Source organism: Petaurus breviceps, unplaced genomic scaffold (genome assembly GCF_028583685.1).
Source record: "Petaurus breviceps papuanus isolate PSGF00001 unplaced genomic scaffold, PetGlider_PUasm1.0 171, whole genome shotgun sequence".
Classification (NCBI taxonomy): domain Eukaryota; kingdom Metazoa; phylum Chordata; class Mammalia; order Diprotodontia; family Petauridae; genus Petaurus; species Petaurus breviceps.
The window spans coordinates 14,307,337-14,366,476 of record NW_027185754.1 but is presented as its reverse complement, the minus strand read 5'-3'; the positions used below and the strand labels follow the sequence as shown (position 1 = coordinate 14,366,476).

The following is a 59,140-nucleotide window of genomic DNA, read 5'->3' as shown; positions in this document are numbered from 1 at the left end:
AACACTGGAGCTTAATATATTAATTTTGTTGAACTGCTTCCCCCTTCCTTCTTTCTTTTTCATTCATTTTCTTTCTCTCTTCTTTCTCCCTCCCTCCCTTCCTTCTTTATTCCTCCCTCCCTCCCTCCCTCCCTCCCTTCCTTCCTTCCTTCCTTCCTTCCTTCCTTCCTTCCTTCCTTCCTTCCTTCCTTCTTTCCTTCCTTCCTTCCTTCCTTCTTTTTCTTATGCTTTTTGCAAAGAATGGCTGGGCGGGGAAGGAAGAAGGGATATATTAAGAAATGAAGGCTGTGTTAAAGTACAATATATCAATAACAATTTTTTAAAAGATTAAAAAAAAGTTTAAATATGTGTTCCCCTTGGCTGCCATATCTGTCTGCTTAGTAAATACGTCAAGAGTTTGCTGACTAGGGCATTTTTTAGGCTCTTTTGGTTTTCTCATTGTGGCTATTGTTTTACATAAATTGAACTTCTGTATAATACTAATAAAAGTTAACATTTATATAGCATTTGCTATGTGTCAGACACCATGGCTACAATTATCTCATTTGATCCTTACAACAACTCCTGGGAGGTAGGTGCTATTATTATCCCCATTCTACAGATGAGGAAACTGATACAAACAGAGGTTAAATGACTTTCCAAGGATCATGCAGCTAGTATCAGAAGCCAGATTTCAATTCAGGTCTTCCTGACTCCAGGCCCAGCACTGTGTTTCCCATGGGACCCAGCTGCCCCTAGTAAAATTAAGTTGTTTCTATGTCATTTCTTCTATCCGTATCTCATTTTTTTTATTATCAATACTTCTTTAGGTAGCTCAGATTAGAATCATTTTAATTGTATAACATATCCTTTTTTTCATTCTAATTTTTTCGCCTAGTATTGTACTAATTTTGATCTTTGTTCTAATAAGTCAGTCTTTATTCAGATAGCTGATTCAGGAATGATTACCACACTAGTAATGAGTAGTTACCAGCTGTTAAAACAAAAACCATTCCATTTTTGTAGTACTAGCCATGTCCAGTGCCTCGTTTTTATATGAAGAAAATATTCCTGTCAAAGAGATGTGAAGCTTCTGTGTAGCCTACAAGTCTTTGACCTCTCATTCTTCATTTTGGATTCATATTTTCCAACATATTTTTGACATTTTCATCTATTCCTACCTTTGATGGAAGTCATTGAGTATCACAGTGTATGCTAATTTAATTTGGAATATTATATAAAGTTCTTTTCAGAATTCCTCTATCTCTTCATCTTTCTGTCACAGATGTTGATATATCAGCTATAGTAATTTTCATGTTGGTCTTTTCACAAATAATTATGTGAATACTGTAATATGAAATTACCAAAACATCCCACAAAACAGTGTTTTTTTTGCCTTTGGCTGCATAATAAAACCATCTCTTCTACTTTCCTCACCGAGGAGTATTTTTTGATCCATCATTCCCCTATAGGCTTGGGGTGTACCTTCTCATAAATGCACACAGTGCCAATAGGTCAAATACATACTCAGCATACTGGTAGTGAAGCACAGATGTAGAAAACACATAGGGCCATCTCCAAAACTGTAGCACTCACTCTGGGTCACCTCCAAGTCATCAATCACAAGTTCGCAGGTTGGTTTCGGCAGGGGAAGGTGGGGAGGGGAGAGGGGTAGAGACTATTTCTGTCTAGGGTTCTAAGGTGCCCCGTGGGTCTATGCTTTTAAAACTATAGTTCTCAAGCCCCCACCAGTGAGCTTACCTTTAATAGTCATGTGGAAGATGCAGTTATTTCAAAGCAAAGACATTTACTAAGATTTCATGCTAAGAGCAATAGCTGCACTATGTGTCCGATGGTGTTTTACACTACTGGGCATGGTATGTTTTCTGGGAAAGTCACTCATCTAGGCTCCCTGGATCTATTCCTCTTTGTAGGTGAGCTGCCAATGCCAAGCAGAGAAACCTTTTCACACTTGGTAAAGGGATATGTGGGTATTAACGCTGTGAACAGTAGACTCCACTAACATATTAATACTTTATTATCTCTATTAGCTGTTCTTTTCTTTCTGTGATTACATTAACTGAGGTGGTCCTTGGGGGTGGGGAGTCAAATTCTATACCCCTGACACCTTTCCCTTACATACATTTCCTTCTATTTTCTGATTTCTTTTATTGTAAGAATGCCAATATGGATAGGATCCAAGCCCTCCAGTAGAATGTTCATTCACTGATCACTGGACAAGTATCTTTAGTTTAGAATACCTTTAGCTAAGTTATAGCTTATGGATGGTCCAAAAATCATGTTATTTTTATCACCCTTTTACCTCTCCCTCTCCTTCCTCTCCCCCTGACTTTTTCCCACTCTGCTGTGGTCATGAAGCAGACAGGAAAGCTGATGCAATCTTAGGTTGCATTGAGAGTCAGAGTGTCCAGGCCTAGCAAGATGATAATCCCCACTGTACCTTGCTCTGGTGAGATGATATCTCCAGTATTTATTCAGTTTGGGAAATCATATATTAGGAAGGACATTTACAAGTTGGAGAGTGTCCCGGGTGTTGCTTTAAATAGTCAGCAGTAAGCTAGATTTTGATGTCAAAATGTATGTGGGGGTGTTGAGCATAGAATTTTCCCCCTCACATAAGAAATTAAGCCATAGTTTCTACCCTCCAGGAATCTGTAATCTAGTTGGGGGAACTTCTTCACATAAAGTGATGAATAACAATACAATGCTGTGGGTCAAATAAATACTGTGGGTCAAATAAAAGCACCAAGAGTGTGGTAATGGCTACATAATGAGTATTTTATTCTATTAGCATAGGATAAATTTATCTCCACTTCTTCCCTATGGCTAACACATTATACAAGTATATCTGGGACAGAGTACACAGTAATGGCTTTGATCTCTGTCTCCAGGCATCCCCCTTCCCCCTCCTCCCCTCCCCACTTCACATAAGTCATAGACAGTACTTTGGTTCACAAGGTGACTCCCACTTCTCTTAGGAGAGCTGTTGTCTCTACCAATTCACCCAACCAGAGTTGAGGAGAGTCACAGAGCTCCCCCAAGGGCGCTAAAGCAAAAGGCAAGGAGTGGAAGCTGGCAGGCCTTTTGGAATGTTTCTGCAGCCTATCACAGAAGCTCATCTGCACTCACCAGGCAGATAGTCGACTGACACCAATTATGTGCCCAGTTCTGAGGCCCACACATGCTACATGGTCTCTCCAAGGCGCTTCCTTTATAGGTCATTCATTACTCATGCCCTGAGAATTCTCTTGAACTCTTTGGAGAGGCATACCTGCCCTTAGGGGTTCCTCTCCTAATTTCCCTATTTCTATCCTCCCAGTACCTCATGCTCACAAGCTAGGAATCTTCTCTCACTCCTCATGGTCTCTCACGCCCCATATGCAAGCTGATCCAAGGCCTATTGATTTTACCTTGACAACAGCTCTGGAATACGTCCCCTTTCTCTTCCTGACATTGCTACTACCACTTTGGTGTAGGCCCTTGTCACCTCACCCATGGATTACTGCAATAGCCTCAAGTCTCTCCCCACTACAAACATCCTCCATTCAGCCATTAAAGTGATGCAGATCCAACCATGTCATTCCCCTACTCAGTAAACTCAAGTGGCTCCCATTGTCTCCAAAAGCAAATACACAGTGCTCTGTTTAGCATTCAAAACCCTTCATAACCTGGTTGCCTCCTGCCTTTCCAGTATTCTTACTCCCTCACTGGTATTCCTCCATCCAGTGACAATGGCTTCCCAGCTATTCCTCAAACAAGACACGCCCTCTCTCAGCTCTGAGCTTTTTCTCTGGCTGTCCCTCATGCTGAAAGATCTTCTTGTATGTCTTTACTTACATAATGGGAACTCAAATTTTTTTTTTCATTTGTTTTGAACTTAAATACACAAAAACAAATAAAAGAAAACATTTCCATGTACATACCACAACATAAAAAAGAGAATTCAATATAAAACCAAAAATTTCCATTTCACACTATTTACTTAAAAAATCCCAACTATGTAATAAATACTACATATCATGGTAGCACATTGAGTAAGATCACCGGCTCCAGTATCAGGATGACCTGGGGATCGAATCTGGGCTCAGACACTTAGCACCCACCCAGAAACACCTGGCCTTGTAACCTTGAGCAAGTTACTTAACCCCGATTGATTAAAAAAAAAATACTACATATCGTTTTCAAAGCTACCCTGCTTTTCTGTGCTTCCTTTATAAGTTTTCTTTTGTTCTCTGCTATGCACTTTTCATTTTTCTTCTCCCTCTCTCCCCATCTCACCCTAGAGAGGATTGCCATTAGACACAAATATGTATGTTTGTATATATGTGTATACATACACACATATGTATATATAATATATGTAAAACCATACTATACATGCTTCTGTTTATCAGTTTTCTCTCTGGAGGTGGAGGGCATCTTCCTTCATAGGCCCTTTCTAGTTGATTTGGGTCTTTATACTACGCAAAATAACTTAGTTGTTCAACGTTCTTCTTAGAACAACGTTGTTGTTACTGTGTACAACATTCTCTTGTTTCTGCTCTTTTCACTCTTCATTATTTCATGCAAGTCTTTCTGTATTTTTCTAAAATCCATTAGCTTGGGATGGCTAGGTGGTGCAGTGAATAGAGCACTGGCCCTGGAGTCAGGAGGACCTGAGTTCAAATCCAACCTCAGACATTTAATACACACACACACACACACAAAACTAGCTGTGTGACCTTGGGCAAGTCACTTAACCCCAACTGCCCTACCTTCCCCCCTTAAAAAAAAAAAGAAAAAAAACTAGCCGTGTGGCTTTGGGCAAATCACTTAACCTCGACTGCCTTACCTTACCCACTCCAAAAAGCAACAACAACAAAAAAATCCACCAGCTAATCATTTCTTACTGTGCAGTAGTATTCCATCACAATCATATACCACAATTTGTTCAGTCATTCCCCAGTTGATGGGCATCCCTTCAATTTCCAGTTCTTTGCCACCACAAAGATAGCTGTTATAAACATTTTTTTTAGAACATGTAAATTCTTTTCCTTTTTGCCTGATCACATTGGGAAACAGATCTAACAGTAGTATTGCTGGGTCAAAGGGCATACACAATTTTATAATACTTTGGGCATAATTCCAGATTGTTCTTCATAGAACAGGAACTTTTTTTTTCAAGCAGTTGGGATTAAGTAACTTGCTCAAGGTTACATGGCCAGTTATTTTTGGTGTGGGTGTTAAGTATCTGAGTCCGGAACCGATCCCGGGTCCTCCTGACTCCGGGGAAGATGCTCTTACTCACTGCGCCACCTAGCCGCCCCTAGAATAAGAACTTAATAAATTTTGTTGCTTGATTATTTTGGTGTTTCCCTTTGTTGTATCAAAAATATCATCTGATAATTTCTTCTGTTTTGGGGGCGTGGCCCCATGTCTGGAGGTGGCTAGGTGGCATAGGGGCAGCTAGGGGGTGCCATAGTGCTGGCCCTGGAGTCAGGAAGACTCACATCTGAATTCAAATCTGACCTCAGACTTTTAGTATCTCTGTGTGTGCTATATATACATGTGTATATGTATATATATAGTACACACACACACACACACACACACAGCTAATGCAGGAATTTATTTTGCTTGATTATACATGTTTGTAATGGGCTTTGTCTTTCTTACTTTCTCAATGCAAGGGGGAAGTGGGAGGTGACAGGAAGATAGGAACTAAAAATAAAATAATTTAAAAAATGAAACACCTAGAGAACAGTTATCTATACTTAGTACAATTTCAATGACTAGGTTTGAATTTAGTTTCTTAACAAAATGAGGGAGTTGGACTAGAAGATCTCTAGACTGTCTTCTTGCTTGTATCCTAGGAGCGGCGCTGATTCTGGTCCAGGGGAGGAGCCCTGACTCTGGAGTCAGAGGACCTGGGTATGAATTCCCCCTCTGACTACCCTCTTACTACCTATGTGACCATGAACAATTCTCTTAACCTCCCTAGGTCTGAGTTTATTCAACTGTGAAATGAAGAATTGGGAGATATGGGCTCTGAGGTCCTTTCCAGGTGTAGAGCTATGATCCCATACACGATTTCTCTGGGCTCCCATTTATCTGTATGAAATGAAAAGCTTGGGCTAGGCAACTGAAAGGGTCCTTTCTATCTCTAAACTTAAACTCTTACGAGCCATATCTTAAGATGGGCAGGGCAGGTATTACCTCTATTTGATGGGTGAGGAAACTGAAGCCCATAAAGGCTCATCAAGGAGAAAGCCCAAATTACATCCTAGGACTTCAGTTCTTAGATCTATGCCACCTTTTCAATGATAGCATCCAGGTGAGTGGGGCAGAGGAATCCCACTGATTTCCCACTGAGAAACTCAGGGCTTCCTTTACTTCTGTATTAACTACCCTCAGTACTGGCCCTGGAGACAAACCTCAGGAAGCTGGGGCCTGGTTGCTGGCCTTGTGACCATACAACCACTGCGGAAATAACCCCATGGTTGCCAAATTTCCTTGGGAGAGTTTGGTAGGTCTACAAACAATTCAGATGGTGATTAGGAACCAGACCAAGTTGCTCTGGCATTTAGAGGACGTCAGTGGTTTGTGAGCAGCATAAAGTTTCCATGTGTGTGTATCTGTGGGCAAAGACACAAGGAGCCACCCTCAGTTTCCAAACCACAGTATGCTGATGTGGGGAATAGGAGGGAAGTCACGTTTAAGGCACAGTTGTTGCGGCTGAGAGATGCCACAGAAATTCTCTTTCCTGGTTATTTTCTTGTATTGGGGGGAGCCTATGTCTTTCATATGTTGGTGTTAGATAGAAGGTCAAGCCCTCCTAGATGTAGGGGTGGTGGGTGGCATGCTCCCTCTTTCTCTCCCTGGCCATTTGGGGACCAGTCCTTCACTTAGCATAACCACCCAAGTCTGAAAAAACCTTTCTCCTTGGGCCAAGGCATTTAGGTGGCACAGTAGTTAGAGGGCTGGACTGGGAATTAGGAAGACCTGAATTTAAATCCGGCCTTAGACACTTACTAACTGGGCCTTCCTTCAGCCTCAATTTTATTATCTGTAAAATGGGAATAATAATAACGCTCAAAGGGTTGTCATGAGGATCAAATGACAGAATATATGTAAAGTGTTTCACCAATCTTAAAGTGCAACCTGGCAGTGTTGTCGAGTGGATAGAGGGCTGGTGTTAGATCCAGGAATACTGGGGGTCCAGTCCTACCTCTCACACATCCTGGTTGTGAGACCTTAGCTTAATTAAGTCACTTAACTTCTCAGTGCTCTAGGTAACTCTAAGACTCTCTAAGTTGCAGAGAAAGTGTCAACCTGCTTTGGTAGAGGGAATTCCTCCTCTGAGAGTTCACTGTGTCAATGAAACCACAGATCTAAGTCCTGTCCCTGTCTTTTGGGAACTCTGGTAGTACACTGTGATGATCTTTATGGGTTAGAAATTTCCCCTTGCTTTTGACCTGATTCCTGAGCCCTTCCCTCCTCCCACTTATTTTTCATAATGGAGGGTTTCAATTCAATCCATCAAATACTTATTAAACACCTACTGTATGCAGGGCCCTCAACTCAGTCCTGAGGAAGACACAAGGACCAAGAAGACAAATCTCATGCTCTGTGGAACAGATAGACTGGTATAGTGTGAATGACCTTGGTTGAAATCCAGGTATATGTTGGAATCCAAGCCCTACCACTGTTCACCTCTATGAACTTGGGCAAATCATCCACCCTCTCTGGGCCTCAGTTTCCTCATCTGTAAAAATGATGAAGTTTTTTTTACTGGTCCCCTCTAGCTCTATGATACTATGAGCCTGGAAGATCTGGGTTAGAGTTCAACCTTTGAGACTTTCTAATTGTGTGAAGCTGGCAAATTGGTTAACCTCAGTTTCCTCACCTGTAAAAATGGGAATGATAACACCTGTCATGCCCACCTTACAGATTTACTGTGAGGACAAACTGTGATAACATTTACAAAGTCTTTTGTAGACCTTAAAATATTATGTAAATGTTAGCTGCTGCTATTATTATCTCCTCTTTTAGACTGTGGGTATCTGCCCTTAAGAAGCTAAGATACTATACCAAAAATAAGTATGGCCCAGATTATATATACAAAGGAGAAGCTGCTACAAAATCTAGAAGGGAGAGAACATTTATCGCTAGGGGATCAGGGAAGGTTTCAATGACTACCTTGAGTCATCTTCTCCGTGAAGGATGGGAAAATCTTCAACTGATAGAACACATCCATCTGAGGTGTGAGAGACAGCTCAGGTAAAGGCAGAGAGACAGTAGAGGGCAGGCTGGGAAGGTGAGAGGTGGCGAGTAGTCCAGTTTGGCTGAAACTTGAAGTATGTTTTAAGAGGAGTAGGACTTCAACCTACTTGTGCAATTCCCAGAGGCCCTTGGGCACCAGTTGAAGGAGTTTGTGCATCATTCTATAAGCAGCTTCCTAGCCATAGTGAGAAATTGAGTCATTCTTTCTTAGCCCTAGCCAGAGAAACAGGTTATAGTTGAGAAATGTGTGGTGTTGTAGAGTCTTAGACCAGATGATTTTAAAGGTCCTTTCTAACATCTTCAAAATGATGGGCCTAGTGCTGAAAATGAGTTGTCCAGAGTTTAATGGAACCTGCCAGTCTTTTCTGTTTTCAGGTAGCCTACCAGCCTGGAATAGCCCAGTGCTTAGATGATGAAAGGTGAGTGAGCTGAGTGTGAAGGCCAGGTTACTGTGATTCACTAATCATAAGGTATTAGTTCTGGCTGTGACCTGAACTAGCTCTTGGTTCTGAAGGGGAAACAACAGGTATCCGTGAGGTTCAGTTTTTATTTCTACATAAATGATTCCTAAGGCTACATATCCAGTCTGAACCAGTCTGCTGAACTTCAGTCCATTAGCAACTACCTATTGGACATGTCCACTATGCCTTATGGGCATCTCCAACTCAACATGTCCAAAACAGAGCTCATCATTCCCCTCTCTAAAGCTTCTCTTCATTCAAACCATCTTATTTCTGTAGAGGCCATCACTATTGCTCTAGGTACCTGGGTTCATACCTTCAGCCCTCCATGACCTCATCTCCCTCTCCATCACCCTTCATGTCCATATCCAATGAGGATGAAGCATCAAGTCCTTTTGATTCCATTTCCACAACATTTTGTGCATCTTCTCTTCTCATCTTCAGCACAGTTAATATCCTTGTTCAGACATGGATCACCTCTCACCTACACAATTGCAGTAACTTCCTAATTGGTTTTCTGACCATGTCACTCCACTCATCAAAAATCCTCAGATGTTCCCTATTGCCTTCAATTCCTAAATCTCACATTTAAGCCTTCCACAATCTGGTTCCTACCTACCTTTCCAGACTTATTGCATATTATTCACCTTTATACCTATATGTTTTTTTTCTTTGCTTTTTTGGAGGGCAATTGGGGTTAAGTGACACCCAAAGTCACATGGCTAGTTTTTGTGTTGTGTCTAAGGCCGGATTTGAACTCAGGGCCTCCTGACTCCAGGGCCGGTGCTCTATTCACTGTGCCACCTAGATGCCCCTTTATACTTATCTTCCAGGTCAAATTGATCTCTTGAGTGTTTGCAGAACTCAACATTTCATCTCCCATCTATCTCAATGCCTTCGAAATGACTATCCATTGTGTATGGAATGCACCTTTTTTTTTGTCTTTGACATTTAAATTCAATAATTATTTATTAAGTGCTCACCACATTCCAGGCACTCTATTAGGCACTGGAGATTCAAAGACAAAAATGAAACATTTCTTCTCTTCAAGGAACTTGGACTCTATTGGGGTAAATAAAAGGAAAATCTTATGCCTTATACTACAAAAAAACTGAATATAAAATGTATACAAATTAATTTCCAGAGGGGGAGGGCACTAGCAACTGGGGAGGATCTGGATAGACAACTTGTAGGAGATGGTACTTGAGCTAAGCTTTGTAGGAAGCTAGGGATTCTGGGAAATAAAGGTGTGGTGAGAGTGCATTTCACTCATTGGGGTCTATGCAAAGGCATGAGAGTGAGATTTGCAATGCTGTGCAAGGGGAGTAGAAAGCAGGCTGGGTTGGCTAGAATGTAGAGGCCAGGAAAGAAAGTTGTGAGTCTGGAAAGACAGAATGTGATAGAATCATGTTGTTAAGGGCTTTAAAAATTAGAAGAGTTTTTATTTTATCCTAAAGACAAGAGGGAACCATTGGAGCTTCTTGAGCGGGTGATTAACACTGTCAGAACTGCGCTTTAGATGTATCAATTTAGCAGATTGTGGAAGATAAGAGTGCAGATGGGAGAGACTGGAAACTGAGTCCAATTAGAAGGCTCCTGCAATGTTACAGACAAGAGGTGATAAGGGCCTGAAAAAGATGGTAGTTGTATGAGTAGAATGAAGGGGCCAGGTACAGGATATGTTATAGTACTGGAACTGATAAGACTTAGAGATGTGAAGGTTAAAGAATAGAAGTCTATGATAACCCCAAGATTATGAACCTGTGTGACTGGAAGAATGGTGATTCCCCACAAAGGGAATTAGACAAGTTAGGTAGAGGGATGGGCGGTGGGGAAAGGATTAGTTATGTTTTAGACATAGTGAGTTTGGGATGTCTATGGCACATTCAGTTGGAGATGTCTAAGCTAAACAGTGGGTGAGCTACGACTTGGGAGAGAAACTGGAATTAGGGAATTGTTTGCATAGAGGTTGAGTCTCTATTGCTGATGAGATGAGATGAGATGATGTGGATGAGATCACTGAGACAGTGTATAGAAAAAAAGAAGACTCAGTGATAAGGCAGTAGTTTGTTGAACTGAAGTAAGCTGAGACCTGACCTTCAGATCTGCAGTTGTCAGGACTGCAGAACAGGCCTTGAGGAAGATCTGGGAGCTTTCACAAGAGAGGCCTCAGTGAGTCAGTCTAATTCAAGAATTGTGTTTCTTTTCTACTTTGCAACTCTGGTCACCTAAGCTTCTAGCTCTCAGAAATTTATTGAGATTCTAGAAAAGAAAGGTTAAAATAATCTACCCTGGCTCAGATGTCTTTATCCCAAGGGCACCATTAAAAAAATCTACTACTACTACTACTACTACCACCACCACCACCACCTAACTGGGCAAGATTGCTCCCAAAAGACTTTATCATCAAGAAGTTGCTCATTCCAGCCTTTCTGTGTTCACCTTTGGAAAGAGGGGATAGTATTATTTCCTCCAAATGCTCTTGTATGAATAGGAAGTTCCAATAATACAAATTTCATGCTGCAAGTTTTATGAGGTAGGGGCCATGACTTAACTGAACACTTGATCTAGAAGGGACCTTAGATCATTCAATCCAACTCTTTTATTTTGTATAAAGGGAAACTGAGCTCCAGAAAGGGAAAAATGACTTCTCTGAGGTCATAATAGAGTTAGTGGCAGAGTCAACACTAGAACCTAGCCTTTCTGCCTCCCAGTTCATACTCTTCACACAGGGGTGAGGAACCTGTGACCTTAAGGCCACATGTTTCCCACCCCTGTACTATAATGTATGTATGCATATGTATATACATATATGCATATATGTATATATACACATATTCAAATTATACACTTAAGTATATATATATATTTATATATAAAGATGCACACACATATATGTATTTTTTTAAATGGAGGGATAAAGAGGCATCCAGTCTCTTTAAGGAAGAACTTCAAGTCAAAGGAAGAAGTGGGATATGTGGCATCCTGCTTGCTCTTGTGCCTCTTAGAAATGGCTGTAGATATAACCTGTGGATAATTTGGTAAACATCTGTGAAATTCTGAGAGTGATGAGTGAAGACAGCAAACTTCAGCAGAAATAGCTCTTTGACAAACATATGCTTCAGCATTGGCTGGGGTACTCTGTCCAAGTAGAGAGGCTCCAACCAGATAGGGTGGAAATCTGTCACCCACATGGGCCAGAGCTGAAGGAAGAGGCATGTTCCCTTTTCCTCCTCTTCTGCCTGTTCCTACTGCCACTCTCAGCAGAATCAGACCGCCCCTGAGGAAAGGGATCTCAGATCCTTTGCATAAAGCCCCGTGTTGATAATCTGTTTGTTGGGTAGGCTCAGGTGGAGGTTTGCTTATTGGAGACAGGAACTTCCAATAATACTAATTTCATGCTGCAAGTTTTATGAGGTAAGGACCAGGACTTACCTGAACACTATCTCCCACAGACCCTACGATAGCAGGTGCTTCCAAAATGTGAGTTGAATTGCTTTTAAGCTTTGTAAAGGGCTTTTGCTCTATGGGCTAGTAGAAAGAGCATTAGATTTGAAGTTTTAGACTTGGGTTAAAATTCCAGCTCAGCCTGTTACTCCCTCTCTGACCATAAGCAAATTCCTTCCCCTCTCTGGGTCTCAGTTTCCTCATCTGCAAAATGAGTGGATTGGCCAAGATGATCCATAAACTCCCTTCCCATGATCCTTGCAGCCCATGGAGAGGTCAGGACAAATTATTAGTGCCATTTTATAGAGGTATAATCTAATAAGATCTAGAGACTTGCCCGTGTCCGTGAAGGGCAATTAAAGGTTTTTGTTATGTGGTGGGGCAGTGAGGGAAGCTTAAAGGGTGGGACTGATGGTCAAGGTAACGTGCTTGCTTGCATGCAGTTTGAGAGCTCCTTCATGACCCAATCTCAATCTCACCCAGAGAAGCCACTTCCTCAGATGTGGGGCCCATTGTTTGTATGTTGCTGTCTCCTTCCTCTGAGAACATCAAAAGCAGCAATGACTCTAAGCAGCCAGAAACACACATCCTGTAGTGAGGTGTGTGGTAGAAGATAGGCTCAGGGTCACCATGTGAGTCCTGGGGTGGCTTTGTGAGTAGGGGGAAGGGGAGTGAGAAAGAAAGTGTGAATGTGACCCAGTGACCCAGCTGGGGCCTGACAGCATTCCATTGAATCCAGCCCTTTATTCATCCATACCCACATATGTTATATATACTCCCATATTCCAGCACACATACATACATCAGCCACCCTTACCACCCTCCCCACCATGCTCACTATGAAGTTGGCTTAGGAATGTGGATGGGATAAAGAGAGAGGAATGAAGGAGGAAATTAATTAAATTCAAAGCATTTATTAAGAGCTTATTGCCATGCACTGGGCTATGCACTGGGGATAGATACAGGAGGGAGACATTTCATGACCTAAAGGAGCTTATATTCTCATGGAAGAGAAATATATATATATGGAAATGCTGGCCAAAGAAAGCAGTTATGGTCTGAGAAGTCACAAAGATAGTGAGTGGAACTATAGGGCCGTCCATTAACACTCTTTCCAGAGGCAATGTTAGTAGAAGGGTGGGGGATGAATCAATTAAGTCACTCCATTCCACCCCACTTAAAGTAACTGATGAGACTATATACCCTGATATCTTTGGCAGCTAAGAAGTATTTCAGTTGAATTAATCAATTGGAGTACTGAACTAGATGTGAACAAGGCATCTGTATGTCTATTCAATTAGTTCAATCAAGATATTTCAACTAGGTGCAACAAGAAGTCCATTCAGATTGGTCGAGGGACTTGGTCACATCCTGTGTGGCTTGTACAGTACCAGACATCTGGTTCAGAATCAAAGGGGTAAGTGGATGTTCTCCCCCTGGAGGTCTTCGGGGAAAGTTCTAGCTACTTGCTGGAGTTGGTATGTAGGGAATGTTTGTTCAGGTATGGGTTGGTCTAGATGGTCTCTGACTTCCTTTGGAACTTGAAGAGTCTGTGATTCTGTGATTTGGAGTCCCTGAGGCACTCAGAAGCACCAGGCACAGGGATTTCATTACCCAGGGCTGCTCATCTCGTGACAGCAACCCTCTCATCTACAAATGGAGGCCAGGCCAGATTGTTTCCTAGAACAGGAAACATGTGTCTGGATAATCTTTCCTGGAAGTGCTGGCCAGTGTCTGGGGCCTTTGTGTCTCTCTGCTGGAGGGGATCACTCAGCAGGGAGACAGCAGGGAGGGCTGTTTAGTAACAATGACACCCCTGTTTGGGGGCCTCGCTTCAGATCTCCCACACAACTCCCTGCGGCATTGGGAAGAGAGCAGTGAGTGAACTGTTTCCATGCAGCTCTAGGAATTGACGGCATTGGGCCCAGAAATGCTATTTGCATGATTGCTCTGGGAACATAAAATAGCCCTGGAGATTACAGATAGGCCCATGGACTTCCATCCAGGCTGCCTGTCCCCACAACCTAATCCAGAATCCTCAATGCCATCTAGGAAGACCAGAAAACACAAGTCCCATTGAAATAGGGGATGCTTTAGTGTTTCCTGTGAGAAGGATCAAGACAGATACAAGGTTCTTAAATCCCTTTCAGCTCTAGATGCTATAGTCCCATGGAGAGAGTCGACCAAATGCTCTTAGATATGATTTCTTTTGGACCTTGGACTCAGGGATGCTGATTCTATGGCTGATCTAATGAATTATGTTATGGTGTTCCCAAAATGGTACCTGAAAGCCTACAATACCAGGCTTGGCACATACAATTCCAAAGGGGAAGTTAACTAAACGTTATAAATGGTTGTAGTGGGCCTTGTTTCATAAGGACTTGACATATGAAAAGTCCATATTTTCAAAATAGATGAATCTGAGATTGATTGCCAATATTCAAGAAAATTCTTAGTTGGGAGCCTTGATTTCCTGATTCCGACTCTAAGGTTCTTGCCCCTCCTGTTAACTACCTCTGTGTGTGTAATTTTTAATCAGACATCTGACTTTACTGACCCTCAATTTCTTCTTCTGAAAATGAAGGTGTAGGACCAGATGACCTCAAAGGTCCATTCCATTTGAAAAGCACTATGAACCTATCTTCATGGGAAAGAGTAAGGAAAGAACACTAGCTCTAGAATGGAAGGATCTTGGTTGAAATCTCATCTTTGATGCTTATGTCACACAAGTGTGTAACCTCTTTGAGCTTCCCCATCTGTCAAAGGAGGGGATGGAATAGATGGCTTCTGAAGCACCTTCCAATTCTAAAACCATGATCCTAGCATTCTACCTTGAACATGCCACTTTCTTTCTTCAAGACTTAGTTTCTCCCTCCATAAAAATTTGGGGATTGGTGTTGAGGGCACCAATAGTCCCTTCCAACTCTAACATTCTAGGATTCTGTGAGGTAGTTTAAGAATTGCTCATTTTTCTTTGAAAACCCAGCCAGGACATTCCCGTGGAGACAGGAGCTTATTTCTTTGGGGACCTAAAGTCTGCAAGTCAAATCAGCTCCTGGCAGAATCATCACCAGCCTTTGCTTCCCTCGTGTTTTGCGGAGGGAACAAAGTCCTGTGGCTGGAAACATCCACAGATGAGACAGTTCCTACTGTTCTCTGCACAGGGGCCAGTGGTTTTGGAAACCTGAAGCTGCCACAGCCAATGGAACTGCACATGGAAATTATAGTTGGCGGCTTCCCACCCCCACATAAAAAGAGTATTTCTTCCAAACCTCAAGCACTCTCTTTTTAAAAAAAGAATATTAATCTCCCCTGACATGGGGAAGAAGGGGGAAAGAGGAGGGGGAGGAAAGCAAAGTTTAACCTGAAGAAATTCACAACTCCAGCAGAACCCTCCAGCTCTCCCCAATGCAGGTGGTATTTTTCTATTGCCACCTTCATGGTTAAAAAAAGTGGTATAGTTTGCCATTGCCTACAAGCTTTCTAAGATACAGGGGCAGGATGCTCCAAGCCTGTCCCTGAAAGTGGGGACTTTGGTGCTTGCTGGCCTCTAGACGCCCCATGCACCATCAGGCAGAAATGGTTGCAGATGTTTCCCAAATTATCCCTCCAAGTTCCATCCACAAGATTCCTCGAGAAGCGACGACCGCAGACTTCAGCGGAAAGGGATCTTCGAGAAATAGAGGCCCAGGAATTAGTTGTTCCCATTCCATGTTCCCAATGAGGCCAGGCAAGACATGCTGGCTTGCATGCCCCTTTGGCTTGGCAACTTACGATCAAAGGATCAAAAGATTTAGAACTGGAATGAGACTTTATAGATCATTTAGTCTAACCCCCTCACCCTACAGAGGAAGAAACTGAAGACAAAGGAGAAGTGACTATTCCCTGTCCCCCCCACCCAACACACACACACACACACACACACACACACACACACACACACACACCCTAAAAGGTAGCAGAACCCAGAACCCAGATCCTCTGAAACCAATTATAGCATTCTGTAGTCTCATTCTACCTCCTGGCACATTGTCTCAGCCACCAACCTGGTGTAGTGCAAACAGCACTAGTCTTCAAGTCAGAGGACCTGAATTCAAATCTTATCTGTGATGTTCACCACCTGTGTCGTCTTGGGCAATTCACCTTACATCCCTGGGCCTCAGTTTCTTTAATTGTAAAAATTAGAGGTTGGTTGGACTAGCTGGCCCTTGAGGTCCCTTCCACCTTCAGATCTCTGATCCTTCTCCCCTTTGTCTCCCAATTGCCCTTTTGACCTTGGACAGCTTCAAGGGGCAAAGGGTAAGCTGGGTCCCATGAGCTCTCAGGAAGAGCAGTTCAGCTTTGGGAGATGGCAGTAACCCCAGTGACCCTGGGACCACGAGTTAGTAGAGGTGCAATAAATCCAGGCTTTTCTCCCTCTCTCCAGAAGAAAAGAAAGTAGAGGTAGGCCCCACTTAATTCATAAAGATACTTTCTTGTGGAGTTTGCTTTAAGATAAATGAGTTTGGGGTAGGGGTAGCCTTTGCTTTTCAAATGTACCCACTATAGTGATTTGTCAAAGAATCAGACTCCTAGTTCAACAAAATTCAGACATACCTTTGCATAGCCCTACTGCATAAAGAAAAGCCTTCCTATGTCAGCCTCCCTAAATTATACGGTATCTCTCTCCAGGAGGATTATCCATCATCCTTCAGAACAGGGGTCAGTACAACATAATTCCTCAAGGCTATTCCCAATCCTGGGAGGGGGAGGAGACAGGGAATGACTTTACCAACCACAGTACTCTATTATTAGGGGTAGCAGAATGGCGAGTACCACCATACTCATCCATTTCCTCCTAGGAGAAGGTGGAGGAAGGAAGAAGAGAGATGAGAGAAGAGGAAAGAGGAGGGAAGAGTGAGAGAAAGTAATAGAGGGAAGGGGAGGGGAAGGGAGAGAAAATCCAAGAAGAGGGAAGAGAGTGAGATCCACAACCAAATTCAGAATCTACCATATGCCAAGAGCTGGGTATACAATACAAAATTGAAACAATCCCTTGCTCTCAAAGGAGGACTTAGCTCTTGTGAGAAACAACACAAATATATATTTTTTGTAAATGCAAAATATATTTGAATTACAATAGTATAATTATATTTCTAAAACAAAGGTGGAATGGTTTATAAATATAAAATATATACAAAATATATCTTAGGGAATTTTGTGGGAAAGAGGTCCTAGGGGCTGGGAGATTAGGAAAGGCCTTATGTTGGGTGGCACTTGAGTAGAGCTTTTAAGAAGGCTAGAGATCGTTATAGGTGGAGTAGACTCTAAGCAGGGGAACAGCATATACCAAGGCATGGAGGAGGGAGATGAGTAAGGAACAATTAGAAGACAATTTTGGCTGGAAGGTGAAGTTCATGAATGTGAGTAATATGTATTAAGATTGTAAAGGTAGCCTGAGTCACATTGCAAAGGGCTTTCATTGCCAATCACAGGAGTTGGTTTGTTATCCTGGAGGCAATAGGAAGCCCCTCTCTGAGCATTTGGAGCCCAGTTACCACATGGTCGGATGGATACTTCAAATTAGGAGGAGGATTAAGAGATCAATTAGAAGGCTATTGCAATAGTTCAGGTGAGGGGTGATTAAGGTCTTAAAGAGGATGGTGGCTGTATAAATGGAGGGAATTCATGAATGGAGGTAGAATGAACAAGATGTAGAAACTGAAATATGTGGTAGTTGATGAGTTCCTCCTCCTAGATGCTTTCTCCTGAGTTTATAATCACACACGTGTCTCTTGGTTCTTTGCCAGGTAACCACCTATAGCCTGTGCTCCAAATATGGGGGCAGCCCAAGGCTCTGTGCAGGGTCCTCTTCTATCTTTAGGCCAGGGTGTCTTTACCTCTTTTGTAACCCCTTTGTCAGTCTTGTAAATCCTATGGATCCTTTCTAGAATATTTTAGACTGCACAAAATACAAAGCATTACAAAGAAACCCAATTATATTGAAACTCGGGTATCCCGATATTAAAGAAAAAAAGTTCACAGACCCCAGGCCAAGAACTCCTGCTTTAGGTTATTTTATCAACTTCTATAAGTTTAAATATCATCTCTACAAAGATGACTCCTAGATCTACATATCCAGCCCCAGTCTCTCTCTTGAGCTCCAGTCTCTTTATTAACTACTGCCTATTAGACATTTATAACTGGACATCCCATGAGCATTCAAAGGCAATATGCCCAAGAGAATTTACTACCTATCTCTCCCTCTTCTTAACATTCTGATTTCTTTCCCAGGGTTGACAATAGTCCCGATTTTTCATTCTTGTTCATCTTACACATCCAGTCAATTGTCAGGCCTTGTCAATTGTACCTGCAAAACATCTCACTCCAATTGCCCCCCTCCCCCAGTTCATGTAGCCCTGATTACCTCTCCTCTGGATGACTGCAGTAACCTCATAATTGCTTTCCTTGACTAATCAGGCTCCTCTGTGGGAGCCTTTCCAACCAACCTTCACATAGTTTCCAAAGTGTTATGTACCTAGAGCATGTCTAACCATGTCACTTCCTTGGTCAATAAACTTCAGTGATTCCCTATTATTTCTAGGATTAAATATGCAAACTTTAAAGCCTTTTGGCCTGGCTCTAATCTACTTTTTCAGGTTTATTATTACTCCCCTTTGCCCACTGTACAGTGTAGGCACACCGGCCCTGCTGTTTCTGGCACATAACAGTCAATTTCCCATCTCCATGCTTTTGCCTACACTGTTCCTCAGGCCTGGAATGCACTCCCTCCTTAACTCTATCTCTTAGAATCCCTAATTTCCTTAACAGGGTCATCTCATTGTGATCTCCTGCATAAGACCTTTCTTCATCCACCAGCCACCTGTGCTTCTACCACTAAATTACTTTGTATTTATTTTGTATGTTTTCTCTCTATACTGATGTATGTGTGTGTTTTCTCCTCCCAAAGCAGTTTTTTGAGGGAAGGAGCTGTTTTTATTAGTCTCTGTATCCCCAGCACCTTAGCCTAGTGCTTAGCGTATGATAGACACTCAATAAATGCTGATTAATGAGAATGAAGAGCCAATGATGATTCCATTGTCCCAATGCCAGTGCCTGGGAGGATGGTGCTGTTCTTAAGGAAATCAGAGAAGTTAGGAAAAGGGATGGGTTTGGGGGGAAAAGAAAATGAGTTCTGTTTTGGATGGACTGAGTTTGAAATGTTTACAGGAGTCCAGGAGAAAAATTAAGAGTGGATCTATTGATATGGGTATCATCTATATAGAGATAATGAATGAGTATGTGGGACCAGAAGAGATCACTGTGAGAGAGGGTATAGAAAGGGCCCAGGGCAAAGTCTCAGAGCACCCCCACAATTAGAGGGCAGGACATGAAGGATCCATCAAAAGAGACCGAGGAGCAGTCAGATAGGGAGGGGGAGAACCAAGAGAGAGCAGTGTCAGGAAGGCCCAGAGCAATGAGGGTGGTCAGCAGTTTGGGGACCAGAGAGAAGGGAAGAGAGGTAGGGAGGGGGGATTGGAAAGAAAAAGAGAGAGATGGAAAGAAAAAGAGGAGAGAATGAAATATAGCTAGATGGGAAGGCCAAATGACTATATGGGGAGCCATGTGGAACGCCCCCCAACCCACAGGCCTTATTTGCCTGCCAAACCAGGCCCTCTGTCTTGTGAGTTTCCCAAACCCTGAAACCTTTATCCCCATTTGGAGGTTTCTGAGTCCCAAATGGAATCTGGCTCCTGAAAGAAGTTGCTGAGGCAGCTGTTACCACAGAAGCTTCCCACTCACCCCTGGGGCCCTCGTTCCTCTGGGGAAAGCACTGGACTTGGTTCTAAGGAAAAGGGACATTGGGGTTCCCAGGGCAAGATATTTCCTCATAAGCCAGATGCTGGAAGTTGGGGGCAAATTCCACTTTGACCCTAGTCCATAAGGAAAAGGGCTTTATTACTGGATTTCTAAAGGAGGGAAGGAAAAAAAAAAGGCTTTGAGAGCTGCTGCTTGTCAAGTTCTGAATGCCATCAAAAATATATTTTCTTTAAAGGCAATGAGACAACTCCTGGGCTATGTCACATTTGCCCAATTCCCCAATTTATGTCTTTTCTCCTCCCCACCCTCCTCTGAAACCCAGAGGACTAAACTCCCAGGGGTCACGGTTCGGTGGCCCATATTAGCAAACTATCCAGGCCAATTAGAGTTATTAATCTGGACAAGAGAAAGCCCCCATGTTAAAAAGAAGCAGAGGCCCAGGGAGAAGCAGGAAAAGGCTCCTTAACAATGATTAAGTTCCCCATAAGGCTCCAAAACGGTGAGGGTCTGAGGAGTACTACAGACAAACAGTGTCTCCATGTTCTGTGGGGTTTTTTTTTGCCCTTCCTCTAAGGGCCCATTTCTTTATTATGTTCCATTCCCCTTGTGATCAAGGAGGATAAGCAATCTTGATAACTCATTCACACTGATCTGTTAGGGACTACATATTTCATTTCTCTCAAGGATATCTGGGTTTTTAAGAGGAAGAGAACAATATTTAACCCAAAGGAATGAATCTTTAATGGTGAAATTTCAGTCATCTTTTCACACACCCATGGGGACTTAGTCCCACTTACAGCAAGGGGAGATTTGTAGTGGTGGTGGTGAGACCAGCTTGTCCTCCCTGTGCCTTTTCCACCCTTGGCCATGATGAGTTCTATGCCTGAGCCAATATAGACAGGAGGAATAGAGCAGGAATAAGATTCCCCAAACTAAGTGGCCAGAAACATCCATTCAGGCCCTCTGAGACGGTTCCCTTCAAGCCAAGAGAATATATCAAAGTATGGTTTCAAAATAAAATAGCATTCGGCTGAAAATTTTTCCTTTTTTCAACTCATCAATTAGACAGTTTAAACCAAATAAGACAGATTTACTGAATCCAGCCAGGAAAGCACAGACCTTGCTGAGTTCAGGACAAGGATGGAGAGCTTTCCTTCAAAGAAGACAAGCCAAGGAAAACAGATTTCTGGTTCAACAGACAAGTATGTCTCTATATCTGCGTCAATGCCTTATAAGCATTTCCCTCCCAACCATGCCTTTCTTGGTACACGTGGCCCCCGCTCGTGGCCCCTTCCTCCTCACTCCTCCTTCTTCCCCCTTCTCTCCTTCCACTCATACAGACTGGTGGCATGGAGAGAAGAAAAGGATGAGACGTGGAAGAGGTATGAGATGCATTGTGATTATTGTGAACTTTGAACATTTGGACTGATACAACATATAGGAGATACCACAGTCATGTCAACATTGATCCAATTTCCCTCTCAGCTCCTTTGGGATGCCATAAGGCTGCCCTACCCTTTTCTGGACTATAGAAATGTGGCTTTTTTACTGCTGTAATACCCTTCAGGCTAGAGAGGTCAACATCAGGTCCAGACATACACCCAGGGGATAGGATTGACCAAGACACTTCTGGTCTCTCTGGGTTGCTTACTCAAGAGGCATCTCTGGGCATCTGGCTTCAGGTGTTATCAGGGTTCTTGGGACCCACACTGGGTCTTAGGCCCCTCCCAGCCTGGTGCCTGGACATGAGGAAATGTTTCTGATCAGCTCCTACACACCAGGAAGCCACACTTGCAGCAGTGATGTTGCTGGGCGAGGCCCGAGAACTCAGACCGGAGGAGTTAGGGGTCTGCACAGCCAATGCTGAGAAGTGGGAGTGGGAGACTAAACAGGGAAGTGAGTTGTCCTTGGGAAAGCAGGTTCTCTTGGATGTAGATGATCATGGGCTGAAGCACCAAAAAAAGAAGAAAATACCTGCTCTCCTTCAGTCTCCTCTGGGCCTTCCCCCACCTCAGGTTCTGAAAGTCTTTTGCATCATGCTCCCTTGGCTCAGCTGGATAAGAGGCAGAGGCTGTAGCCCGAGTCTGTGGGGGTGGGAAGCTCCGAATACACCCTGGTTTCCCTATCCAGATAAACAGGAAAAGCTTGCCCAAAGGGAGCAGGTCTCTTAGAGGATAGGTATTGGGAGGGATTTTTTCCCCCACTTCTCACTCATTGCCCATAAAGCAGCACAATGAGACTCTGTGGACAGAATTCAGAATCTATTCTAACCTGTCCTGTAGTGTCCAATTTCCAAGTCCTCACCAAAGAAGTCTGGACAAACAGACCACATACTGTTGTAAAGAAAAGAAACTGCTGGAGGGATTCCCTGTCCCCTTCAAACCAGACCCCCAAATGGCTTTTGGACCAAGGTTAGCTGTGAAAGGATGACCACTTAACCCCAGAGGCATAGAACTCCAACCCTGAAGGCCAGGAAGCAGCTGAGCCCCCGTCCTTCTCCTCATCTGACTTGTCACTTTCATCCTCACCACTGGACGCGCCATAGGCTGTCCCCCGGGAGTGAGCGAGGTCCTGCTGGGGTTGCCTCCGCCCTTCTTCTGCATCCCCCTCCTCTTCTTTCCGCTTCTCTGCCACTAGCTCCCGATAGCAAAGGCCACAAACTCGAAGGGGCTTGGATGAGAGGCGGGGCATGAGGAAGCGTTCCCGGGAGCAGTCCCCACAGACCACGAAGCCACACTTGCGGCAGTGATGCCGCCGGGTGAGGGTGGAGAACTTGGTCTGGGTGCAGCGCATGCAGATGTCTGTGGCTTTGTCTGGTATCCAGGGGGCTGCATGCTCTGTGATGGGGGGGTGACCTGTGGCCCGCAACTGGCGCCTCACACACTCCTCGATGTGCCTGATCCACTCTTCACGCTCAGTCACGGAGGCAGCTGACACCACAAATGACTTCTTGGATGTCTTGATCATCCAACGGTTCTTGGCATTCCAGGTGTTGGGGAGGGTCTCCAGGGTCACCTCCTCCAGAGGGATGATGTGCTGGCTGCTATACTTGCGTTTGTTGATCACAATGCTGCCATAGACCAGAATGTCATTAAAGAGGAAGAAGATTCGTGGCTTGGCCTTTTTGCGGCACTCTTTAGTCAGGATGCCCTCGCCAAGGAGCACCCGGCCTGGTAATGCCAGAGGCTGCCCTGATGTCCCGAAACAACTCTCCACGGCTGCGATTCTCTGGCTGTTGATCTCTGTGTTCGCCAGGTGGTCCACCATCTTCTCAATCTTCCCTAGATATAGGTAAAGAAAATAAGTCAGTATTGTTAGCTATAGCCTAGACATCATGTTAGGGCCATTGCAAATAATCAGTCAGTCTACAAGTATTTATTGAATACATATAATATGTCAGACACTGTCCCAGACACCAGCACGAATGCTGAAGGAGTTCTCACTGGGTATAGGACACTACTTCCAGGACTCCTTCAATGGTTAGCTCATTTGAGCATGATGGTACCATATGATTCTCTAGGGGACACTTCATTCATTCAACAACCATTTAGTTAGCATCTACCACTTACAAAGCCATATGCAAGGTAGAAGACACAACGATGTAAAAGCTGAATCAGACTGCTGGTATTCAAGTCCATTCATTCATCCACTTACATATTTAACTATTTTATGTGAGTTAGGTTTGTCTTTTGACCTAGAGTGTAAATCTGCTGAGAGTGGTATCTATGCCCTCTTCTTCTGTGTACATTTTATGTATGTACTTGAATATACAGTTATTTGTATTTGTTATTCATTAGAATGCAAGCTCCTCAAAGAAAGAGATTTTATATACACACACACACACACTTTTTTTTTTTACCTTTTCTTGTATCCCCTGCACTTAGCACAGTGCCTGGCATACAGTAAACATTTAATAAATGCTTGCTGACTGAATGTACCCCTTCAACAATGGAGATAAAAAATTATAAAAGATAGGGGTGGCTAGGTGGCACAGTGAGTAAGAGCGCTGGCCCCAGAGTTGGGAGGAGCCAGGATTGGTTCTGGCCTCAGATACTTAACATCCACACAAAAAAAAACTGGCCATGTAACCTTGGGCAAGTTACTTAACCCCAACTGCTTTAAAAAAAAAAATTACAAAAGATATCAAAAGTCATCCAGCTGAAACAATGAACAATTTTAGCAAAGTTGCAGGATACATAAATCATCAGCATTTCTGCATATTACCAAAAAATTACCAGCAGGAAGAGACAGAAAGAAAAATTCCATTTAAAATAACTGTAGATAATATAAAATCCTTGGGAGTCTACATGCCAAGAGGAACCCAGGAACTATATGGATACAATGACAAAACATTTTTCATACAAATGAAGATATATCTGAACAACTGGAGAAATATTAATTGCTCATGGGTAGGCCAAACCAATATAATAAAAATGATAATTCTATCTAAATTAATTTTAGTGCCATACCAATCAAACTACCAAAGAATTATTTTATAGATCTAGAAAAAATAATAAGAAAATTCATCTGGAAGAGCAAAAGGTCAAGAATATCAAGGGAATCAATGAAAAAATGTGAAAGAAGGTGATACTAGTGTCAGATTTCAAATTATAGTACAAAGTGGAAATCATCAGAACAATTTGGTACTGGTTAAGAAATAGAGTGGTGGATCTAGTGGAATGAATTAGGTACACAATATATAGTAGTAAATGATCACAGTAAATCTAGTGTTTGATGAACCCAAGGGTTCAAGTTTTGGGGATAAGAACTTAATATGTGACAAAAATTCCTGGGAAAACTGAAAAGCCATTTGGGAGAAATGAGGCATAGACCAACATCTCATGCTGAATACCAAGATAAGGTCAAAAGAGATAAACAAGAAATGATTTAAACATAAGGGGTAACATCACAGGGGAAACATGGAAAAATGTACCTGTCAGATCTAAGCCAAGATTAGAAGGAAAGTAGGGAACTTGGAAAACATGTTTTCAGCAAGTTTCTCTGATGGAGGCCTCATTTCTCAAATATATAGGAAGCTGAGCCAAATTTATAAAAATAAGAACCATTCCCTGATTGGTAAATGGTCAAAGGATATGAACAGGTAGTTTTCAGAAAAAGAAATCAAAGGTATCTATAGTTATATCAAAAAAATGCTCTAAATATCTATTAATAATAGAAATGCAAATTAATTAGATTAATACCACCTCAGACCTATCAAACTGGCTAACATGATAGAAAAGGAAAATGACAAAATGTCGGAGGAGATGTGGAAAAATTGGATCACTAATGCATTATTGGTAGAATTGAGAATGGATTTGACCAAACTGGAAAACAATCTGCAACTACACCCAATGGTCTATAAAACTGCATACCCTTTGACTCAGTTATACCACTACTAGTCCTGTATCCCAAAGAGATAAAGGAAAAAGGAAAAGGACCTCTATGTACAAAAATATTTATAGCCGCTTTTTTTGTGATGGCAAAGAACTAGAAATTGAGGGGATGCCCATCAATTGGGGAACGGCTGAAGAAGTTGTGGTGTGAGATTCTGATGGAATACTATTGTACTATAAGAAATGACCTTTCTTCATATTATGTTTTCATTGATTTCCTTGATATTCTTGACCTTTTATTCTTTTAGATGAATTGTTATTATGCTTTTTGGATGGATTTAGAAAAACCTGAGGTGGCTTATATGCACTGATGCAAAATGAAATGAGCATAACCAGGAGAGCATTGTACACAGTAACAGTAATATTGTAACAATGAACTGTGAAAGATTTAGCTTTTCTGATCGATAAATACCATGATCCAAGACAATTCCACAGGATTCTTGAACGATGCTATAATGCTATTCACCTCTAGAGAGAAAACTGATGAAGTCTGATTGCAGATTGAAGCATAATTTTTTCACTTTATTTTTCTTACTTTTTTTTTTTGCAACATGGCTAATATGCAAATATGTTTTCCATGATTTCACATGTATAATTGATATCACATTACTTGCCTTCTCAGTGGGTGAGGGAAATAAAAAAAAAAGAATGTTAAAAATAAATAAATAGTGAAGAGCATCTAGTTTAATACATATATGAAAAAGGATCCTATCTATAGGAAGCAGTTGATGAGAAGGGATTCACTACCTTCTGAGAGTTCATTAAGCATTTGGATAGTCCTAATTGTTAGGGAGCTTTTCCTTCCATCAAGCCTAAATCCACCTTTCTGACAGATCTATTCTGTTTTTCATGTGTCTGTTCTTAGGGTGATCTGGTCTAAGTGGGTCTCATGGCAAGCTTTCTGCAAAGTTATTTTTTCCTTCACCTTTATTTTCTGTTTTATGAGGTTAATACAATGTATGATAAGTAGAAGACACACACAGTGCCAGCCCTTGAAGTGTCATGGGGAGATACTGGAGATGAAATTAAGTAGAGCCCCTTGGGGGCCAAGCAGAACACAGCTAATCTTCAACAAGGTAGCCCTTCCAATACTTGAAGGAAAGTAGCATACTCCTTTCCCCTTCTCTCTCCCCCCCATTCCTCTTTTCTCTAGGCTAAACATCCCCAGTTCCTTCAGCTGATCCTCCAATGTCCTAATCTTGAACCCCTTCACCATCCTGGCTGCCCTCCTCTGGAGATTCCAGTTCATCCAATTTGACAAGCATTTATTAAGTACCTACTGTGTGCAAGGCCCTATGCTAAGTGCTGCATTCTCTTAGTTGTGCATGTTCATAGAGGGAGAGGGAACAACATGTGAACATCTAAGTATATACTTAATAATCTTTAGAGGGATGAGCAGTAATGCCTAAAAGGAATCTGCATTGCCTTCCTCTAGGGATTCCAAGAGGCAGAGGAGATTACAGGCATGGAGAGGGGGGAGAGCAGTCTGTGAAAGGGCATGGAAGTGTGGAAGATAGTAAGTACATCAGGTTTGGGGAAGAGCATAGGCCAGCATGGCTGGAATGTTGAATATCTGGAAGATAGTCATGTATGATAGGTATGGAAAGGTAGGCTGAAGCCAATTTGAGAGGGATTTTAAATGTCAAGCTGAGGAATTTGTGTTTTATCTTGGAGGCAAAAGGAAGCCATTGAGGATGGCTTGAGCAGGTCTGTGACATAGTCTGATTTAAATTTTAGGAAAATTATTTTGGCAGCTGTGCAAAGGATGGATTTGAAATGGGAGATATTGGAAAATGGACAATAATCAGGTGGCTGGTGAAACAGTTCAGGTGAGAGGTGATTAGGAACTGAACTAGGTTGTGAAAACGGAGAGGAGATGGATGGTAGTAAAATGTTACAGAAGCAAAATCTTGACATGGGAGACACCTTGTTAGAGGGGTACCTTCAAGTCTACATTTTGATCCATTAAATCAAATGTTTTTAAAAATCAACAAATAATAGCTATATGAACACAATAAATAATAAACTTGCCAACTTAATGGATATGAATTAGCTAGGGGGTGCAGTGAATAGAGATCTGAACATGGGGTCAGGAACACCTGAGTTCAAATCCTACCCTTGGCACTTATGAACTATATGACTCTAGGTAAGTCACTTAACCTCTCTCAGCCACAGTTTTCTCACTTGTAAAATGGGGATAAATAATAGTACCTACCTCACAAAGATATTACAAACTTTAAAGTGTTGTCATTGTTACTGTTATTATTAGTGTGGGAAAGAGAGAACTGAGGAACAGGCTAAACTTTTCAAACCCGGGTGACCAGAAAAATAGTGATGCTTTCTATAGAAATGGGAAGTTTGGAGGAGGAGAGTGTTTTGAGGGAAAATATGTTAAGTTTTCTTTTGCATATGGTGAGTTTTAAATAGCTATGAGACATGTAGTTGGAGATGCCCAGAAGGGGGCAGAACACAGGATAATGCAGGACCAGAGGGAGAGAGACTGTGAATCTCTATACAGAGCTGGCAGTCATCTTCATGGAGATGGGCACTGAATGCATAGGAGCAGATCTGAGCACTGAGACAGGGGTGTGGACAAAGAAGAGGTGAGGTGGGGGATGCCCACTGTTACCAATGTCCTCCATTCCTAGGCTGTGGCACCCAGAACTGTACACAATGCTCCATCTGGGATCTGATTGAGGCAGGGTCCAGAGTGAATAGAATCTCCCTGGTCTTGGACACAATGTTTCCCTTCATGTGGCCTAAGACTGCACAAGCATTTTTCCCCCAGTGGTCAGACACACCATTGACTTATGTTGAGGTTTCAACCCACTCAAAACCCTGTATTGTTTTTCAGATGAATTTTTCTGACCTTGCCTCCTCTTATCTTGTACTTGGCTTCAAAAATATCAACTTAGAAAGTAGAAGGCTATTCTATGCCAGTTCATCTCAGTGATCTCCCTAGTATACTTTAAAGCAAGGATGACTTGTCCCCTACCTATTATTCATTGTATTACTTCATAAAACATCAAGTAATGGTGGAGAGAAAAACGAATGTGCAGAAAGCTTGTCATGAGACCCAATTAGGCAAAGCAACCTAAGAGCATTTAAAGATATAACTGGAAGGAGGAGAACAGAGGAATGGAAAACAGAGTATGCATCAACATTTCTATAACAAACGATGGCTAGGTGGCACAGTAAATAGAGCACCAGCCCTGGAGTCAGGAGGACCTGAGTTTAAATCCGGCCTCAGATACTTAACACAAAAACTAGCTGTGTGACCTTGGGCAAGTCACTTTACCCCAATTGCCCTGCCTTTGCCCCTCCAAAAAAAAAATAATAAACTATGAAAATATTTTCTTCATTGATAGAAATGGAACAACCACTTTTTTGGATGGTAACATTTCAGGCCTGGATGTGCCATATTACAAAGTGGAAATGTCACCAAAGAATGGAAAAACAGCTAGACCAATCACACCCAGAAAAAATCTGTGCTGGGTACCATGTTTGCGGGTGACTGAAGAAATCTTTTTTTTTGTTGTTTGTTTTTTGGAGGAGGGGAAGGTAGGGAAATTGGGGTTAAGTGACTTGTGACTTGCCAAAGGTCACACGGCTAGTTTTTGTGTTAAGTGTCTGAGGCTGGATTTGAACTCAGGTCCTCCTGGCTGCAGGGCCGGTGCTCTATTCACTGTCCCACCTAGCCTCCCCTAAGAAATCTTAAGATAGCTAAGAGAGGAGAAAATAATGAACAATTGGAAGAAAAATCATAGATGGCTTTATTTCTCTTTCTCTTTTTAAAAAAGTATACCAAGAAAGTAACTTCCATTGTTAAAGTATGCCTATTCCTCATCTCCATAAAATCTTTATGAGAATAATACACACACATATTGAATGTATCAATGTTGAAACTATGAGAAGGAAACAAGAAAGCTTTCATACCATTTTCTCTAGAAGACACATTTTTATAGTTTTGAAATTCAAAGAAAGGTTTACACTGTTGAGTGAAAGGTACAGAGAAAACAAAATTCTACTGTGTTTTCTGTTTGTTAGTCTTGAAAAAGCATTTAACTTGGTAGGAAAAAAATCTAGTCTTATAGGCACTCTTCCAACATGATATCTCCCCTGCATAAGTTAAGCTCATACAAGATTTCTTGACAGATGTAGCCAAAGAAGTAATTATTCAACAATTCTCTAAATATCAATATCAATACAATCAGTGTTTAATGGGATCTATGTCCTTGAGGATATGGATATTTCCTCCATCCCTGCAGATCCAGATACAGGGATCTTGCCATCTGGCCACCCAGACCAGTCATTGCCACTAGATCACTGGGACTGGCCATACCCCCTCTTGCTGCAGGGGGATGGGGGTGGGGGTAGTTGAAAACTGCCCAGAAAAACACCTTCTTTTCTTGGTTGCATATTCTGATTCATCACCCTCATCTACTTCCCCTCTCCCCCTCCCTTGTCCCCATTTACTTCCATCATACCCTCTGAAATCCATATCATTATTAACAAACCTCCCTTCAGATCAGACTTCTCCCTTCCAGCTCCTTCCATCTTCCTTCCATCACAGAAACTTGGCTCCTCCCAGAACACTGCATCTCTGGCCACTGTCTCCCAATACTGGGTTCAACTTCTCTGATTCTCCTCCCCCACAACACTCTGAGTCACATGGAAAAACAGACAAACTCCTTGCTCCTCTAGCAACTTCCAGACCCATCCCCTTCAGCCATTACTCAACCACTTCTCCTGCCTGGAGGTTCATTCTTCTAGCTAAATAACCCTGGCAAGATCTAGGTAGTGGTTATCTATTGACCCATAGGTCATTCTCTCTTGGTTCCAAGGAGTTTGGTTCCTAGCTCACAGTCTTTATTTACATTCCAACTCCTGACCTTATACTGAGGGCTTTCAACATACGTGTGATGTTCTTCCAAACACCCTGTTTTCCCGGTTCATCAACCTCCCTAACTCCCTTAAAGCGCACCTTTATTACACTTCATTCTCATGGGGGGAGGCATATTCTTGATTCCAGTATACACAAAATGCTATACCTCCACCGTCCAGAACCTCTCCTAAATCCTTGTCTTCCCTTCAACCCCCAGTCACTCTATTTGTCCTGGCTTTCTCTGTCCATCATCCTTGTTCTAGTCTCACTTTTTTTTTCCTTTTGCAATTTTAACATGATAGTTAAGCATTTTAACCTTATACTTTTGTCTACTCTTATAGTCCTTGACTTATAATCAATCAATCAATAAGCATTTATTAATCACTTACTATGTGCAAGACACTATACTAAGTTCTGGGGATACAAAAAGAGGAAAAAGACAGTCCCTGACCTCAAGGAGCTTATAGTCTAATGGGGGAGAAAACATACAAACAGATATGTACAAATTAAGCTATGTAAACAGAAATAATTAACAGAAGGAAGGCACTAGAATTAAGAGGGGTTAGGGAAGGCTTCCTGTAGAAAGCAGGATTTTAGATGGAACTTAAAAGAAGTGAGAGAGGTCAGTGATCATAATGGAGGAGGGAGAGTTTTCCAAGCACAGGGGATATCCTCTCACCATTCATCCCTTTCTAAACCCCAAACCTGGATTACATCTACCATCTAGTTTCTTTAATCCCAACCACAAACTACTGAACATTATGTGACTGGAAGAAATCACAGAACTGCCAAACATTGTAACACATGCCCATAATCTCTGACACTGGGGAGGCTGAGGCTGGTGGACTGCTTGAGTTGGGGAGTTCTGAGCTGGGGCCAAAGCTAAACAGGTGTCCTCACTAAGTGTGGAATCAATATGGTGAATGTCTGGAAACAGAGGCCACCACCCTTTCTAAGGAGTGGGTGAACCAGTCCAGGCTGGAAACAGAGTATCCAAGTTAAAACTTCAATGCCAATTAGTACTAAGTTCAGGCCTATGAGTGACCACTGTACTTTCCACATGGAAGAGATAAGGAGACCTAGTGTCCAAAAAAAAAAAAAAAGTCACTGTGCTGAGTCCACTATCAACTGATGTGACTTAATGCCCAGATACATCCTATCCTTTAACTCTTGCCTGACTGATGATCTCATTTCTCAGAGTATCTGTTTCAAACCCTTTCTTTTCTCTTCAAACCATCTACCCCACTTCATCCCCTTCCTTTCAGGGAACTCCATCTTCTACTTTAATGAGAAACTTGAAGTAGTCCTGAACTTTCTCCTCTCCCCAATTCTATTCCTCAAACCCTCTCAACATTAACCCTATTCTCTTCAGCTTTGCACCAGTCTCAGAGGAAGACTTGAACTTTTGCCTTCCCAAAGTTAACCCTTTTACTTACACCCTTTACTACACCCTTGGTTCCATCCCCTCCCATCTTGTCCATGAGCACATCCCTTCGATCTTCCTTTTCTCTAAGATTTAGTTTGCCTTTATTCAATGGCTCCATCTCTGTTGTTTATGAACATATCAAATCTATTCCATCCTAAAAAAATCCCTTCACTTGATGCTACATGCCCCTCCCCCCTCCAGCTATCATTTTATCTTTCTTCTCCCTTTCACAGTCAGACTCTTAGAAAAAGCTGCCTACACTCATCACCTCCATATCATCACCTCCCAATGCCCTGTAATTTAGTTTCTGACCAGACCACTCAACTACTACTGTCCATCCTCTCTAAATAACTAAATTCAGTGCCCCCCCCTTTGCAGCTCTTATCTCCTCAGCCTCTCTAAAGCTTTAATGCGCAACTGACACTTTTCTTTGATACTCTCCCTTCTCTTTGTTTTCATGGCACTGTTCTCTCCTGGTTCTCCTATATAGCTGCCCCTTCTTATTCTTCTTTGCTGGATACATTTATAATTACAGCATAAATATAAAGTGAGCAAACACAGATACTATTTTGTAAAAGTTAAAAAGATGAGGTAGCTGGGGTGGGGCACTAGCAATTGAGTGGATCAGGGTAAGTTTCCAGGAAGAAGATGGTGTCTAACCTGCATCTGGAAGAAAAACAAGAGACTCTGTGAGGCAGATGTGAGGGGATAGCATATCCCATGTTCCTGGGATGGGCAGAGCAAAGGACCTGATATGAGACATGGAATGTTATGTGTGAGGAACAGAGTGACAAGGCCAGTTTTACTGGATCCCAGAATAAAGGAAGGAAAATATTACCTAAGGAGACTGGAAAGATAGGTTGGAGTCAGGTTTAAAAGCTAAACAGAGGAGTATCTAGAGGCAATATGGATCAGGTCACATAGAAAGATCTGTGCTTAAAGAAAATTACTTTGAGGGCTGTGTGTAGGATGGAATGGAGTGGTGAGAAACTTGAAACATGGAGACCACTTGGGGATGGTTGCAGTAATCTAGGTGAATGGTGAGAAGGACCCGAACGAAAAATCTTTTCAGATGCAAGAGATGCTGTGGAAGTGGAAGTGATAACATCTGAAAAGATCTGGATATACTGTATGAGAGAGGGTGAGGAGTTGCTGATAATACCAAGGTTAGAAACCTGGAAGACTAGAAGAATGTATCTTAATAGAGATGGGGAGGCTTGAAAGAGAAGAGGGTTTGAGGGGAAAACAAATGATTATATATGGTAGGTGAGGCAGAAGAAACACAAGGGAATCACTCCAAGTTTGTGAACCAGGTGACTAGAAGGGGTGGGGTTAGATTGGGAAAGATGATTATAATACAGCTTTATGGTCTTGGACACATCTAGTTTTAGGTGCCTACAAGACTTCAGTTTGGAGATAGATGGCAAGCAGTTGGTGAAGTGGGCCTAGAGCTCAGGAGAGATACCAGGGTTAGCTATGCAGATCTGGGACTCATTTGCCTAGAGGAGATAATTGGAGCTGGCATAGTGCTGATTGCCCTAGGCCCCAGTATACTTCTGAGCCTCTCAGAAGGATTCAGATTCGCAATTCACACAGGAAAAACCAAATGGGTGACGAATGCCTATAGTCCACATTATGATATGGAGTTGGATGGATCTGCCATAGAGTTAATCCAACAGGACATGTCTTAGACAGACACCTCAGAAGGATAATTAGCTGGGACCAGACCTGAACAGAAGAAAGGAGGCTAGATGGCATTTGGGAAATTACACAGTGCTTTCAATGATCCCAAGCTTCTCCTTGAAACAAAACCAACATTTTAATCCCAATATTTTTTCCAATGATGTATGTGAATCATAGAATGCCACAATCTCTGAAGGATAAAAAATGCTGGAGGTACAAAGGGCAATAGAGTCACATGGTGGGTGTAAATAGACTGTAGCCTGTTGCCAGTGATGATCTGTGTACAAGAAGTTATGTAAAAGATAGCATACTGAATACATATGATTGGATAAGGGTGTAGGCTGGTCACTTAATAAGCACAAGGGCTGACAGAGGGATAGTTCAGTACAAATGGTACCCATGTGATGTTAAAAGACCTGGAAAATGGCCTCTTCTGCATTGGATGGCTTCCTTCCCTCTCCCCTGACCCAACCATGAAGGATTTATGGGAAAATATGGCTAAGAGTTATGAAGGAGGAAGGGCTGGAAATGAGTTGTAATGACCACAGTTGGAGGAAGTACTCACATTGATGAGATCATAGAGCCATTAAACAACTGAAATAAGAAGTAACATCATTGGTAAAGAAGATAAAAAAGGAAAATGTTGCTTGTAGGAGGGAAGTGGGAGGACAGGCACACTAATCTTTCCGGAGGACTGGTTCCACTGGTGATAGAGCTGTGAATTGGTCTAATTGTTCTGGAAATCAGTCTGGGATTAAATTGCCCCCCTCCTCAATCACTAAATTTTATATCTCCTTTGATCCAACAATAGCACTACTACCATATGTACCAAAGGGATCAAAGACAGAAGGAAAGGGCTCACATGTACCAAAATATCTATAGCAGCACTTCTTAGCATAGCAAAGCCTGGAAACAATGCATATGACCATCCATTTGGGAATGACTAAGCACATTATGGTATGTGAAAGCAACACAAAATTACTGTATCATAAGAAATGACAAAAGGGACCAATATGGCTTGGCAAAATTTGCATGAGTTGATGAGGAATGAAGTACACAGAACCAGGAGAACAATTTATACAATGATTTCAAGAATGAAAAAAAATAACTTTGTAAGACAAGGATTGTGATCAACATAATGACCAATAATGGCTCAATAACAAGGCATGCTTCCTACTTCTTAGCAAAGAGATGATGGACTAGAAGTGAATCATGATAAATATTTTCAGGCACTGTCAATGTTCAAATTTGTTTTTTCTAGAATATACCTAAATACAAGAGACCTTTTTTTTTGGGGGGGGGGGTAGAGGAAAGACTATGGAAGGAGTGGGGAAATGCAAGAAAAAGGAAGAAAGAAAAGCACATCAATAAAACATTAAAAAATACAGAGAGCAGAATAAAATTCAGAAGGGTATATAGAGAAGCAAAGCAGTTTTGCTACCATTATGTTTAATGGCAGAATGTCACTTAAAACTTATATACAGGACCCACCCAGGATATAAATTATTAAAAACTGTATGTAATAGCAATTCAGTTTCACATGGAATCCTTTCTTTTTGTTCTTTGTATAATGAAAGGCTGATGATATTTGTTAAATTGGTAATAAAAAGTAATATAACTCACATTTATGTAGCACTTTAAAGTTTACAAGGTATTTTACTCATAACAATGCAGGAGACTGACATTCAGAGAGGGAAAGTATTCTGTCCATGGCCATACAGCTAATATGTAAACATGTAGTATGAAAGAGGCAAGATTTTAGCCTACTGTATCCTGATTCCAATTCTAGGCTTTCTCCACTATATTACATCAGTCAATCAACATGCATTCGTTAAAGAACTATTCTGCACTAACCAATGTGCTAGATGCTGGGGTGACACAAAGACAAGAGAAGTGAAAGGGTCCCTACACTCAAGGAATTTACATTCAATCAATGAGTTCTTTTTCTTTGGGATCCCACTCCCCACTCCGCCTCCACCCACAAATACCTAAGGCTCAGCAAAATCTCCCCATCTGGGTTTTCATTGCCAAGACCATGAGCCACAGCCAGTGCGCCAACATTTCAATCTGGGAAATGATCTTTGGGAACCAGTTATGTTCTAGAAAGAACTAATTTACACCTCAGGTATCCTGTGACATACAGAACAGATGAATTTGAAACAAGTTGGCTGGAAAGCAAAATTCTGTATAGCAAAGCTCACTTTCTTAGAGACTTCCTTTGAAAGTGGGAGGTGAGCTCCCTAGGGGCAGTAGCAAATGCTTTCTTACCCATACTGACAGCTTATTCTACTAGGCAGTTGAGTTTCCAACTTGTCAATATGTAGAGTGGGCTTAACGCCTGGAAAAGTTTTTTTTTAATTAAATTAAATTGATTTATTTTTAATGGGCTACATACACATATTAAAAGGTCACAATGCAGCTAGGAGGATAATGACCTGGCCCTCTGGCCCTAGCTTTTAAGTGTTTGCTCAGCTTTATTTATACATCCAAAATAATTTTTGGGTTCCCCCAAAAAACTACATGGGGGTGATATCTACAAAGTTCTGTGGCATTCCCATGGCACAGTTCAGTGAAATGAGTGTGTAAGGTTGGAAGGAAGTAAGTGTTTATTAAGCAGACACAATGACTCTGGGAGCTAGGTGCTAGTATTATTCTCATTTAACAGTTGAAGAAACTGAGACTTGCCCAGGGTCATATAGCTAGTGTCTTGAGGCAGGATTTGAACTCAGTTCTTCTTGAAACCAGGCACAGTGCTCCATCCACTGCTCATCCTTGCTAGCTTTGGGGACACAGGATCCCAAATCAGAAATTAAGGAAGGTGCCGTTAGGTATTTCTAACCCTAAGTCAGAGTAAGGACTTTGATAGGACTTTGGAGAGGAAAAAAATGGAAAATGAAAGCAAAGTACTAGTTAGCTGAGACTAATGTACAGTTTAAAGAACTTAGTGATTAGCTCAAGGAATCTCCCCTGGGGAAAGAAATGCCTATTTTAGCCAAGGCTCTCTAGAAACAGACACACCCTTTGCTATGGGAGAACAGCCTTGGAGAATTCTTGGTTAGTCCAATAAATGGGTGTGTTAAGGTTTTGCTTCTAAAAGAGCACTAGCAATAAATAAATACTTTTTATTAAAGGCCTCTGTGCTTGAAACTAAAAGAGTAGAAAACAGAGGAAGAAAATAGCTCCAGAAGCTTGCCTTCTATGAACCTGAGCCTGGCAGAAATCTTGGAATCATCAGGGAGCAATGCCAGGCATAGACTACATGCCATATACACATGTACCATGTAAATTCTGCACACCTGGAAGAGACTTCCAACCATGAAAGACATAGTGGAATCAGCAAGATGAAATCACCAAAAGACACCATCAGTTCTGCTTCTAGACTTTCCCCTCTCCAGGCCATTATGTGAGAAGCATAAAGCTGCTTTTCTACTTGTGCGTCCTGGTCATGTGTTCTCTATATGTACCTCCTCATGCATGTGTCCTGGTCACACACATTCCTACTCTTACCACTGATGGTATTTGTATTTGTGGAAGAAAGTGTCCAAGCTCAATGGGAGAACAGTTTTTTTGGTTACTTTTCTTATTCTGTCTCCTGACTGGGCATTTTCACTGGTTTTCCCTCATGCCTGGAATGTTCTCCCTCCTTACCTCTGCCTCCTGATCTTCCTCACTTCTTTCATGGACCAACTAAAATCCACTTTCTACAGGAAGCCTTTCCCAATTCCCTGAATGTTAGTGCTTTCCCTCTGTTGATTATTTCCAAATTATCCTGTTGGTAGCTTCTTTCTACATAGTTGTTTGCATGTTGCCTCCCTAATTAGACTGTGTTTCTTGAGAACAGGGACTATCTTTCACCTTTCTTTGTATCCTCAGCACTTAGCATCTGTTCAGTCATTTTTCAGTTGTGTCTGATTCTTCATGACCCCTTTTGGGGTTTTCTTGGAAAAGATACTAGAGTGGTTTGCCATTTCCTTCTCTAAGTCATTTTACAGACGAGGAACTGAGGCAAACAGGGTTAAGTGACTAGCTTAGGCTCACACAGCTAATAAATGTCTGAGGTGGGATTTGAACTCAGGAAGAATAGTCTTCCTGACTTTGGACCTGGTGCTCTATGCATTCAGTCACCTACCTGCCAACACTTAGCAAAGTAGGCACTTAATAAAATGTTTGATTGACTAATATTTTCTTGAAGATCTTTGATTTGAATTATGTATTCCAGATAACTAGTAAATGTAAACACACCCATGGGGGCTCATGAGATATGGTTTTAAGTGGGTACAGACTTACAGAATATCTTGAACCTGGGGTAGGCCTTGTCAGTTGTGAGTTGGGGTCTCAGGGGTGCCCCCAGGTACTACAAATCTAAATTCTTGTTGACATATAAATCATAGAAGTGTTAGATAAGTCAGGGTAGTAGATAACTCAGAGGGGGAAGGATGTAGAATTTTTGAGGCCTGAGGTCAGAGGAGGGAGGGAAGGGGAAGGTGAGGGGGAGAAAGAGAGATAGAGGGAGGAAGAATAAAAAGAAACCTTAGTGTCACTGGCCCACTTGCCTAATTTGGGTGAGAACAGACATGGCTTCTGGCTTCTGCATTCTCAGAAGTCTGTGCTAGAGGAAGGCAAGGGAGGAAATGAAGAGAAATGTGTTTTACCCAAGCTTTACCCACCATGCATGACTCAGTTCCGATCTCTGAAGAGGAAGCAGGTGAACTTCCTACTCCCCTTCTCAGGCACAGATATATACAATCTCTAGCCTAGCAAAAGACACAAACTATTTTCTGACCATTGAGTAGTCATTTAGTCAAAGTTCTGAGGAAGGAGATTAGATCTGCTCTCAGATGGAGGAGGCCATCACCCCAGGGTAATGGCCTTAATCCCCCTCTCCCCCTTCCTACCCATAGATGTAGTTCATGCTGTTTCTAAAAGTCACTGGCTTTGGAATGTCCACAAATGCCAAAAATACAGAGATCCCTTAAACAACAACAATTGGTTTATCTATGATGACTTGGGTGGGGCTCCCCACTATTGACCATCTGGATCCCAGGCTGCCACTGATTCAGAAGAGGCTTACATATCAAGAGGCTCCAAGTCCAAACCATAACTGCTACTTTCTATTTGTGTGTCCCTTTACTCTTTCTGGGCCTCAGTCTCCTCAACTGTAAAATTAGGGGGCTGCATTAAATAAACTCTAAAGTCCCTTCAAGCTGTAAATCTATAAACTTGTGTGTATCTCATTATGCTACAGAGGAGTGCTTGGCAGTGTCTGGCACATAGTAGATCCTTAATAAATATTGATTGGTTGGTTGGTTGACTGTAAGTAGTGGACTGTTTTAAAAAAATTTTATAATCTATAACTTTCTTTTTCTTTTATTAACAAAGATGAGAATATTAATATTCCTTAAAATCATATTTTGCCTTACACTTTTTAAAGTGCTTTCACGTGTCTTAGCTCAAATCTGTTTAAGCCTTCAGAATTTGAGACAGGGTAGATGGTCAGTACTGATCCAGCCTTGTAGAATGAGAGCCGACAAGTCTGACAACTGTGATAGAATGTTTGACTTCCCAAGAACGGCTGTAGGGTTCTAGGTGAAGGGCAAGACCCCACACGGACCCCACACCCTTCTCCATGATTACCCACTGAGCTCCTGCCCAAATTACACAGGAGATGCTGTCCATATTTAAACTGGGTGGGTACTACTCTCAGCAATGGCCTCTGGATGTGATGGAGAACTGGGTGGGAGGAGAGGAAAAGGCCTGAAATTATGGCGTAAAGGGCAGAAAAACAAGACTGGAGGGGAGATAATGACTCAGAACAAATAATGAGGAGGAGCTGACAAGATCTAGGGTGGAGGGGAAAGGGTGAGAGGATCATAAGTCTAATTCTTTGGCAGGCCCTTCTGAAAAGCTTCTGAAGTCTCCTTGAGCTCCACAAAACAGCAGTCAGGAAGGACTTAGATACTGTCTTTTTTTTTTTTTTAATAAAACCACTGACCAAAGGGCCAGAACTTCAGGGTCAACACAACGGAAGGAGGGGTGGGGCATGGAGACATGGGGAGGAGGGCTGAACTGATTATATGGGTCAAATACCATTGCAAGAAGTCTCAGTATCAAGATTTCAAAAGCCCCAGGTAATACCCACTTATCTGAACAGTACTGGATAAAACCAAATTCCAATACAAACAAAAGACTCCTAGAGCTAAGCATCCTGTGATGATATACAGTCTGACCCTGTGATTTCATTGGAATAGGGAACTCCCTTTTTTTGGAATAGGAAATTCCCTTTTTTTCAATTTGAATCAGGAATGCTCAGCAATTTAGTATTAGACAGTTATCTGGGGCACTGAGAAGTTTTAAATGACTTGCCTCGAGTCATATGATCATCCTGACTACAGCCCAAGTTTTCCTGGCACCAAAGTTGGCCACCTACCCCCTGCACCACACTACATTCTTGAGCTATATATTATTCCATTCTATTCCAGCACAGACTAGATACAGATTTCAAAACCATCAGTAAATTGCTAGCCAGCTGGAGCATTTAGTAAGCACTATATGTTAGGCACTGTGCTAAACACTGAGGAGTACAAATGCAATCAAACAAAATGTGCCCTCAAGGAGCTTACCTTTTAATGGGGGAAGGCCACACAATGGGGGTTCTGAATGCACGGGTGGGGGTATTAGTACTGTGGTAGGGAAGAAGAAAGCATTTAGAGGTAAGGGTGCATGGGGAGAGAAGGGGATTGGGGAGGAGGTTCTGATATCTATATGGAGGCAGGAGGTACCAAGCAAATAACCCATTCAATGAGACCAGGTGTCTCCAGCACTGTTCATTCCCCAGTACCCATTTTAAATCTTGTCCAAGTGTCTTCTGAGAGGCAGTGACACAACTGAGTTCAAGGAGACAGTTTTGGGAAAGACATGATGAGACATTGTGGAAAGTCGGAGATTGCTGCTAACAATTCAACAAGAAACATCAAGCATCATGCCCTCTGTGTAAGGCACCATGCTAATTAGCAAGAAAGCATTCTACACTACAGCCTTCTAGTCCCGTCATTTGCACACACTTCCGGCCTCATGTATACCTGTTTGAGTACCTCAAGAGACAGATACAGGGTTGGCCCCACAGGCCTTTCTTGCTTATTTCCAGTGGCTTGAGTTTGTACCCTTAAAAATGCCATTCTCCCTCTGTTGTCCCAACTTAAGGTGAACCCAGTCTGCTAAAAGCTTTATGCTGCAGATGCTCTTACCTTGTATAATAAATGAGTTGTCTCAAGAGGTAGTGAGTACCCTGTCACTAGAAGTGGTCCAGTGGAGAAAACAGGGAAGCCATAGATCTGCTTCTTGTTCATGTATGTGTTAACCTCTGAGGTCCCTTCTAGCCTTGGTATTCTATGATTCTGGGGCAAGCTATGTGTGACTTGAAGTTCCCCTTTCCTTTAGGTCTGAATGGCTCTCCCATACACATGGTACCTAGAATAGCTATGTTCTTCCCTTAAAGGAAGAAAAAAACGACACCATCAGTCACAGGGCTGCCAGACACCATTCCAGACACAATGCTTACCCTGTTTCTCTGAAGGGGAAGGAACTCATCTGGGAATAGTTCAGAGGACCTACAGCTCAGGCAGCTACCTGTGCCAGAGACTCACCAATACTGTTCCCTAGGTCAGAATCCAATTTCACACTCACGGTGTCATGATTACCCTCACTTAAAGCCCAGCTCCTCTTCACTCAGTGGGTTTCCCTATGTTTTGAAGATTTTTCTTCCTGGTAAATACAGTGCAGTCTGGAAAAATGGAAAGCTCTCATTTTTCCTTACCAGTGAAGTAAAACGCTATCATTTAGGGATGGAAAAGCAAAGAGCAAATTAAAAAGTCACCACTTAATTTGGGGTCTGATTGCCTCAGGATGGAAAATAATAATAATTGCTCTTTCTAGACTCTTTTCATATCACTGTTTCTCAGACTGTGAGGGGGAAAGAGGCCATCTGCTGAGATGGCAACATCTGGGCATTATCTAATCTTCCTTTCCTACCAGTGAAAATCTTTGGAGTGGAGAAAAAAATTCCCACACAGATATTAAATAAGTGCCAAAACAACAACTATAACGACTTGGCAATTAATTTTCAATGGTACTTTAAGATGGAGCCAAAGTTGATGGAGCAAGGTGGCCTCAAAGATGAGTGAGTAAGAGAAAGGCAAAGTGAGCAGTAAGAGGAATGGGGATTTCTCAGGGAGCCTTTGGTAACTGATGCTTCCATCCACTAAAATGACTCCCTACAGGAAGGGTGGCTTAGCAATGCCAATCCTCACCATCAAGGATGAGCCTCCCTAGGGAATAGCCAAAAGGAATTTTAAGAGATAATATTTGTAAAGTGCTAAGCACATAGTAGGTACTTAATAAATGTCCATTCCCTTCTATAGTATAGCCATCAGAGTGGGGAAAACTCCTTATGATCAGAAAGGGCTTAGAGGTGGAAGGGAATCAAGTGAGCATTAAATAAAACCTTCTTATTTTATTTATAGACGAGGAAAGTGAGGCTGAGATGAGCTGAAGTGTTTGGCATCACATGCAATAGGGAAGCAGGGCCCTTATTGGAATTTGAACCCATGGTCCTCTGAAAACAAATTCTATGTTCTTTCTACTATACCTACTGCTTCTCACATCAGCCTGGGTCATCAAATATGTGGTCAAGACTAGGCCCTCCCCAGAGCAGATAGAGACTTATAGACCTAAGGCAGTTTTTACCGCTTACTCTTTGCAAGCTAGTCATCTCTCCCTGTCCCTCTCTCTCAGGCCTTGTGCTTTGCTTCTTTTTGAAAAAAAAAGAAAATGGCATTTCCATCTCTAATCCCCCATTTTAAAAATAATTGCTGTTATTCAGTTGTGTCTGACTCTTTGTGACCCCATTTTGGTTGTTTTTTTGGTAAGGTTACTGAAGTGGTTTGCCATTTCTTTTTCTAGCTCATTTTACAGAGGAACTGAGGCAAACAGGGTTAAGTGACTTGCCCAGGGTCACTTAGCTAGTAAGTGTCTAAGGTTGGATGTGAACTCAGAGGAGCCTTCCTGATTCTAAAGCTGCCCTTTTATAATAATAGCTGGCATTTATATAGTTCTTCATGTTTTGTAAACTACATCATTATCTCATAAGTGCTTCATATTATTAACCAATTTGATTCTCATAGTAATGATGTGAGATAGATATTATTATTCTCCTCATTTTAGAGAAGAAGAAACTGATGTTCCAAGGGGTAACCTGTTTAGAGCCATATAGCTAGGAAGTATCTGAGACCAGATTCAAATGTTATATTTTCTCACTCCAAGTCCAGCCCTGAATCCACTATGCCATGTGATCTCTCCAAATGGCCCAAATTAACTTTTCCAGGCTCCAAATATGACAGTTATTGAAGTAATGAGATTTAGTTGAAACCCTTCAGCCTTGAGTTTCAAAGTCTCCTCTAATCTTAATAGATGCTTCTTGACCGACTGACTGATCTACGTAGGCCAGTCTCCCCACTGACCCCACTTACACCTCATCTGTTCTGACCTTTGGACCTTTTTTCACATTGCTCTTCCTGCTGGGTCCCCATTGCTTACCCAAATTCCACTTATCCTGCAAAGTTCAACTCAATCTAATCCATGAACCTTGTGTATGCCACACAATTTAAGATTCCATTTTGGGTTGTTCCTTACTGTTTCATGTATACAAATCTTATCTCTGTGGCTAAACTGTAAATTCCAAAGGGACAGGAACCATAGCTTATGCTTCTGTATCGACTGTAGCACTTAGTCAGGGCTGGATACATAATTGCTGCTTTCAGTGTTTTACAAAATAAGAGAATCATAGGATTCAGAGATCATCTTATCCAGACATGGGGAGAAACTTGTCCAAAGTCAGACAAGGCAATGATCTCAGGTCCTCTAATATAAAATCTACCATTCTTTCCACAACATCAACTGCATTTATCACCTTCTGCCTATGATCAGTCACCTATGTACATATTTTACTTCCCCTTACTAGACTGTAAGCTCCTTGAGGGCAGGAAATAGAGCTTTCATTTTTTGTTTTCTCAAAAGAGGCAATGTGTGGTACACTAAACAGTATATTCAGGTAGGCTTTAAGAAGAACCATAGATATCACCAAATACTTAATTTTTATATTTGAAGGAAATTGAGCCTCAGAGAGGGTGATAACTGCCTGACGTCTAAAGCACATTACCACTATATCATGCCTGGTGTTTAAGTATCGTCTCTAACATCATAAGCCTCTCTGAGCCTTGATTTCTTCATCTGTAAGACAGGGATAATAATACTCGTACAGAGAGGCATTGGGGCCTTGTGGGTAGAGACCTGGTCTCTGAGTTAGGAAGGCCTGGGTCCAATTCTTGCCTCTGATACATACTGGCTGTACGACCCTGGGCAAGACACTTATGGTCCTAGAACCCCAAGCAGCAGTGTAAGACTCTTAAGTTGCAGAGTGGGGGATGATTAGTATGGGGATAAGGAATTCTCTATGTCAATAAGATCCTAAGTCTCCTTTTTCCCTAGATAGACCTTATTAAACTTGAAGTCTTTGGACAGATTTCAGGGGTCCTGTGAACTAGGTTGGGAAAAAACAAACACAAAACAAAGTTTAGAGCTTTATTTTTTACTATGATGGTTTCCTTTGTAATCCTGCCTATTTTATTTTATGCATTTAAAAACATTATTTTCAGAAGGGGGTCTATATGCTTTACCAGACAGCCAGAGATCCATGACATGAAGAAAGGTTTGGGAGCCCCACCCTGGGTACTGAGTTCAATTCTTAAGTCCTTTCCCAGGGCCAGGGAACATTTGAAACTATTCTCCATTTGGACCTGGTGGTTATGAATGAACAAATCCTCCTGCATTAGGATACTGTCCCTTTTTCCCCTTGGCCTGTCAACAAGACTAGACTTGCCGTGCCCCCTAATATGGCACTGTCCCAGTTTCTTTCCCTCAGTATTCTTTCCACTCAATGCCAGAACCATCTCACCGAGGGCAGCTGGCAGGGCAGGTCACATTTACTCAGCAGAACAGGACCCAAATCACAAGGTCTTGGCAGTCCCTCAGGGCTGACGTGTACAATACAATGCAATTCCAGGGGCCAGCAGGATACAACTAACTTCCCTGGCTGTTTGAGCCCAGATGGAAATCACAAGCCTTTAGCTAGCCAGCTAGTGGGAACAGTGAGAGCCAACCCAGCTCACCAACACTCAGTTTGGGCCTGAATTTTGGGTGTGGCTAAGGAGCAGTAGTCATAGGAAAAGAAGCAGCTGGGACTTGCTTGGCTCTTTTGAGAAAGACACCTGGGGTGAGAGGGGGAGGAAATCATCTTTTGTTTATATCTAAGCAAGAAAAGTAGCAACAGAGTTATTCAAGATACCCCAACTCAAATCACCAACAATCTGGATGCAGGGGATGTAAACATGGTGCAGTGGAAAGAATTCTCGGTGTGGGGTCAGAGGAGCTGGGCTCAGATCCTAACTGCCACAGGGTGGGACCTTGGGCGAGTTACGTGTCTTCTCTAAGTGCCAGTTTCTTTGTGCAAAAAATTAAGGGGTTTGACTAGCTGGCCTTTATGGTCCCTTCTAAATCTGTGATCCTAGGATGGTAGATTGCTTCTAAAAAGTGTAAAGCAAATGTAAACTCCAACCATCAATGAAGAATTCTCATCTGCTCTGAGGACCCAGCCTGAGAAAAGAGTCAGTAGCATGGAGGATGTGTAGATCTCAATGAACAGAGAATTCCTCACCTCTCCATCTCAGGTCCTCTATGTGTCCAATGAAGATTACAGAGTTTTGTAGAACTGGAAGAGACTTGAGATCATTTGGCTCAACCAGTGAATGGACCCGCCCATTGTCATAGTGAATTAGGCAGAAACTTGAATCCAAGTCTTCAGATATCCAACCTTAGGGGCCTTCCACTGCCCTACATTGAAAGGATCACATCTTTTCCCTCTATCCTTCCTGGGAGGCCAGGACACAGAGGTAGGGCCTTATCTATTAAGAATTCTCTTCTATGCCCCACATGGCAGTGGTCAGCCTGCCATATCACAGGACCACAAAATAGTAGAACTTCAGATCTCCCTGAATCATTCAGTTCAACTCATCCCTAAACAAGAATCCCTTCTACAAGGAACAGGACAAGTGGCCATCCATCAGGCCATTGCCTGATGACCTCTAGAAATTACTTCTGGAAGCTGCTTACTATATTTTTGGATGGTTTGAATTGTTGCAATGTTTTCCCTCTGGTCAAGTCTCAGTTTGCCCATTTGTAACTTCCATCTATTGCTCTTAGTTCTGTCCTGAAACGACTGTCCCAACGACTGAACTTCAATTATCTGAAGATAGTTATCATGTCCCCTGTGACTGTGTGCTCAATGCTAATTAATGTGAATTTACCCCGTAAAGGTCCTGGGTTGGATTTTTCTGGAAAAATCCCTAACCTCTTCTGTACTGTCTAAGCTCTGTCATTGAGCATGGTCATCCATCAATCAATAAACATTTATTAGGCATCTGCTATGTACTAGGCACTATGCTAGGAGCTGGAAACACAAGGAGAACAACAAAATGGTCCCTGCCTTCAAAGAGGTTATATTCTGCAAAGTGGGCCTGTCCAACAAAATGCTGTATGTCAAGGGAATCCTACTCAGGCTCTAAAACCTACAGGTTTGGCTTCTGACAGAGGAGTTAGAGGAAGACTAAGCAGGGGGGTGGACAGGAGCTGCCTTATGTCATCAGTAAATCATTTGGATTCACCAGACAAGTTATAGCATCACTGACTTATGGGGAAAGGAAGGATTACAATTCATTTTACGAAGTGCTTTGAGATCTTAGTGGCCAAGGACCATGCTACAAATCACTGACATTGTAACTTTCCACTCACTACCTGAGTGGGAGTCATTTTTAGGTACTACCCCAAAGGTGAGGAGGATAAAGAAAAGGCCCCAGTGGTCTTCCCTTGACCCTAGACTTCCATGACTCTGAAGTCTAGATAGAATTTGCATTTAACCACCCTATGATCAGAACACATGGGATTCAAAAGCCCCCTCTATACACCTCACTGACCAAAACTACATCCCCACTGAATGGATTATTCATCCAAAGCTAAGGTAAGGTTGTTTTTTTTCAGATGTTTTTGCCCCGAAGTCTATAGCTTTCCCCAAAAGGGCCATTACTAGACCCATAGGGGTGAGTTTCTTTATCTGAAATCTGATTCCTCTTTTCTGCCTCCAACTGTGAAGGTGGCCTTGTTCTCAGGTGACCTAGTCTCCCCAAACCCTTGCCTAGGGTTGTAGTTCTGGGGACTCCACTTTACCAGCTTTTCCCAGGTCTCAAGTGACCCTGCTAAAGTAAGATATAGATCCAGGTCCTCTTATTCCAAATACTCTGTTTCCCCTACTATAACGTATTTTCCTGGACTAGAAACTAGAGTATAATAATTACAACACAGACTTCTCTCAAGGAGTTTACAATCTAATGTGTGTGAGGGAAGAAATGAATAATTATGATATAAGAAGCAATATAATTGTAAAGGAGAGGTTTAGGCTAATTGTGATGAAAATCTGACAAAGGTCAGGAAAATCTGTTCCAATAATTAGGATGGTGTGAGCCCTCTGACAAGCATCAGGACAAGAAGAGAAACATAGATGAGCCCAGGCTTGTTGGAACTTGGAATACGGGAAAGGGTACTAGTATGAGACAAGTCTGAGCAAGTAGATTGGAGTCTGTTTGTGGGAGGGCCTTAAATGTCAAGTGTTTGTATTTACATAATATCTCTATTCCACGGACAATAGGGAGCCACTGAAGGTTTCAGAGAAGGGAAATGACATGATCATGATAGTGCATTAATAAGATTCACATACTGACAGTGTGTGAAGGATGAATTGGAGCAAGGACAGACTGGAGATGGGAAGTTAAAGGTGGAGGCTATTAGAACAGTGAAGAAAAGAAGGGATTGAGGGCCTGAACTAGGATGACTGAAGTGACCTTGGAGAGAAAGAGCTAATGGGAAAGCTATTATGGAAGTAGAATCAATAAGCTTGGCAAGGAATTGTATATGGGGGTAAAGGAAAGAGAAGCACCATGAGGAAGGAAGGATGGTGGTGTCATCAATAGAATTATGGAGAAGTCAGGGGACAGGCAGATTAAAAGGGGGATAGCTCAACCTGGGGAGAGGCCAGAGTGCAAAGTTTGGGGGTGCACGAGACGGGGAGCATGGGACTAAAGAGAGGTCAAGAGGGAAGGGCAGATGGAACAGAGTGGAGGCAGGGGCTGGGGGAGTCGAAGGACAGGGTTCAGGGGGCACATCAGGGGTGTTTCCCCAGCAGAGATCTGAACCAGATCTGAGTTCAACAGCACCAAACAGGCTGAGCATCTCTGGGACAGGAAGCAGGACAAAAAGGTTGCTTGGGGTAACTCCCTGCGGGAGGATTGCAAGTGGTCTGCGCCCAGGGCAGAGACGGGGCTTTTTACCTTATCCCTTCAGGATCCTGGTTGGATTGCAATAGACCAGTGCTGGCTCCGGGCTGGGCCGGGCCGGGCGGGAGACCGAGAAGAGCGGCGTCAGGAACAGCCCCAACTCTGGGTCGGACCGTCCCAGGGTGGAACGTTCAGACTCCCCAACATTCCACCCATCCAGGCTTCGCCCTCGCTTCCTAGCCAATCAGAGCCTCCCTCCGTGGTTAGTCTGCGCCCCACCCTCTCTCGCCACGCCCCCTTTCAGTGAGTATCGGCCAATCGGTGCTGCCAGGGGCCTGTGTGGGGCGGGGCCAAAAGGACCTTGGGTCCATGATAATGCAGGGGAAAATTGGGCTGTTTAGGGTTCAGGGCTGCATTCTCAAGGAACTGATTGGCTCTCTCTCGCCTTGCCTAAACTGAGAATCCCTCAAACCAGACACCCCCAATTTCCTTTCTCTTACCTTCAAAACCCCAAGGGCAGGCGCCTAAACTGAGTCTACCCTGGAGTTTCTGCAGGCCGGGTAGCTTTTACAGGTATACCATCATAAACATCCCCCTTAGCTTTCCTTCATCTCTCCCCCCAGGGGGCGGGGCTGGGAGACCAGAGAAAGGAGGCGGAGCAAGTGTCATCTATGTGCATTTCAATAGTTAAGTGAAGCATGTAGATTCTTAGCTAAGTAGAGATAAGTCACTTTTAAGTTTCAAAATAGCACTTTTCAGCCCTTGGCTCTTCTCAGTTCAACCCCACCTCCCATTCCCACCCCAGTAATTCTGCTCTGAACAGAAACTTGCAGGAATAGTAAAGTGTTTCCAAGACTTTGTGAGCTCTTTTCCTGATTTCCCCCTCCAGGAGTGATTCGTGAGTAAGCCCCGTGCAAACCTGCCCTCTCATCATAAATAAGGGACATTCTCTCCCTTGATGATAAAGTAGCCTGCATAGTGTAGAGCCAAATTCAGGCAATCCTTTTAGGCCCCAGAAGAGACAGGACATAGGATTAATGGGATTTAGGGAATCACCTAGTAACAGGATCAGATTTTAAAGTTGGAAGGGACCTACGAGGTCATGTAGTTCTACTCCTTCCTATTATAGATGAGGAAACTGAGGCCTGGAGACTTTAGGTTACTTCTAAGTATGTACTGTAAAGGGAAGAGGCAGAATTTAAACTCTGGCCTTCTGTCTTCAAATCCCCTCTATTATGCCCCATTGCCTCTTGCCAATCCCCCACACCTTTTTATGGATGAGGTCCAGGAGATTAAGTGACTGGCCCACAATCCTAGGATAGGCCTAATTAGAGTTTGGGCCTTCTGTCTATTGCTTTTTCTGATATTCTGTGATGCCTTAGTTCCCCATAGGCTTTTGTCATGGACAGGGCAGAGGGGGAAAAGGAGTCAGAGTAAAGGGGGAAAAAAAACAAAAGGAATTTCACCTTTTCCTCCCTTTGAATTTCTACTTCATAGAACCCAGAATATTTAGAACTTCTCTGCACTTATTCATAAAGCATAACCTGGGGCAGAGGTTAGAGTGTGGGGCCTGGAGTCAGGAAAACTCCTCTTCCTGAGTTCCAGTCTGGCCTCAGACACTAGCTGTACAGTCCTTCTTAACACTATTTGCCTCAGTTTCTGTAAAATGAGCTGGAGAAGGCAATGGCAAACTGTTCCAGTATCTCTGCCAAGAAAACTCCAAAAGGGGTCACAGAGATTTGGTCACAATGGAAAAAAACTTAACAAATGCTTTCCTACCACATTAGATGATAAGATTCTTGAGAGCAAGGTCTGTGTATCTTTGTATCATAGGATCATAGATTTAGAGCTGGGAGAGACCTTAGACACCGTTTAGGTCAACTCCCTAATTTTACAGATGAGGAAACTGAGGCACAGAGGGCTCAAGTAACTTACTCAGGGCCACATAGCTAGTATCTGAGGGGAGATATGAACCCAGTTAACCTTAACTCTAGAACTAGCACTGTTGCCACACTGTCTTATCTATAGGACATAAGAACATAAAAGATATGTAATAAATATGTTGAATGTAAAAAAATATAATAAATGTATTGAATGAATGAAAAACTAGAAAGAGGTATACTTAATGGGGAGACTCAGAGGGAAGGATGACCACCATCATCATGAACAACCATTCTTTGTGCAGACATGTGCAGAACCCCCCGTGATCAGGGCCATGGGGGTAGGGAAAAATAACTAAAGCACCATCCCTCAGGAGGGAATGCATGGTCTGTTTGGGAGATCGACATGTTTTAGTTATGTATGAAAGCATCTCTAAAATACTAGGCAGTGCCAGTCGATGCTAAGTGCCAAGTGATGACTATAGCCAGTAAGTGCTAAAGGAGTTTGAGTAGGCAGAGAATTCATTCATTTCAAGGTAGTCAGAGATGGCTTCCCAGAGAAGTTAGGATTTGAGCTGAGCCTTGAATGAAGCATTCAAGTGCCCATTCTGTACAAAGCGCTGAGACAGTTCCTGCTCTGAAGGAGCTCATGTTCTAATGGGGGAGACTTCAGCTGTAAGTGAGATAGAAAAGTCCCATGGTCTTTAGGGTGCAGAGGCAAAGCAGATGGTAATATCTCTTCTTTAATGTCATTTCCACGGTTAACATGATTTCATTTTCTGATGTAGAATCCTTTGACAGTGCCAAGGGCTGTGGCGCCAAGAACTTTTTCCCTCCTGGGTCTTCAGTAGCTATGGCTCTAACACCTGCAGGAGCAGTTGCCAGGCTGTATCCACACAGGGGCTGCTTCCTGGGATGAGAGCTCAGGGCACTGCGCTGGAAGCGCCTCTGTTCCAAAGGCTCATGGGTTCAAGGAGCTACAGTCTCCATTAGTGTCTGAGAAGAGATGGTGGTGGTTTGACCTACCTGGCACACACTTGTCTCCCATCACCTCTTCAGGGTTCCCAGTTACTTCCTTAGGCTGGTGGTTGGTGGGGATGGCTGGCCACTTCTTCCTGGGAGCTGCCCCCTCAGATGATTGCTGACCTGGAAGCAGAGCTGGTGGTCTTGAATGATGCTTAATGTGAGATAATACAGTGCCATTTAAGCTGCCTGACTACTTTCATAGGGAGTACTGTGTTAATTTTATGTTGCTTTTTCTCTCTGTCAGGAAAGGGGCAAGAGAGTTGAAACTGTTTCAAGGAATGGATCTGGACAGCTAAAGCTAGATGGACCTCATCTGGAGATTCACCAAGAAGTATAATTTCTGCCTGAGCAACCTCTGCAGCGTTTGGGCTTTCACAAAATGATGGAACCCCTGCAAGTCACTTAACCCCAATTGCCCTCCAAAAAGAAAAAAAAAACAAAACCAAAATGATGGGACCCCTTAAGGGAAATGGACAGGATTTTTTTTAAGGGTGCTAGGGTTTGACAAAGTTTTGCTTAGAGGCTTTCAATATACACTCAGGGTGTTCCCCAAAATGTTACCCTCAGTCCTTGACAGGAAAGGATAGTCTGTAGGTTGAGAGCAGACTGGTGTTAGTTCCAAATTAAGGAGCAAAACCCCATGACTCCAGAAAAGACAGGAGATGAGTCAGCTTCAACCACAAGCTATGGAAAAAGTGAAGGCTCCCAGTCTTCTTTTACCCATTGATATGAGAAAACCTTTATGTAGAAAAATTTCCCTGGGACCTAAAGGCCAAAGAAAATCCTTCCAGATAAGTCCTAAAAAAAGGTGTAAAATTAATCCTGAGAATGCAAATTGAGGACCAGCTCAGAAGCCCCCAACATTTAATAATTTGGGGGTAATAGATGGCAGGACCCGTGATTAGGAATAAGGGAAGACAGACTATGACTACTCTTCCTCTGTCCTTCCCCAAAGGGTAAAAATTACAGCTTTACAAGGCTTTTGGAAACTCTGTCCCTATGACCTTGGTTAAGTTGCTTTGTTGGGATTCAGTTTTCCCATCTGTAAAATGAAGGTGCTGAATTAGATGATTTCAAAGGCCCCTTCCAGCTTCAGCATACTATGATTTTGTGAATCCCAGGTCACAAGGATATGCTAAGACCATTTTTGGGTAAATTGTCAGATGGGGCTAGATGAAGTGAAACCACTATTTCCAGGTAGCCACAGTTTTACCCAATTTGGAAATCTTTTTTCCCCCTAATTCCACTCTGTCTAACACTGAAACTGCAACAATTTCTTCCTTCCTCCTTTTCCTTCCTCCACTGCTAAATTCCCTTTTTATTGTCTTTCTGCTGCATCATACTGTGGAAGGATGTGGTGGAAATAAGCCTGGAGACCTGGGTTCAGTATCCTAGCTTTGGCTCTTAATAGCTATGTGACCTAGGGCAAGTCACTTCATCTTTCAAGCTTCATTCTCTTTATCTCTTAGGTACGATACTTGTATTAACTCACTCATTGGTCCAAGGACTATATTCATGTAAACGATTACTATTTTTATAACATCATTAATTATTAATATTAGATATTAATTCTTTTCTGTAAAAGTGGCTACTAGGTTTATCATTTTGGAGAAGGATATGGCAAAGCACTCCAGTATTTTTGCCAAGAAAACCCCAAATGGGGTCACAAAGAGTCATACATGACTGAAAAATGACTGAACAACAGCATGTTTATCATTCACTGTTCTGTGTTTGTTGACACCAACATGTCTCCTTCCTACATGTTGTCCTTACCAGAACATAAGGAAACCAAAATAAGTAGGATATCATTGGGGGAAAATGTCCCCCAAACTGGAAAAATAGTGACAGCTATTAAATATAATCCCTAGGTAAAATGAGGCAAGCATAGTCTTTTCATGAACAGAAATGAAGCAGTCACTGGTTGTTCCTATAACTGTGACAGCAAAATAAATCAACTCCACTTATCACTATGCATAGCTTTGGGTATGAACTTTATTTTTCCTAGTCAATCAAATGGGAAAGGGGAGAAAGGGGGCAAATATTCTAACATTCATGACATTTCTGGTTCCCTTCCAATAAAAAAATTTGCATTCCCTGCAAGTTATAGTAGTAGACCCTTATTTATAGAGCAAACACACACTAGTCTCAAAATATTAGACAATTGATTATTTGCACTGTAGTCCCACACCCCTAGGAAACAAAATGGTGTAACAAAAACATTTTCTCTTTACTTTTCATATTCCCTTAGGAATACAAGGAAACTTTTCTGGTCTGGCCTATGTAGACAGAGGAGTCACCACACCCACTCCTTGCCTTGTTTCTGCTTGGCAAGGAAGAAATTATGTCCAAAATTAAGGCAATATTCTAAATGGTTGGGGGAAAAAATTGGGTGCTTAATATGTGCTAAACAGTAAGTTAGGTATTAGAGATATAAATGCAAAAGCATGACAGGTCCTTTTTTTGATGTTGATCAAATTGTAATGGGGGATGGAGTGGAGACATTACCTATGGTGTCTAGAGAAAGGAGTTTTGATCTTGAGAGTCAAGGTGATGATGAGAGGAGTTGCTACAGAGCCAGTTGCCCTTTCCAGAAGTAATGATAGTTGTATTTGATTATTGTTCCCAGAAAAAGAGGTGGAAAGTGGGGGTGGGGGTGGGGGGGCAGTGTTTGGTACTGACACAGAATCAGGTAATAGAACGTCAGGATGGTTGGCTGAAGGAGATATGAAGCCTGGGGTAGGGGGAGCAGCTAGATATAGTGGGTTAGTTGAGTCTACACTCAATCACCAATTAAAACTGTTCAACCTCAGTTCTAAAACTGAACAGATTAAATCCCCACCCCTCAACCCAAGGGCATACTCTTAGGAGGGTTATATTCCAGGGAAGGGGAAGGGGACGGGTAGTGGGTAGGTAACAATGTTATCTGCCAGTTATTCAAATGAGAACGTGAAAGGGGAAGGGTCAAAGACTCTAGAGTACACTACCTTTCTCAAATCAAAACATATACAGGACTTTGAAATTATTCCAGGTACGATAAATGCTAGATAAACCATGTCAGGTCCATTTTTTGGACTCAAGTCTTTGGTCCTATTATTTTCCCTGCCTGTAATGCTATTTCCGTCTCCTTCCTATTCTGGCTAAATGAGACCCATTCTTCAAATCTCTGCTTTAACTCCACTTCCTCTCTGCTATCATGCTTGAGTCAGGCACTCTCATGATACAAAGTACTGAGAACCTAAGTGCCCTTTGGGGGATTTTCTTGTTCTTACAGCTCAGAGCCATAATTCAGGAAAGTATGCAGAGTACTGAGATCAGCTCCTCACTTGCAAGCATATAGTTCATGAAATTATGGAGGAAATATTTTCTTAAAAGGAAGAAAACAGAAATCAGACAATGAGCAACCATTAATTCCCAATTGTGAGTACATTTATAATTGTTTATAGTCTTGAGCAGGCAGGTAGGTGGGTGACATAGTCGATATTTCACTGTTCCTACATGGATATGTGTCATATATACAGCCTCCAGTGGAGGGGTAGAAAGACACTACCTCTGGATATCACATCTCTCGTCTGGCAAGGCAATGATTTCCTATAGCTCAATATCATATTCCTCCTGCCCTAGTAATATACCCAAATGCTCATTTTTAGTAGAATGCTTTCCCAAGCCATCTCCACCTTGATTTGACTCCCCAGACAGCTCTCTAGCTGCAACCTGTGTTTGGACCTTCCTAGGACCAATCCTTGACTGCTATTCACTGATAGATCAGTTGATTTTCTTATGGGCAGCAAGTGATTTCAAACTCATCATCTTTCTAGAGCCCTGGCCACTTTCCCATGCTATTTTATCAATTGGAGGCTTTCTGTTCTCTCAATTATTTGATATGGTGTGGCTCTCCATAGGTCACTTAGCATATGTTTTATAATAGTATTAATATTGTACAGCAGGACACTTTTAGCTGGAGTTCCTGACAGCAAACTTGAGCATACAATTGTTGTTTATTCTTTTCAGTGTTCTATTGTGTCAAATTTAGTTGGGTGGTAAAGTTTCTTTCTTTCTTTTGATAATTTAAAAAAATTTTACACTTCAATAGAAAATGAGAAAACAAAAAAAGTCACCACGTACATCGAAGACCATAAGAGAGGATTCAGTCTAAAACAATCCATTTCCATGTCAAAACCCCTTATGTAATAAGTACTACTCATTGTTTTCAAAGCTTCCCAGCTTTTCTTTGCTTCCTTGTTGGTTTTCTTTTGTTCTCTGCTGTGCACTTTTTACTTTATTCCCCCCCTTTCTCCTTCCTCCCTACCCCAAAGAAAATTACAATTAAGCATGGCAATATATACACACACAGATATCCATAAACGTACACATATAGACACATATATACTCATACACATATATGTAAGACTGTACTATGCGTATTTCCTCCTATCATCTGATTCTCTGAAGGTAGATAACACCTTCCTTCATAAGTCCAAGTCTTTCTGTGTTTTTCTAAATCAACCAGCTCATCATTTCCTACATACCAGCCATATTCCTTTTTGGATTCAAATAGCATTTTCCTTCATGGGATTTTTGAGGTTAATTTGGGAATGTCAGAATGAGTTGGTTGTTTAAAGTTGCTCTTAAAACAATACTACTGTTACTGTCAACAGTGTTCTCTTGGTTCTGCTCGTTTCACTCTTCATTATTTCATGGGGGACTCTCCACACTTTTTAAAAATCATTGAGCTCATTTCTTATAGTAGAGTAAGATTCCATCATGAACATATACCACAATTTATTTAGCCATTCCTCAATTGACTCAAAAAGCCATCCCTGCAATTTTCAGTTCTTTGCCACCTCAAAGAGAGCTGCTATAAATATTTTAGAACACGTAGGTTCTTTTCCATTTTCTCTACTCTACTTGAGAAACAGACCTAATAGTGGCATTGCTAGATCAAAGGGTAAAGGCAATTTAATAACTCCTTGGGCATAATTCCAAATCTCTCTCTAAAATGGTTGGATCAGTTCACAGATCTACCAACAATGAATTAAGATCCCAATTTTCCACATCTTCTCCAACATTTGTCACTTTCCCTTTCTATCATTTTAGTCAATCTTATAAATGTAAAATGATATCTCAAGGTTATTTTAATTTGCATTTAGTGATATGGAACATTTTTTCATATGATTATAAATTATTTTGATTTCATCAGAAAACTGCCTGTTCCCATCCTTTGAGCATTTATCAATTGTGAATGACTCATATTCTTTAAGATTTGACAAAGTTCTTATATATTTGAGATATGAGACCTTTATCTGAGGAACTATCTATAAAAATTTCCCCCCAATGTTCTGCTTTCCTTCTGATTTTGGCTGCATTTGTTTTATTTATACAAAATTTAATGTAATCAAAATTATCCACTTTACATCTCACAACACTATCTGTTGTTTGTTCATAAATTGTTCACCTATCCATAAATCTGATATTTAATATGTGTTCCATATTCTTCAAATTTTCTTGTAACATCTCCCTTTATATCTAGGTCATGTATTCATTTTGACCTTATCTTGGTAAATGGTGTAAGATATTAGTCTATACCCAATTTCTGCCATACTGCTTTCCAGCTTTCTCAACAATTTTTACCAAAATAATGAATTCTTATCCAAAAAACTTAAGTCTTTATACTTGTCAAACACTGGGTAAATATAGTCATTTGCTGATATAGATTGTATGACTAGTCTGTTCCACTGATCTATCTTTCTATTTCTTAGCCAGTACCAGATAGTTGTGATAATTACTGCCTTATAACATAGTTTAAGATCTGGTACTGCTAAAACTTTCTTTACATTTTTTCCTTTAGTTCCTTTGATATCTTGACTGTTGGTTCTTCCAAATGAATTTTATTATTTTTTTCTAGCTCTGTAAAAATAATTTTTTGATAATTGGGATGGCATTGAATATATAGATTACTTTTGGTGAAAATATCATTTTCATTATATTGGTCCTGCCTACCCATAAACAATTAATATTTCTCCATTTATTTAAATCTGATTTTATTTGTGTAGAAAGTTTTTTTTTGTGGTTTTGTTCATGTAGATTCTGAGTTTGTTTTGGTAAGTATATTCCCAGGTATTTTATATTGTCTATATTTTAAATGGGGCATCTCTAGCTATGTTTCCTACAGGACCCTGTTGGTAATATAGAGTAATGTTGGTGATTTAAGTGGGTTTACTAACTTTGCTGAAATTATTATTTCAATAAATTTTTAGTTGAGTCTTTAGGATTTTCCTAGTAGATGGAAATATCATCCAAGATGATATTTTCAAATCATCTGAAATAAGAGATAGTTTTATTACCTCATTCCCTATTTTGATTTCTTTTTCTTCTTTTATTACATCTTTGTCTCACACCTGATCTTACTTATTCTAGCTTATCCCCGTTATAAATAATGGATTTCTATACCCCAGTGCCTGTATATCTCATTTCCCAGTTGCATGTAAAAAAAAAAAACAACACAACAATTTTTTTAACATTTGTTTTTAAAACTTTGATTTCCAGATTCTTTCCCTTATTCCCTCCTACCCCACCCCCACTGGGAAGATAAGCAATTCAATATAGGTTGTACATGTGTAGTTACGCAAAATGTTTCCACAGTAGATATATTGCAAAAAACTAACTATATTTCCCTCCATCCTATCCCATCCCCCACTCATTCTATTTTCTACTTTGACCCTGTCCCTTTCCAAAAGTGTGTGCTTCTAACTACCCTCTCCCCCAATCTGCCCTCCCTTCTATTATCCCCCCTTTTATCCCCTTCCCCCCTACTTTCCTGTAGGGTAAGATACCCAAATGAGTGTGTATGTTATTCCCTCCTTAAGCCAAATTCAATGAGAGTAAGGTTGACCCATTCCCTTTCCCCTTCCTGTTTTTTCCCTCCATTGTAAAAATTTTCTCTTGCCTCTTTTATGTGAGATAATTTACCCTATTCTATCTCTCATTATATTCCTCTTTCACCTCCTACTCAACTGATCCTGTGCCCTCTGCCTATGTATACATGTACACACACACACACACACACACACACACACACATATATACACACTCACATATATATTTATACACACATATACCTTCCTATATAAACATATATATGTATGTATACATATATACCTATATATTTCCTTCAACTATCCTCATACTGAGAAAAGTCTCATGAGTTACAATTATCATTTTTCCATGTAGGAATGTAAATAGTTTAACTTTGATAAGTTCCTTGTGATTTCTTTTTCCTGTTTACCTTCTCATGCTTCTCTTCCTTCTGGTATTTGAAAGTCAAATTTTCTGTTCAGCTCTTGTTTTTTCATCAAGAATGCTTGAAAGTCCTTTATTTCCTTCAATGACCATATTTTCCCCTGAAGCATTATACTCAGTTTTGCTGGATAGGTGATTCTTGGTTTTAATCCTATCTCCTTTGACCTCTGGAATATCATATTTCAACCCCTTTGATCCCTTAATGTAGAAGCTTGTGTTATCCTGATTGTATTTCCATAATATTCAAATTGTTTCTTCCTGGCTGCTTGTAATATTTTTTCCTTGACCTGGGAACTCTGGAATTTGACTATGATATTTCTAAGTGTTTTTTTTTTGGGGATCTTTTTCAAGAGGTGATCAGTGAATTCTTTCAATTTCTATTTTGCCCTCTGGTTCTAGAATATCAGGGCAATTTTCCTTGAGAGTTTCTTGAAGGATGATTTCTAGGTTCTTTTTTTGATCATGGCTTTTAGGTAGTCCAGTAATTGTAAAATTATCTCTCCTGGATCTATTTTCCAGGCCAGTGGTTTTTCCAGTGAGATATTTCACATTGCCTTCTATTTTTTTCATTTGCTTGGATCTGTTTTATAGTATTTTGATTTTTCATAAAGTCATTAACTTTCATTTGCTCCAATCTAATTCTGAGGGAATTATTCTCTTCAGTGAGTTTTTTGAAATTCCTTTTCCATCTAGGTAATTCTGCTTTTTAAGGCATTCTTCTCCTCATTGGCTTTTTGGTCCTCTTTTGCCATTTGAGTTAGTTTGTTTTTTAAGATGTTATTTTCTTCAGTAATTTTTTGGGTCTCCATTAGCAGGCTATTGACTTTTTTTTTCTTTTTCTTTTTTTAGCAATTGGGGTTAAGTAACTTGCTCAAGGTTACATGGCCAGTTATTTCTGGGTGTGGTGCTGAGTGTCTGTAAGGGTTATGGGATTTAAAGATCTCCCATGCCCCATGGACGTGCTGACATAGCAGAGCAAGAGAAAGTGAAAAGCCAAGCTAACGGTCCTGCGGTTGGCAGTTGGTGGCAGTTGCCTTTTTTTTTTTTTTTGAGTTAAGACTCCTGCTGAGGACTGCCGGGGGCCGGAGCTGCTGGGAGTGCTCTTCCAGGACACTGGGTGGTTGCTGTGAGTGGGGAGAGGAGGAC

The 59,140-nt window shown here is 41.7% G+C and overlaps 1 protein-coding gene across 2 annotated transcripts; it reads right to left on the bottom strand.

The window, feature by feature from the left end:
* Positions 1-20,708: 20,708 nt before the first annotated feature.
* On the bottom strand, positions 20,709-48,005 carry PLEKHF1 (pleckstrin homology and FYVE domain containing 1). Of its 2 annotated transcripts, none has more exons than XM_069082574.1 (2): positions 47,847-48,005; positions 20,709-23,251 (listed from the first exon to the last, which is right to left on the bottom strand). In XM_069082574.1, the coding sequence occupies exon 2, from the start codon at positions 23,235-23,237 to the stop codon at positions 22,383-22,385; it is 855 nt and encodes a 284-aa protein (XP_068938675.1). In that variant the 5' UTR covers positions 23,238-23,251; positions 47,847-48,005; the 3' UTR covers positions 20,709-22,382. The 2 variants fall into 2 exon arrangements, with proteins under 2 accessions (XP_068938675.1, XP_068938674.1); XM_069082573.1 differs by lacking the exon at positions 47,847-48,005 and adding an exon at positions 29,881-30,029.
* Positions 48,006-59,140: the final 11,135 nt, after the last annotated feature.

Excerpts from the sequence above, each read along its gene's own strand:
- PLEKHF1 (XM_069082573.1), bottom strand. The coding sequence starts at position 29,920 with ATGGAAGGAGCTGGAAGGGAGAAGTCTGATCTGAAGGGAG. Across the intron at positions 23,252-29,880 it reads GAAGTCTGATCTGAAGGGAG|GGAAGATTGAGAAGATGGTG; the intron begins GTTTGTTAATAA and ends ACCTATATCTAG.